Source organism: Muscardinus avellanarius, assembly GCF_963383645.1.
Source record: "Muscardinus avellanarius genome assembly, chromosome: 7".
NCBI classification, from domain to species: Eukaryota; Metazoa; Chordata; class Mammalia; order Rodentia; family Gliridae; genus Muscardinus; species Muscardinus avellanarius.
The window spans coordinates 71,292,388-71,364,476 of NC_137793.1; the positions used below are offsets into that span (position 1 = coordinate 71,292,388).

Here is a 72,089-nt window from a genome sequence, read left to right on the forward strand (position 1 = left end):
ACTTGGAAGACTTCTCTTGGCCTTGCCCTGCAAAATCCAAGAACTAAAAAATAAACTGAGAAATCCAAGGCTTATAAATTGGCCAGGAGCCACATGATACATTCTTTATTCCCTTGACCAGTATACGTCCATTTGAGGGGGTTTAGCAATTATAAATAGGTCTGAACTTCCGGACAAAATTATGGTGACTTACACTTTTAGGACTTTGCTGCTTAAAAAAATGTCACAAATAGTCCATATAGACTTCAGGTAATTGTGGAAATCTCTCCAAAACGAAGCTTCCTTTACGTATTCAGAGAAGATTTCTAGACAGATACAGCCTGAGGGTCTATGATCTCTATAATGGAAACCATCTACTTACAAAAGTCGGTATGAAGACTGTGCCTATCTTTAGTTGAAATAATCAATGATAGTTGAATGTTATGATAGTTCACTGCTGTAATCTCACTACTTGGAAAGCTGAGATTAGAATCATTACAGGTTCAAGGCGATCCTCAGCAATTTAGTGAAACTTTTTTCAAAATACAATAGGGCTGGGGTGTAGGTCAGAGGTAGACTGCACCTGGGTTAATACCTCCCTCCAAAAAGAAGAAAAAAAAGTCAGTGATACTATATTGGAATTATTCAGGTCCAGTTTAACACACTAGCCATGGGTTGAAACACTGTCTTAGATTTACTTTTTGTGGCTGAGGTAGAGTCTGTGTAATTGCTCATATAGCCTTCAATGCCTAGACTTACACTTTGGATCAAATGTTAATAAAAAATTTATAGAGAAGGACAGCTAGCTTCCTAAGGGATATCTTTAATGGTCTAGGAGATTCATTTAGCTGAATAGGATCAACATTTTGGGGGACACATTGAAGCCATGGCTATGGGTTGGCCTCAATCTGGTACTTAAGGTTCTTTTAATAGTTATCTTAATTGAATGCTGCATGAAACAAAAAGAATTGATCTGGCTGTAGCTAAATGGAAGAATTAAAAAATATATAAGCAATAGCTTATTACAAGGGCCATATAAATTAAAAGAATATGCTAAGGCCATATTTCCCTTTCAGAAGATTTTACATGTGTGCAAATACATTTCCAAAGGGTACATTTAAAAGTAGAATTAAATCATACATTACATACATTACAGCTTTATTTTTTCTTCTCTGTCCTAAATACAGCTCTATCTCTGTATGGGTTAAAATTATCTGAGGTCTGGTGAATCTGCTGTTTTAGTAATTATATAACACATTTTCTTAAAGCATTTGTTTGCTTAAAAAATGACATGTTTGCATGCCTAGGTATTTCTGTTCTCTTATCACATATTAAAAATTCCTCCTAAAGAATGAAGATTTATTTAAATATAATCTCTAGATATTTTCTTTTATATATCAAAATACTATAAGTTTTCAGATATAACCAACCAATTTCAAAGTTTGTTCTCAGAGCATTTTGTTATACTTCAATTTACCTGGATCTGTTTTGGTTCCTGGTATGTATTTATTTTGTTGATTAAGACACTGCTTTCTAAGTAGTTGAACTTTATTTGTTTCAGCTACTGAGAAGTGCTGTGTCCCTCAGTCGCCATTTTGAAAAACCTGTTATGCTTCAATTTAAGTACTCAATTTCCAATACAGAATACATTTATTTCCTTACCACTGATGAGCATCTTTTTCTATTCAGTCTTTAGTTGAGAAAAAATGTACACATATATTTTTTTCTCTTTAGGTATTACAAGAGTACTGAAAGAATTCCCATTAAAATCAGGAACAAGACAAGGATGTCCATTATCACCACTCCTACTTAACATGGTACTTCAAATTGTTCTAGCCAGAACAATAAAGCAAGATAGAAAATTAAAAAGAATACTAATGGCAGTAAAAAAATGAAATTATCTGTTACAGATGACATGATCCTATACATAGAAGAGCCAAATAACTCACCCAGAAGATTTCTAGAGATGATTAACAAATTTAGCCACATAGCTAAATCATGAATCCACTGAAAAAGCAAGCTGTAAAACAATTCATTCACAATAGTCTCAAACAAACACACACACACACACACACACACACACACACACACACACACACGGAAAAGAAACACAAAAACTTTTAGGAATACATCTAACCAAAAAGGTAAAAGACCTCTACAATAAAAATTACAGAACACTGAAAAAAGAAATTGAAACCTTGAAAGATGGAAAGACCACACATATTCTTGGATAGGCAGAATAAATATTATCAAAATAGCCATAATACCAAAAGTGATAAAAAAGATTCAATGAAATCCTACTAGAATATCAATGTCATTCTTCACAGAGCTAGAAAAAAAGTCTTAAAATTCATATGGAAAAATTAAAGACAAGCATGTCCAAAGCAATTGTGAGAAATAAAAACTACACTGGAGGCATCACAATACCTGATTTCAAAGTATGCTAAACAGCTATAATATTAAGAACAGCATTGTATTGGCACAAAACAGACACATAGATAAATAGAATAGACTAGAAGATATAGAAAAAAATCTTCACGCTAACAGTTGGTTTTTGACAAAAGTTCCATAAACATAGGCTGGAGGAAAGACAGCCTTTTCAGCAAATGATGCTGGTAAAACTTATTATCCTTATGTAGAATGGAATTAAACGCCAAACTCTCACTCTGACAAGTCAACTCAAGCTGAATAAGAGATGCAAGTACCATACAGGCACTGGTGGAAGCTTCCTAAACAGGACCACCAAAGCTTAGGAAATAAAAATGAGGGTTAACAAGTAGGATGACATTAAATTAAAAAGCTTCTGTGCCGCAAAGGAAACTATATGAAACTGGAGTACCTATCGAATGGGAGAAAAATCTTTGCCAGCTACTCCTGTGATAGAAGACTACTGTCTAGAATATGCAAAGAACTTAAAATACTAAACATATAAAAACTGTAACAAAATGGGCAATTTAACTAACTAGACACTTCTCATAAGAAGAAATAAAGTCAAATAAATATGTGAAAAAATATTTGACAACAGTAGAAATCAGGGAAATAAATACAAATCAAAATAGCACTGAAATTCCATCTAACTCCAGTTAGAATGGCAATCATCAAGAATATAAACAATAATAAATGCTAATGAGGATGTGGGAAAAAAGGGACACTTATACACTGTTGGTGAGACTGAAAATTAATACAGTTGCTATGAAGATCAGTATGAAGGTTCCTCAGAAGACTGAGAATAGAACCATCATATGACCCAGTTATGCCACTCCTGGGTATCTTTCCAAAAAAAATTGATGTCTGTATTACTATAGTGATACATCTCTATCCATGTTTATAGCAGCACAATTTGCAATAACCAAACTGTAGAACCAGTCTAGGTGAATGTCAACAGATGAATGCATTACAAACCTTTGGCATATAAACACAATGAAATTTTACTCAGCCATAAAGATTTAAATTATGTTATTTGTAGGAAAATGAATGTAACTAGAGAATATTATTCTGAGATTAGCCAGTCACAGAAAGTGAAAAGTGGTATATTTTTCCTTATATGTGGAAGCTAGAAAGAAATTGGAAAACTAAAGGGACTTCAGAGAAAGACCAGAAAAATAGTGGAAGGAGGCTTGGAAAGAGAGAACAGGAGAGGAAAAAGGAGACTTTATGAAGTTAAGAGTTCAAATGCTGCTATGTTCGTATACAAAGTTATCAATAACAACCTCAATAATATGTACAGGAGAGAGAGGGAATGAGGTGAGAGCAAGAAGAAAACACACTAAGTGCTATGTGCATGCAGGTTTTATTACTGTGAACCTCATTATGATACATATTACAATGTACCAATAAAAGTATATTAAATATAAAACTTGTTATAGAAATCACATTATAAAAATGAAACTCCTGTACCAAGTATATCCTAACCTTGTCTCTTCTCCTTTGAAAAATGCGTTTCCACAAAATATAAACATATACAACACTGTGATATTAACTTATGCTTTCTTCTTGCTGCAATATCTCCTTTCCCATGTAAGAAAACAACAAGGCTCTTTCAACTCCCTTACCTTACCAAGTGATTTTATGGGCAAAGTGACAGAAAGATTTGAGGCAGGACATGAGGAAAATGGGTAAATGCCTACAATCTTAGCAAAGATTTTTCAGGCTTACATACCTGGTTTCAAGAGACCACACACATATAAACAACAGGCATCTCAAGATGAATGGCTGAGAACTAGACACAGGAAAGGCTTTACTTGTATATATTGCTGTGTACAAAGGGCCCTGACCTTGCATGATGTGGAATAAGGTAAAAGAGCTCACATAACTGAGACTGGATATTCTATTACCAAAATAAAAAGAGAACGGAGATTGAGAATGACTATATAAAATATTTTGGTATATCTTAAGTCTGCGAACAAATATTTATAACCATTACATAGACACATACCATTCAATTTCTGGCAAACATCACTCGTCATATCTTGAATTTATTTAACTGTACATTTTATTAAAGGTTTTCATTTATACTATATGTATAAACTATTTAACTAGATCCTCACATAGCAATTTCATGAAGGAGTATATTTATGGCAGAGGTTGAGATTTATCACCAAATACATGTTATTGAGTGACAGAACAAGCATTCATAAAAAGCAAGATTTCTCTTAAATTATATATATTTGCCAGGTGTGCACTGCCAAAAGCTTACTACCCTTATCTATGACACATTACACTACTCTTATGGTAAGTTGTACCATAATAATAAATTTCTGCATAGGTGATATAGTGCATATCCCATCAAAACATTTAAAAGCTCAAGAAGCTGAAGGTCATTAAAAGCTGACGATAATTGAAACACTACATTAGCTATGTTTTCTCTGAAGAGATTTTAGATTTTTACTAAGTTTTCTACTCTCTTCAAATGTAGGGTTTATAGTGTAAACAGAAATGATGGCACTTCTGCATTTGACCAACATGAGCAAGATGCAATGTCAAGAGCTAGAGTCTTTTTTAACCTGAGACAACTAGAAAGGTGGACCAACATATGTTTTCAGATATTAGACACTGGCAACATGAAACAGCCATACATTAAAGGTGGGAAACACATGAGTAAAGCTCTAGAAATGGCACGACTTATTGTCTGAAGAATGTTTAGGCTCATTATGAAGAGGGAGACATCCAGGTGGAGACAAGTGAAAAGACTCAGCTAGGAATCCACAAGTCAAGGGTAAAAGTTCCTAGAGCAGGGTATGCTGCACAGAGTTCCAGTGATCCGTGCAGGGTCCCCCTCAACTCTTCAGCTTAGTACCAATATCAAAAGGTGACCTGGAAGAAACAGACGAAGCAATGATTAGGGCTCACACAGGGAAAAATTCTGTGTTCCCACTGGCTAAAGTATAAAACTTTATAATCCAGCAGCATCAGGCAAGAGATAGTACTGAAAACACACACACACACACACACACACACACACACACACACACACACCACTGCTTTAGAGTCCTAGAGAAAACACCTAAGAAAGTTTAAAAAGAAGCCTGAAAAGACTGGTACTTTTGAGTAATTTAGTTGCACCCCATGACAAAACTTGTATTTATATAAATGTAAAAATATCCAGTACCTAACAAGTTAAAACACACATGTAGGAAATCTTAAAGTCATCAGACATGCAAAGGGAGAAAATATTACCCTTAAAGAGAAAAAAACAATTAAAACTAATAATACATAAAAACTAAAACTTGATAGATAATAGACTAAGAAAATAAGAAAATAGCGATATAAGATATTATAATTATGTTCTATACATTTAAGAAGGCAGAGAAAAAAAGATTAAGGATACTTAATAGGAAAATGTTAAGAAATAAAAAATAGAACTACTAGAAAGGAATACTATCTAATGTGAAAAACAAAGTAGATGTGATTATTGCAAATTAAATGCTGCAGCAGAAAAGATTAGTGAACTTGAGAGGACAATAGCAGATACTATCTGAAATGAAATAAAGAGTAAAAAGAATGAAAAGAAAAATAACTAAGAATCTGTATGCTTTAAGACAACTTCACACAGACTAAATCCCACAGAAAAAGGGATGGGAAGAGGCAAGTATTTGAAAATATAATAGCCAAACCATCTCTAAAGTTCATGAAAAATTTAAACATACAGATCTGAGACTCTCAACAAATTCCAAGCAGAAGGAAAATGGAAGACAACAAAAAAACACCAAAGCAGCCAGTCGTGGTGGTACACACTTGTAATCCCAGTACTTGGGGTCAGGAGGATCACAGGTGTTTGGCCAGCCCCAACAATTTAGTGAGAGCCTGTTTAAAAAGAAAAACAAAACAAAACAAAACAAAACTTGAGCTGGGAGTGTCACTTAAAGGTAGAACACTAATGGGTTCAATCCTCAGTAAAGAAATAAAAAACCAAAAAACAACAAAGCACTTCTCATTAAATTTATTAAAACTAATGATAAAGAACACTGTAAAAAAAAGCCAGGCATGGTGGCGCACGCTTGTTAATCCTAGCATTTGGGAGGTTGGGACTGGAGGATCCTTGTTCGTGGACAGCCTCAGCTACTTAGTGAAACCCTTTGCAACTCAGTGAGACCCGGTTTCAAAATAAAAAATAAACAATGGGCTGCAGATGTAGCTCAGAGGTAGAGTGCTCCTAGGTTCCATCCCCAGTACCACCAAAAAAAAAAAAAAAAAAAGAACACTGTAAAAGTAGCCAGAGAAAAGCAATTAGGGGAGAAGAGACAAAGAACTAAAAGGAAAAATATAACCTGTGAACCTAGAATTCTCTATCTCTTCTAAGAATTAAGGCACAGTAAGGCTTTTTCCAGACATACAAAAGTTGAAAAATTTATTAGCCACAGAGCTGTACTGTCATAAATGTGGAAGTATTTCAGGCAGAAGAAAAAAGACATCATGTAGAAATCTGAAACTGTATTAAGTAAAGAAGAACACTGGAAAACATAAGGGTTAGTATGTGTCTTTTAGCCATATTTAACAGACATATTTTCTTTTATCTGAAACAACAATAAAGGGCAAAATATTTTCAAAGTACTAGACATTGAGCAATAAAGAACAGTGATTTTTGAGGCGTGGGAAACAGATAAGGTGAGTTTTATGACCGACCCTACCTTACTGTCATCCATGTGCAGGAAAGTGAAATCCACATAAAAAGATTTTCTAAGTTGCGAAGCAGGCTAAGAGTCTGGTCTGAGTAAATAAAGTTGGTTAGAGTTTGTAGGGTAGAATATAAAAGTGTGCTGCATGGGGAGAAAACTGCAGAGAGCTTCATGTTCTGTCTTGAGTATCCATAGTACTGATTGCTACATGTACTGATATAAAGTGTCCTGAGCTAGGGAAAGAACCACCCCTAAAATATTAGAATGAACCTGTTATAGTTTGTGTCTGGAATGTCCCCCAAAGACCCATGTGTTAAAGGCTTGGTCTGCAGTTTGGCTCTAGTGGGAGACAGAGGACCTTTAGAGGTGGAGCCTAGTGAGAGGTCTTTAGTTTGTGGGAGAGCATTTATGAGGACATAGTGGGATTTCATCCTTTTCTCTTTCTTCCTTTTTTCCCACTTCTCAGACATAAGGTCAGTTGTTTTCCATAGCCACATGTTTCCTCTAAGATATGCTGCCTTGCCACTGGCCTAAGAGCAACCAGCCCACACAGTCATGGGTTAGAACTTCCAAAATGGTGAGTCAACATAAACTTTTTTCTTTCTTTAAGTTGGTTATCCCAGGAATTTGTTAGTCATAGAAAGCAAGCACAGAGCCCAAGCTCAAGAAACAAAAAACTGGACCAAGCCAGGCATGGTGGCACACGCTTCTAATCCCAGTACTTAGGAGGCTGAGATAGAAGGATTGTAGATTCACAACCAACCTCAGGTATATAGTGAGGTCTTCTGCAACTCAGTGAGACCTTTCTATTAAATAAAGAATAAAAAATGGGGCAGGGGTGTAGCTCAGAGGTAGAATTCCTGAGTTCATCTCCCAGCTCCGCAAAAAGACAAAAATAACAAAAAAACAAAAAGCTGGAACCAAGATAGATCATAATCAAACTGCTCGAAATAAGTAATACAAAGAAATTATTACAAATGGAGTTACTAGAAAAAGTATGTAGGAGCTTAAGAAAGATAAAATGACAGAAGACTTACTGTCTGAAATAATTAAAGCAAGAAGATGGCAAAACATGTTGAAAACATTGAAAGAAAATGTTAAACTGGGACTCTGCACCTAGTGAAAGAAAGTATCTTTCAAAAACAAATGCAAGCTGGTCGTAGTGGTGCAGGTTTGTAATCCCAGCACTTGGGAGGCTGAGAGAGGACGATCATGTTTGTGACCAGCTTCAGCTCTGCAGTAAGTCCTCTGCAACTTAGTGAGACCCTGTTTCAAAATAAAGAATTAAAAATAGGGCCGGGCCTGGGTTAAATCCTGGGAACTGCCAAAAAAAAAACAAAAACAAAAACAAAAACCAAAAACAAAAACAGATTTGCACTACATGAATTGTTGAAGGATGTCCTTCAAGTAGAATGAAAATAATACTGGGAATACCAAATATTCTAAACAAAGCATTATACAAAAATAAAATTAAAGAGCCCCAGAAATCTAACTATGTGAGTAGACATGTAAAATTTCCTTTTTTCTCATTTAAATCTCTTTAAAGTTATATTGACTGCTTAAGTCAGATAATAACAATATATAATAATAAGGCTGATGGCACATACAACTCACAAGCAAAATGACAAAAACATTAAAAAGGTCTGTAACAGAAAAATGGGAGATTCTTATACTGAATGTGAAGAGGTATATAATGATAAGATAAAGTTATAGTATAAAGAAATCTTTAGACCCAGAGAGTTTCAATGAGACATCTTACCAAACATGTATAGTTTCTGCCACAAAGTAAGAAAATACTGCTCAATTCACTTGCTTTAGTCAATAGTGTTCTAAAACAAAATCTAGACATATTATAGAAAATATATAGATATCCTTCTTAGATATAGATAAAAATATCCTTAACAAAATGTCAGTGAATATAATTCTGCACCATATAAGAGTAATGTAAAAGTAGTTCAATATTCCAAAATTGATCAGCATAATAATTGATAAATGAAATTCACAAGATTATATTCTAGAAAAATAATTTGACATTTAACAATTCAACAATCAATCATGATTAATAATTCTCAGAAACTTCAGGAACAGAAACTTCAATAAAGGGCATCTTCAGGAAAACTACTAATGCCTACTTACTGGTGAAAAATTGAATGCTCCTTGAGACTGGAACTCAGACAAGGATGTTTGCTCTCATCATTCTTAATCAGCACAGTATTATCAGCTCTAGTCAGTTCAATGAGCAAAAAAAGAAAAGGCATATACCTGTGAGTGAAGAAATAAGTTTTCCAATTGGCAGAGGACTTGATAGTCTTCCTAGAAAGTTCTAAAGAATCTACCTAAAATCTCCTGAAGTTAAAAACTGAGCTCAACAAGATCAAAACTAATATATAATGTTGTTTCACTATGCTAGCTAGGAATATATGAAAACTTAATATAGTAGAATTTATAATCAATCAAAATAAAATTGAGTCTAATAAAACATACACAATTCATATGTAGAAAGCTATAAACACCGATGAAAGAACTCATAGATCTAAATAAGTTACTAAGTAACCTAGTAATTAATTGATAATAAGGTAGATGTCTCAAAAGAGTAAAACTGTCAATTTTCTCCAAATTGATAAGCAAATTTAATAAAATTACTATCAAAATCCCAGCAAAACCTTTTTTATTTTACGGGGAAGAGTAGCTGAAGACAAGCTTGTTCCATATTTTATATGGCAGAACAAAAGTAGCATACAATTTTGAAAAATAAGAATTGGGAGGAGTTTGCCTGTTTTCAAGACTTACACAACTATATGTAGCAGTAGAAATAGTGCTAAGTACATATATAACACTATCAATTCCAAACTCAAAGACATGTACAGGGAAGGGCAAAGAGGAGGTGTACCTGGAGGAAAGTGCTCCAAAAGTTATGTGCATGTATGTTTCTACCACTCTACCACAGTATGATACATGATTACAAAGTACCACATACAAATATAAAAAAAGATTATGTGGTAGTGACAGAAGAATAGACACACAGATGAATGAACAGAATAGAGAACCCAGAAACAGGTTCACACAAATAAAAAGATTATTTTTGATCAAGGTGAATAAATAATCCAATCCAGCAAGGATAGTTTCTTACCAAATATTGCTGGGGCAGTATCCATAATAGAGAAAAATCAAGAACATCATTGCCATTAAGAAAAGAGAAACTAGCTGGGCGTGGTGGCGCATGCTTGTAATCCCAGCACTCGGGAGGCTGAGACAGGAGGATCGCAGTTCCTGGACAGCCTCAGTTACTTAGTGAGGCCCTTTGCAACTCAGTGAGACCAGACCGTTTCAAAATAAAGAATAAAAAATGGGGCTGGGGTGTAACATCCAGGTGGAATGCCCCTGGGTTTCATCCCTAGTACTACACACAAAAATAGAGAAAATAAAAATTTAAGTGCAATTCAGTACTACTATATAGTTACTGGAATGAATAAAATTAAAGGCTAGTCACATTGAGTGTTGGTAAAGAATTGGAGCAACTTAACTGTCATGCACAGCAGACTGGAATGTAACATGGTAAAACTACTGTGTGAAAGAGAAAGTTTCTAATAAATACCTATGTTTTAACCCAGCCATCCACTCCTACTTACTTACCAAAGAAAACTAACAATATAGGTGAGTGAATGCAGACACTCACATGATTTTAACAGCCTTATTTAAAATAGGCTCATGCTGGAATCAACTAAATAACTACCAAAGAAGAATCGTTAAATAGATGTTGGTTCCTTTGCCCATTTTTTGACTGGGTTATTTCTTAGTGCTGAGTTTCTCGAGTTCTCTGTATATTCTAGATATTAGTCCTCTGTTGGAGGAGTATGTGGCAAAAATCTTCTCCCATTCTGCTGGTTCTAGGCTGAGGTTCTTGATAGTTTGGTGTATCAATATAATGGAATAATATTCAGCTATAAAATAAATGAAATACTGACATATATACTATTGAGAGCATTTCTAATAAAGTAGTTCTAATTTCATTTACCAGTCATTATCTGAAAAGCATTCTTAGAATCAGATCATAATCATCCTTATAACTAATATTTACTGAGTACTTATTACATATTGAGTATTTTTGCTATTTAATTTACATATCAATAACAATCCCATGAGGCAGGTATTACTGTTAGTACTATTTTACAAATGAAACAGACCCAGAACATATTAGCAAATTTCTTGACTCTGGAAGCTATGGAAGTCCTTAATATTTTCTTATAGTTTGGATGAGTTTCTCCCAAAGGTCCATACATCAGTTGGTTCCCAGAAAGATGATACTTGGAGGTGCTATAGATCTTTAACAGCTGAAGCCAAATAAGAAGTCCTTAGGTTACTGGAAGCAGTTGTGGGACTTTATCTCTCCTTCTTTCTCTGTGTTGTCGTGCTAATTATGTAAGTGCTTCTGCCATGATACACCACCCTTCACCAAGGGCACAAACCAATGGGGCCCTCCAATATTAAACCTGAACTTTCAGAATCATGAGCTAAAATAATCCTCCCTAAGTATTCTGAGTCAGGTATCTACTTATAGTTATATAAAGTTAATCAACAGACTGGTCTATCTCTATTATCAAACACCAATAATAAATACTTGGCTTCATATAGCTTTTGACCTGATCAAGTGAGATAATGTGAAATTGTATGTATGAATGTGGAGTTTTAATGCTCTTTTGTTGAATACTACATAAACACAAATAAATATCTTTGAAATGTTAATTTTAAAAATGTGGTGGCAAAGATAAAATAATACCATGCTAAGTCCTTTCATATCTTATTACCCTTATTTAGACTAATTTAGAATATTTTAATTTTTAAGTCTCCAAATATTTATAAAAATAAAGTTTTTATAAATTAAAAAATAACACATAGATGTTGATCAAATTAATATTCACTTTATTAATAAGATCACATTACTTCCAATGGTATTAAACATTTCAATAGTCAGTAAAATTTTTAATATTTTATCATTATAAGTTGGCAATAAAACTCACTTTTCCCAGAGTCATTACATGCATAGTAACAAATAAAATCTTCATTCATTCATTTTGCCTTTCCATTTCTCCTGGTAGCTTTGTAAGAATCCATGACTTCAGTTTTTCTAGCTCAGTTTTACTTAGCTCATGATAAACATTTGGAAAACTATGAAACTTTGTGCTTACTCCTAGAAATTTTAACATTGAGTTTGTCTCTTCACCCCAAGAATGAAGAACTAACTCGTCTGCAGTACCATGACACTGAAATAATTCAGGAAGCACACCATCACTTTTCTCAAGTGCCTAGAGAAAAACATGCAAAAACAGAAGAGTTTAAGAAATTCTAATTAAAAGCACTCTTTGCTTAACAGTATTCTTTATACAGAATATTTCTTGAACACTAATGATAGCATAGAACTAATCATTATGCGTAATTTAGCCATGAATTCCTAGGAATGTTCAATTTATACTAACTGCGCATCATTTTTATTGTTTAATTACCATCTTTAATTTAGTTTCTACACATGCATGTTTGTTTTGTTTTGTTTAGTCTTGGGTTTTGAAATCTGGAACTTACCTGGTAAACAGCAGATGCTTTATTGAGAAAACTAGAAAGAGCAAATACTCCTGCCACATCTTGATGGTTTCTATATGCTAAATGCATTGCCATGCATCCTCCCATAGAAAATCCTCCTGAAGAAGCAAATATAAAAAATACACTTACAGAAAAAAGCACACAGTAAATCTGAGCAAAAACCATCTAAGCCAACCTCCCATTAATACTTTTAAAATAGAGACTTTTGCCGGGCATGGTGGCGCACGCTTGCAATCCCCGCGCTTGGGAGGCAGAGACAGGAGGATCGCGCAGGTTCGAAGCCAGCCGCGCGCGCTGGCTTAGGAGACCCTGTTTCCAAATATAAAAAAAATGTAAAAAGAGGTCTGGGAGTGTAGCCCGAAGGTAGAAGGGCTTCCAGGAACCCCAGTACCACCAAAAAAATAAATAAATAAAAAAAATAAAAAAAAATAAAATAGAGACTTTTAAAAAGCTGTAGTGCTAAGAAGAAATTTAATCTACTTTCAGTCTCATAGAATAAGACCTCTATGAAAAAATAACAGTTTTTTTCTATGTGCTCTATTCCACTATTCTATGTGCTCACTGGTAAAGAGATTTGTATACTAATAGAGCTAAAACTGAACAAAGAACTCATGTTCACCAAGTAAAAATGTTTGTCATAATTCAAAAAGTGAGACATAGTACAAACATTATTTATTTAAACACCTAATGTCTCCTTATATTTTGCTTAAACTTCTAGGAATCCTCACATTACAAATACAATTAATACCATGTACCTTTTTGTCTTAGTTGCCAAACTGTGAGTTCCATGAGGAGTTAGTTTCTAGTGTCTGTCATGTAATAGATGATTAGTGATCTCTAAGTTAGGAAGGATAACCAAAAATGTGATGAGTTGGTTGAAAACAGTTTGTATTAGAGCATCATTTTAGAAATTGACTTATAAAGGAATAATAAAAATAAAATATTCATCTATGTAAAAATAACTTTACTTCACAAATGTTTGTTGTCTTTAATGTCCCAAACACTGCTAGTTACTGGAGATATGCAGATTAAAATAAGAAGATCCTACTGTTCAGGGGGACTTTAATGAAGAAATACATGGTATGATAAAGGCAGCAGAGAGACTGGTAGCTCCACACCTTACCACAAGCCAGAGACTTGGTATATTTCCAAACCTGAGTGAGAGCTAAAAGAAATCTCACTTATATTATATTTCAAGAGAAACTAAAAAATAAATCATGTAGCCACATACTCGTGGAAATACAAAAATGCAGTTTGTTGTAAAATTCAGATCTCTTAATTTCCAGTCTACTGTCTTATTTCATTTACCAAAGTGTGAAGCTGATCCCTTGTGACCACAAATTTGAACGTACTACAATATCCTTTTATACATGAAAGGCGTTGAGGCCCAAGAAAATTAGGTGACCTGTTTATAGTTTTACCACTGTTTTAGGTGTAAAGGTAGGACTCTTGGACTCTAGACTTCTTGTAATAGTTTAATGTACCTTCTATCATCCTCCAATATTATTAAGTAGGATTACTTAATCTGAGTTAGGCAGATATTTATTTTGGCCCCAGATCACAAACATATGAAAGAGGACTAACAGTTTAAAATCTTTAGATTTTTAGAAGGGCATAATATATAATCAATAATTATATATAATAAATATTATGTCTGTAGTCTCAACATTTCAGAAAAAAAATAAAAGGGTCTCATTATTAGAAGCAGCGCCCCCCCCCCATGGATAAGACCACTGAAAGTCTCTTTCAAAACACCCTATCCAATATCCAGATACATCTAAAAACAGGTTCTTGAATGAGTTTGGTTGAAAGAGGAAGGAGGATAAACATCTTTAAACTGTATGTAAAATTTGCATTTATGCAGGAGATTTTCTAAAAGGTTTGTAACCATTTAGAAAAAAAAGGCTATATTATTAATAAATCACATGACAAATCTTTGATATTTCCTATTGGGAGACACAGTGCTCATCAGAGTTAAAATTAGAATTTCTGGTAGTTAAACATTCATCATAAGTATACAGAAAGAATTCTAAGCTTTAGTATTTTTTTGCCATTACCTACAGACTTCTCTTTGCTTCTGAAGTTTTTCTAATAACATTTTAACATTACATTTTTTCTACATTAAAACATTCTAAGCCAGGCGTGGTGGTGCACACTTGTAAACCCAGCATTCGGGAGGCTGAGACTGGAGGATCATGGTTCATGGACAGCCTCAACTACTTAGTGTGGCCCTCTGCAACTCAGTGAGACCCTGTCTCAAAAATAAAGAATAAAAAATAGGGCAGGGGTGTAGCTCGGAGGTAGAATGCCCCTGGGTTCCATCCCCAGACCCACAACAACAACAACAACAACAACAACAACAACAACAACAACAACAACAACAACAACAGCAGCAATCATTCTACATAATGCTGGGCATGGTGGTACATACCTATAATCCCAGTACTTGGAAGGCTAAGATAGGAAGATCATAGGTTTGAGAACAGCTTCAGTAACCTAGCAAGACTGTACTTCAAAAAAATAAAAAATAAAAAGGGCTGAGGTGTAGCTAAATGCACACACGCACGCGCACACACACACACACCCTACACATAGCAACTTCTGCTACTAATAGGGGAACTTCAGATAATGAAGGAGAAACTCCAGTGGTCCAGGGGAAGGAGGAGGGAGAGGAAGGATCAATGAAGGAATCACTTCCACTGACATTACATACATATGAGAGAAGAGCAATGTCAACCTCGACACCCTGTACTGGGAAGGGAGGGAATGGGTAGGGAGCCGGGCAGAGCCCTCCATGTGCTTGGGCATGTGTGTCACTGTCAGACTGAAGTACATTACTATGTGAGACCACAGTGCACCCCCAAAAGAGTCTAGGATATCATCAAGATTTAACATGCACTAAAAAACAGATTCTATGGTTAGAACATATTCTGGCACAGGAAAGGAGCTTAATAAATATTCACTAAATAATGCATTTAATGTAAATTAAAATTCAATAAAGATATTTATATAATGAGATATGTCATAAGGAAGTACAATTTTTTGGTGATTTGATATAAAAGTAAAGCTTGGAAAATCTAAGAGTGAATGATTCATGTGTTCCAAACCAATCCTTCCTAATCCAGCTTCTTACAATAAGGATATAGCCTCAATCTTAGACCCACTTAAAAAATTTCACCACCTACGTCTAATTTTTAAAAGCTCTCGTGCCATAAATCAGATGTTTGAGAATCATTGCTATGTGGTAAATGGTTCAAAATTAAGTATAATGGGTAAGAACCAAAAGTAAATATATGATCATGATTTAAAAGAAATCCATATTCTATCATACCAATGCTGTATGAGCAAAGTGACTATTTTTTCTGAAAAATTTAAGAGCTTGAATTATGTTTTTGCCAAATGTAGTTCATGAATATTTAAAATACAGTGTGACTGAGAAAGTAAATTTTAAACTTTATTCAATTTTTAACTACTTTAAATTTGAATTCAAAGAGCCATTTCTAATTGGTAGTTACCATACTGAATAATTAATTTCTAGAGGGTATAAACTATACCAGTGATTTGAAAAAGCATCAAAATTCGTAAGTGGAGCAAAAAAAGTTAATAATTAATAAAAATAATTCTGGGGGCTAAAGTAAGATACATTAAAATGATTTTTAAAAGCATACCTATTATAAGAAATTTTACAAATTAAGTTCTTCCCAACACTTCATTTTTACTAACTAGGGAAGCTAATCACTTTATATGGTTTCAGAGAACTTTGATGGGACTAAAAAGCAGAGAGAGAAGAAAACATTTATCCACACAAAAAATGTCTCTCTGAATGCACATAAGTGCATCCTTCAGACATTTTACTTCATGTTCAATTTTCGGGGGGGGGGAGAGGGTAAGATAATTGAACTTATTGAAATTATTATTTTAAAATTTAATCTAATTCTCTTATCCACTTATAATCTTGTGAGGTAATCTGCAATTCCTCACTAGCTGTCTTTGACAATACAATCACCTTTAGCATGGGACACTACTGTGAAAAGGTACTTTGTATATTTTTTTCCTAAAAGAAGAAAATGTAGCACAAAGGACTAGTCATTTGAATTCAATTTTCCATCAAGAGTTTAAGAGTTAATATAAAATACACTGTTCATAAGTAAATAGCAAATAGTAAATTCACTGTAGGTAAGTTATAATGGATATTTATAGTTGCTGGTTAAGTATTTAAAATGTCAAGAGTTAACATTTCAACATACACTTAGGATTAACAAGCTGAATGAAACATGTTAAAAATAATAAACTTGGCTTTATGAACTCTTTATATAAAATAAAACAGAAACAAATCTATAAAAAAAACTATACTTGGAAAATTAAGATACTGTATCTGAAAAAAAAATTCTAAGAAAAAAAAAACACAATTAAACTTTGCTATCAGCTGACCAGAATTTTTAAAATGTCATAAAATCTACCACCATCCCAAATTTCAACAGTTCTTTCTTTTATATACCATTGTAATTATTCTGTAGACTAAAGTGTGATAAAGTCTCAAAAGATTTATATATTTCCTCTCATATAAAATTTGCAGTATAAACAAAATGCTTATTTTCCTCTGTGGAAAACTATTAGAACAACAATCCCAAGCCTTTAAAGTCCTAATAATTGTTGAAGAACCATAAGATGTTTAATAAGTTAAAGTACTTTAACAAGTTGAGGTATGCTTAGAGAAAGGGGCAAATGCTATCATTCCTGCTTCAGCTCCATGAGGATGCAGAGGAAACCCAGAGGTCAGAATGAAGAAGCCGAGACATTTTGGTGTTGGCTTCATCGTGGGAATTCCAATTATCTCTTTATTTTATTTTTATTATAAATATTATTATAAAATTGATATATTGGGAGATCTATAAAAGTAGTATATTGATATTCTTACATTTCTTAAGGTATTTTTACCATATAGATGCAATTAAAGAAGAAAATGAGACATACATAATCTTACCACCTAAAACATGATTTTGATGTTATTTTAAAATTCATTTTAAGTTAAACTCACTCCATATGTACAATTTTTATTTAGGTTTATCTTTCATGTAATACTGATTTGAAAGACATTCCAAGATAACGTTAAAATTTTTTAAAAATAATTTCTAAGTTGAACACGTTCACTGAGTATCTTCTACATGAGTATACATAGCATTTAAAGGTTATGACTATAATTAATTTAATGAATGGACCATAATTCCTTTCGTCATTCCCCTCATTCTGGGTACTTAGATCATCCATGTAACAGTGTCCAAGAAGCACTTGCTTCTCATTGCCTCAAAAATCTGGTAATATGCTCATATCATCAAAATTCATGTAATCTTTTCATATCATTTGTCAGGTCCCATATATCCTAGATCAAAATTAAACTTAAATTATATTAATATTTTCCTTTAACAAATTATCACCACCTAGTGGCCAAAAATGAAATTCAAAAGTAAAATTTGGGATTTAATTTTTTTTTCCTTTTTTTAAAATACACTTTTATTTGTGCATTGTAGTCTCATAATATAGTGCAAAGTGACAGAGACATGCATATACACAGCACTTGGTGTGACTGTAAAATTATTGACTAAATAACTGTATTAGCCAATAATCTTGAATTTTAGTTTTATAATTTCTTGAATGAAAATAATTATATCCTATTTTACTTGCTGAAGGGCTCGATATGAAAACAACTTTATAATTTAAACATGATCTAAATATAAAACAGCATGATATATAATGGCAATTTTAAAATGTTAAGTGTGATACAAATGTCAACTAACTTAAGAGTTATTGCTATCATATTACTGAGTACAACAGTTAACAAGAAAAATATAATACACGTTTCTCCATTTTCATTTATCATACTGAAAAATACCAGGATGAAATTTCAAGACAGACTTTAACAGAGAGAAAGAGAGAATGTACTGACTATAAAATAAGTTTATATTATATACAATGGGCAATTTCAATCTTAACAAAATCAGAAGACAGGCTAATCTAATATTATTCATAACTTTCTCATAATACAGGATTTAAATCCTGGTTCTTTCAAGTTGGCAATATATTGCCAACTTTCAAAAATGATTAAACAATTACTATTTCATGTATGATTCTCCTAAATTTTGCCATAACTTCTACAGAATCATTGGAAGTATATAAAAATAAATAAAACAAACGTCTTTCTTTCTTTTCTTTCTTTTTGTGGTACTAAAGGTTTAACAGGAGCATTCTACATCTGAGTTATATCCCCAGCCCTTTTTATATTGAAACAGGGTCTTACTAAGTTGCTGAGGGTCTCACAAAGTTGCTAAGGCTTGTCTGAAATCTGTAATCATCCTGTCTCAGCCTCCCAAGGACTGGGATTACAGTCATGTGTCACCACACCCAGCTGAGATAGTTTTTCTTGTGTTTTTAATGGTGAAGATTCATGAATGTCTCTAAGAAACACCTTTTTATTGAATATCTCCTAAATATCACATATGGAATGAGTAATAAACCTTTCGCCCAATTCTTCCTCTATCTTAACAAAAGTTTATTATTTTTTCCTATTAATAAAGCAATACATGTACTTTTCATGAAACTTTTTACAGTCAAACTCTGTAGTCTACTATAATTTTCTTAAGTATAATCTTACTCCTCCCTGTATCTTCAAAATCTTAAGATAGTGTGCTGGTTTAGTCTTCAATAATTCTACTAGATCTACAATATTTAACTGCTTGCTGCTCACCTGATCTACTGACTAGTCAGCAACCCCCCCCTTCCAGTATAGTCAGCAAAATTTTTCTGAAATGCTCATCCCACCACATTATAGAAATTGGGGTGCATATCAACCATCCTTTCTTTTTTTGTGTGTGTGGTACTCAAGGGCATTCTACTTCTGAGCTACACCCCATCCCTATTTTTCATTCTTTATTTTGCAACAGGATCTCACTAAGTTGCAGAGTCTCACTAAGTAGCTGAGGTTGGCCATGAAACCATAATCCTCTTGTCTCAGCCTCTGAAGTACTGGGATTATAACCATGTTCCACCCAGCCCTTGCTTTCTTTCATGACTCCATTTCTATTTACCAGTCAAGTTCTTTTTCCTTCTTTAAAACTCAGTTGCAGGGTCACTTCTTCTACAAAGCAGCTCCTAACTCCCCAAAATATTTACTTATTCTCTCTCTTCCCTGATTACACTATACCTTTTACAATTTCTACAGTAATATGTGCATTGCATTAGAACATTTAAAACTTCAATATCTATCTCATTAGACTATGAACTTTCTGAGATTTTTTAACTTTAGCACTTAAATGTTTGTTAACAATATAAAGATAAAACTTAATATGAGAATCATAATTTTCAACCTAACCAAGCAAGGTTAACTAAAAAAGGAAGAACACACACAATACAAAAAAATTGTTCTAAAACAGATAGCAAATTATGCTATTATTAAAAATGGTTTCATAAGCTACTGCTTATGATTCTAATATTTCTAAAAGCCTCAATGTGTAGTTTATCTTGAACTATGAATGATATGCAAGTAAATGATGTTCCAAGTACGTGTCCACTGCTCCAATGTTCATGTATAGAGTTGAAGACATTTGAAGGTCTTACCTATTAATATCCTGTTTTTCCTGATTCCACTTTTTACTTCATCATCAATCAAATCAGTAAGCACTTCACACATTAAATTGATTGATTCAAGGTGTTCTGGGCAGTCATTAGATATTTTAAATCTGTCAAACCATACATTGGAAATTCCTCCCTTCATAGGAGTATATGGCCTGTTTAAAATAAATAGGAAATAATGATATTAAGTGGTTGTTTTAATTTCCAAAAGATTATAGTGCTTTGAATGAATAAATTTCAAGTTTTCTGTTAAGGAATTCATATTAAGATACTCTTGTGCATATTGTATTATTTTTCCTATACTTACATTGATTCCACTAACATTTATTAGTTCATTATCTTTAATTAATAGTCTTTTTTTAAGAGATGGGACAATTATAATGCTATTGGGTTTTTAATTTATCCATTGCATATTAATGCTCTGGAATGGGTTGTTACTTTTAAAATAATATATGTAAAATTAGGTATTCCAAGTATTATTCTAATCAATTACAACCTGAGTTATGGGTTTTGTGCTCAAATTCTGTGTTACTAAAGGTAAAAGAATGGGGAACAAAACTATCTCAGAGATAACTTGCAGGCAAACACAAAGGTCTAGGAGCTCATTTAAAAACAGAACAAATGCTAATGTTAAGCGAGATTAGTCAGTCAAAAAAAATAAGAAATTGGATGCTTTCCCTAATATGTGAAAGCTAAGGATAAATGGGTCATTGGGAGGAACTCTAGATGAAAAAGGAAATCCTATAGAGGAGCAAAGAAGACAACCTAAGTGAGGGGATGGGACGGGGAAGAAGGAAACTCTCAAAGCACATAATGTACTTAAACATATTGAAGTCAACCACTAAGCCAAGCAAGGGAAAGAGGGATGGGGAGGGAATAGGGTGGGAATTGGGTAGGGGCTAAATGGGCGATGTGTACATGTATGTCCACACAAGTTTTTTTTACCCCAGTATGATGTATAAATATAATGCACCAATAAAAAAACAGAACACAGGATTTGCCAAAGATAAGGGAGGGGAAAGTTTGACAAAAGATGGAGTTTATAACTGGGCAAGGCCCAATTTACTCTTTACTTTATAGTGAAAATAGGATTCATTTTACATGTAAAAGTGTCACAGAAAACATAACCAGGGAAAAAGATCCATCATGACTGAAAAAAATCTAAACCAATGACAAGTAACTCTGTCTTTGATGACATAGATATAAGACTCCTCTTACACCACTTACACCAATGCTTCTACATTGTCATTTCAAGGTTAGCTGTATTCTCTCTCCAAAGTTAGTTCAATAAAAGCATGCAGTGTCCATTACAAAAACAAGTGCAGGGCTAAGAGACATGAATGAGCTTTCCTGTGTCTTCACTACTGAAAAACTCATGTGGATTCGTAGTTACCTCAAGGAGGTAGAAATGCCTAATTTCATCATCATCATCATTAGAGTCAATGGCTAGTGCTGAAAGGAGTAGAACTCCCCTATTTTCTGTATGGATCATACCACTTCAAAATAAGTGGGCACCAGCATTAGGGTCCTGCAAGTCAAGAGGATTATATTTGGAGAATTTCAGAGAAGCTGAAAGAAACAGGGAAATAAGAAAGGTGTTCTGACTCAAATTTAACAAAAATTTATATACAGAAATCTTATTTACTTAAACAGAATATCATCTTACTTTATAAAAATATCTCTAAAATTTGAATATATGTATGAATATCCCTATAAGACAATACATAGAAACCTAACATTTTCCCTGATAAACCTATATAAAATTTTACAAAAATGATATACACAATTTTTCCACACATATATTAAAACATGCAAGCCGGGTGTGGTGTTGCATGTTTATAATCCCAGTACTTGAGAGGCTGAGACAGGAGAATTATTGGTTTGCAGACAGTCTCAGCTACTTAGTGAGTCCATCTGCAACTGAGTGAGACCTTATTTCAAAATAAAGAATAAAAACAGTAGCTCAGAGGCAGAATACCCCTGGGTTCCATCCTTACTACCCCAAAAAAAACAAAAACAAAAGAAAAAACATGTATTTACAGAATTTGGGGGGCAGTACTTCCTTTCAAAACTGGAATACTTATGCCTGTCTCCTCTTATGTGCAACACATTCTTTTTTAACAATAGCTCACAGATATCCCTCCATCCAATACAGTTTTCACCCATTCTTTTAAATGGCTAAATTATGCTCTAACATAAAGATGTTCTACATTTTAACAATCCATTTCCTACTAAGAAGCATTCATATGGTACCCAGGTTCTAGCCATTAAGAAAAATGCTGTATTCAACATATCTGCATGTAAGTTTTTATGTAGTGGGATTTCATTCCTATGAAGCAGAGACCAAGGAACATGACTGCTGTGCTGAAAGGTATAACTTATCTTAAAAGATGCTGCAAAGTTGCTTTCACGAAGGGGTTGCAAAAATTCACCTTTTTCCAGCACAGGTACTAACATTCTTTAAAATGTTATCATTTAAGAGTATTAGCTAAAATTTCAAAATATGCTTTACTTTATTGAGATACAACATACATATATAAAAGAACTCATTTGTAAGTATCTAGTTCAAGTAAATGTGACAATGCAACCATCGGCTCTACAATAATGCCCAACATCATCCTAGAAAACTCCATCATGCCCCTTGCAGGCAATCCCCATATACTTCATAGGCCTGTATAGCATTTCTACCACTGATTAGTTCTGCCTATTCTAATACTTGACCTAAATGCAAGTGACAACTCATGTCATTTACTACTTTTTTCTATTAGGCTTTTTTTGTTGTTGTTGTTAGTTTAGAAGAACACTTTGTCTATTATTGACAAGTATGTGTCATTTAGGTTTTCTAGTTATTTTATTGATGCAATGTAATTATACATCATAGTGAAATTCATAATGGTATATTCATACTTGCAAATATCACTTGGTCAGCTTTCCTCCCCACAGTGACATGCATATTTCAAGTAGTATTTTTCATGTTTATTTTTGAATACTGACATGTAGTTAAGTCATTCTTTTCACCAGATAAAATATTTTACATTCAGCTAGGTATAGTGGTACATGATTGTAATACCAGTACTTGGAAGGCTGAGACAGGAGGATCACAAGTTCATGGCCAGCCTCAGCAACTTAGTGGGGCCATTTGCAACTTAGTGAGACCCCATTTCAAAAATAAAGAATAAAATGGGGCTAGAGGTATAGCTCAAAGGTAGAATGCCCCTGGGTTCCATTCCAAGTAACACACACACACACACACACACACACACACACACACACACACACACTACATTTGATATGTCCTTTTAAAAGTATTAAACTTATTTTTATGATTTAAGATGTTGTTACAATTCATAAATTTTATCATAGATACCCACATATTTTTTTAAAATTTTTGTTTGCATTTATACTTTTAAGTCTTACATTTTGAGGAAATTTATTTTTATACATGGGGTGACCTAAAGGCTTAAATTCATTTTATCTCAGATAGATAGGCAACTGTGCTTGAGAAGACAGGCAGGCAGCCAGGTAGCTAGCTAGCCACTCTTCTCCGAAGGAGGTGAAACAGTGAAACTCCACTTTTGCCATATATTTAACTTTATATTACCTAGTCTCACTCAATCTAAGTTCTAAGACATAATTATGCCATAATCCCTACAAATTAATATACATATTAAACGTATTAATATATAATATATTAATATATATTTCTCTCCAATATATCTAGAATGGTACTAGTTCTATACGATCCTTAGAAAAATTGAGAAAACAGTTGTTCCAATACTCTTCTGTGTTCTGTGACACAGTGAAGAACGTTTATAAGGCTTCGCTTGGTTCCACTAACCTACATCAGTTAGTAACATACGGACAGTTCTACAGTGGTTTGCGCATGCTCAGAAGTTGTTTGCAGTAAGCCTCTCTCTTTCTACTATTTTCACATTAGTCTGTTTTTTCCTATCTGTCCTGGCTATTGTTAGGTATTCACTGTGCTATGTTTATCTAAAAGGTTAACCAAAACATTTAGCAAACTTTAAAATACTTTCAAATAATTTGCTTGAAAAATCCTTTTGGAGTTTTCATTAATGCTGCATTGCTGTCTGAGAATTAACTTAGGACAAAGCCTGGGGAGGGGGTCAGGCTGCTGCAGCCTGAGCTTTCAGGTGTCCTGCACTGCTCTCCACCCACGCCTCCCTCACTGGGCGCTGGGAAGACAAAATCCTGCACAGGACAAGGACTCCTACAGTGCCTAATTGAAACAGGGTCTCGCTGAGTTGCAAAGGGCCTCATTAAGTAGCTGAGGCTGTCCACGAACCACAATCCTCCTGTCTCAGCCTCTTGAATGCTGGGATTACAAGTGTGTGCCGCCATGCCCAGCTTTCAGAGAGAAATTTTAAGTGATGAAGTAAAGACAAATCCATTGTTTATTCTGCCTAAGTAAAAAATGTCAATATCAATTTTATAATATTATATTTAATGAAAAGTATAAACAACTTATGTGGAAAACCAGTGAATAAAAATTAGAGGCACTACACAAATCTCATTACTTTCAAAATGTTTTCAAAACACCAAGAGAAACTACATCATCATAAAAATTAAAAATAGCTTACTAAATTGTTATTTTTCTAAAAATAGAAATTCTAATTGTAAACCTAAACTAAGAAAACCTTTAACTGTAAATATAGTTCAAATAGGTCACAAAAATAAAAATCTTTATTGGGTATTTCAATTAGAGTCCACATTAACATAATAAAGATACAGCTATGCTTTCCACTTTAACATAGTAAACTGCTGGCTCTCACTTACTATGTCCCTATTTAGCTGATTAAAAACATCTATTAAATATAGTTGAGGAAAAAGAATACTTATAACCCCAATGGCAATTATGCATTTAATAAAAACATTACAATATGCTAGAATAAACCACAACTGAATAAATATAACAGATAACTGTTCTCTTCTTTTGTTTAAACATGATTACTAAAACAAAAAATACAGCTTGTTTGGTGGAGTTTTGAATCTATGTAGATGAAATACATATAATAATTCTAAAGGAGGAGGATAAAGGGGCCTAGAGTTTAAGGTAATATAGTTCACTTAAAGTGGTGAAAAGTTAACTTCAAAAAGAGGAACAGCTTGGTATGTATCATACCCTAACACAATCGGAAAAAAGGGAAGAGGTAAATTAAAAGTGAGTATCAAAAAGTTCAAGTAATTATAAAAAGGGGAAAAATGGGTTCCAGAGAAATAGAAAGCAACAAACTTAAATTTAAACATAACAATTCAATGTTCTATCAAATGTAAATGGCTTAAACAAATCACTTAAAAGACAGGAATCATTCACTTGGTTAAAGAATAAAAGTTCAAAGAAATGTTATAATAGATATAATAAAAACAGCCGATGTAGGCAGGTTAAAAGTAAAAGGCTAAAAAAAGTATTATGCAACACTAATCAAAAGAAAATAAAAAGATGCAAGAAAAATTAAGCATAAGAAAACCATAATATTAAAGAAATTATATTCTAAGGTATTATAAGAAAATAAAAATGAACCTTTAATAAAATAATAGCTACCAATGAAGAAAACAATAATTCTACATGGGTATGTACCTAAAAGTATGGCTTAAAAATCCTTGAAGAGAAAACTGACTATAGATTTAAAAACCCATCCTTGGTAACTAACAGAACCACTTAAAAATAATTACTAAGAATATAAAAAATTTGAGTAATACTATCAATTCCTTAAACTTTTGAAATTTACAGAATGCAATATACAAAAATGCACAAGAATGGATAGCAAGACAGACCACATGCAAAACCCTAAATGAGTCCCAATGAGTATCAAAACACTGAAACTGCATAAAATATTTTATCTGACATAATGGAATAAGATTATAAATTACTGGGAATAAGGTATATAAAATGGCCCTAAACATGAGTAAATATAAATGAAACAGAAAAATGAAAGAAAATAACAAAGACCAAGTTAGTTCTATAAGAAAATTAATAAAACTGGTAACTCCATGGCAAAATGAACCAAGATAAAAATACCAACAATAGCAAAATACTAAATGCTTCTCCAGGATTGCACAGGAAAGAGTTCCTTGCTTCCAGGCAATATTGTACTCAAGTTCCAACAAGTACAAGAAGTCAGGGCAATGGAAGGGCGTAATGACTGAAAAGAAAATAGTACCACTGCCATTATCACAGATTATGTGACTATTTACACAAAAACATAAGGAACACTAAATTGCTACTAGAAACAACAGCTACTAGACACAGTATGTATTAGGATGATAGGATGTAAACAATATACAAAAATGAAATTCATTTTTGTATACAAACATATTAAGAAGAAAATAATAAGAAAAATATTTACAAATTCTACTTGAAATAGCATAAAAAGTATTTGTGAATAAACAAATTTAGCAAGAGACCACTACACTGAAAAATTCAAATCACTGCTGAGACATTAATAAAGACCTAGACATAGTAAGACATATCTATGTGCATCTACAGAAGACATCAATTTTCTCTAAATTAAACTGGAGATTCCACACAATTCTAGTCAAAATCCAAAGAGTTATTTTTTGAAATTGATAAGTAGATTCTAAAATTCACATGTAAATGCAAAGAACTTGGAATAATCAAAACTTATACCAGCTAACTTCAAAACTTCCTATAAAACTATGGTAATCAGCTGGGCGTGGTGGCCCACACTTGTAATCCTAGTACTTGGGAGGCTAAGACAGAAGGACTGCAGGTTCACAGCCAGCCTCAGCTACTTAGTGTAGGCTTCTGCAACTTAGTGGGACCCTGTTTCAAAATAAGATACTAAAAAATAGGGCTGGGGGAGTAGCTCAGAGGTAGAGTGCCCCTGGATTCAATCCCTAGTACCATAAAAAAAAAAAGGTAATCAAAAGTTTTGTTCTGAGTCGGGCATGGTGGCACACGCTTGTAATCCCAGCATTCCTGAGACCAGAGGATCGTGGTTCCCAGATAGCCTCAGCTACTTAGTGAGGCCCTTCGCAACTTAGTGAGACCCTGTTTCAAATTAAAGAATAAAAAATAGGGCAGGGGGTATAGCTTGGAGGTCAAAGCCTCTGGATTCCATCTCCAGACCCACAAAAAAAAAAAAAAAAAAAAAGTTTTGTTCTGGTCTAAGATAAAAAAGTACAATGGGATACAATAGGGTCTAGATGAGAATCCATTAAAATATGTTCACAAAAGACCTTATACAAAAATATTTATAGCATCACTATTCATTGAACTAGAAATAATCTAACTAGAAATAATCTAAATGTTCATCAACTAAAGTACAATAGAGAAAAACTGTAGCATAGTCATATAAAATACCATTTATTCCTAAGTTTAAAAAGGAACCATTGATGCACATATGTGGATGAACTTTAAAAACATTACATCTAAGCTGGGAATGGTGGCACATGCTTGTTATCCCAGCATTCGGGAGGCTGAGACAGGAGGATTGTGGTTTGCAGACAGCCTCAGCTACTTAGTGAGGCCCTGTATAACTCAGTGAGACCCTGTTTCAAAATAAAGGACAAAAAATGGGGCTGGAGGTATAGTTTGGAGGTAGAATGCCCCTGGGTTCCATCCACAGTACCACAAAAATAAATAAATAAATAAATAAATGAATAAATAAATAAATAAATTAAAGATACTATGTCTAAATCAGGCACGGTAGCACATGCCTGTAATCCTAGTACGTGGGAGGCTGAGACAGGAAGATCACATTCACATATTCAAGGACAGCATCAACTTTGTGAGACACTATTTCAAAATAAAAAACATAATAGGGCTAGGGGTATAGCTCAAGAGTAGAATGTCCCCAGTAGAATACACACACACACACACACACACTCTCTCTCTCTCTCTCTCTCTCTCTCTCTCTCTCTCTCTCTCTCTCTCTCTCTCTACTAAGTATAGAGAAAGAAGTCAGACAAAAATATTAAATGATTCAAAATAAAAAATGTAATAGGGCTAGGGGTATAGCTAGAGGTAGAATGTCCCCAGTATAACACACACACATATACACACACGTACAAGTGCATGCACACACACACACACACACACACACACACACACACACACACTAATACTAAGTCTAGAGAAAGAAACCAGACACAAAGATCAAATGATTCCATTTAAACGAACTTCAAGAACAAGCAAAACTGGGCTATAGTGATAGAAATCAGTACTGCAATGCCTATAAGAAGTTAGACTGGTCTCAAGAACATTCTCTGGGGTAAAGGGAACATTATCTAAATTTTTGCAAACAGGTGTGTGTATTTTTAAACACTCACTGAATTATATCCTTAATATTTTTGTATTACACTGCAAATTTTACTTTTAAAGAAACACTTTTCTGTGTGTGGTACTGAAGATGGAACTCAGGGACATATTACCTCTGATCTACATCCCCAGCCCGATTTTATTCTTTATTTTGAAACAGGGTCTCACTAAGTTGTAGAGGGCCTCACTAAGTAGCTGAGCCTGGTCGTGAACCCAATCCTCCTGTCTCAGCCTCCCAAATTCTGGAATTACAAGCATGTGCCAGACTATGTCCATAAAATATCATTAAGAAAGTAAGATGCAAATAATAAAAGTATATATTTGATTCATATTTCTAATAACCACCAAAAAATTTATCCAAAAAATACAGAGCTCTAAGAAAGGATTAAAAAAAGACAATCAGCCGGGTGTGGAGGTGCACACTTGTAATCCCCTGCTTGGGAGGCAGAGACAGGAGGATTGAGCTGGTTCGAAGTCAGCCGCACTGGCTTAAGAGACCCTGTTTCCAAAATAAAAAAAAGTATAAAATAGGTCTGGGAGTGTAGAAGGGCTTCCAGGAACCCCAATACCACCAAAAAAAAAAAAAAAAGACAATCACATAAAAGCATGTCTAAACAATTTGAATAGGCATTTCTTGTGAAAATATCCAATTTTTTAAAAAATATGAAAGAGTGCTCAACATCATTAGCGTTAGAGAAATACAAATTAAAGGTAAAGTGGGAAACTGCTACACATTCACCATGTTGACTATAAATTAAAAACTAACCATGGAAAATATTTATTCAGGTAGATACGAAACAAATGTAACTCTCAAACAAGGCTGGTGAGAGTATAAAGATAGTCTGTCTGGAAAAACATCTGGCATCATGTACCTAAGCTAATAAGAAGCTTAACCTGCTTTTTACTTTTCCTTTGCATTCATTTACATAAATATCTGGCTTGGTAAAAGCTACGAAACAGGAAACATCATTTCAATAATATGAGGCAAGATGCATTCTAGAACAAAACTGGTTAAGTATCAAGTCATTTAACCCTACATACCAATCAAATGGCATCAATAGAAAGATTAAAAAAGACAATAATTTCAGTAAGTCCTGGAAGGAATAGCCTAGTCAGTGAAATATCTACAGTGTAGAAAATCATAAGGGCTCACAGGTGGTGAAAGTAAAAACAGGAGAGATACACAGTACTCTAAATTTGGACAATGTCAGGAAATACCCAATGGATGAAACATTGATGCGTTTTTTTAAGGCTGTTAAAGTTTACTTTGATCCAACCAATTACATTAAAAAGAGTGAGGTCAGGAAGGCCTGGTTCTACAACTTGCCTTCTTTGAATTCTATTTGGAAGAGAGTCAACAAGGTAGAGGACTCAAGACTCTTTATATCAGCACAATAAACACTGTCACAATAGATGGAAGGTAGCGGTTAATTTTATTCTCCCAAAGAAGTCATATTATACTAAAAAAGCTAGGTCTATTGTCCAAACTCCCTACCTAAACAGAGTAAACAGTTGTTTAGAATATAATCAGGGGTCTCAAAACAGCACAGTGTGCTATGAATACCAGATTATTCTAACAACATGTGATCAAATAGCACCTGAAGTTTGGAAACCAAGTTAAATACTTGGGCTTAATGACATTATAGGCCTCCTCAATTTAGGGTTTATCAGTTAAAAGTGGTCCAACAGGCCTCACATATTTCAACTAAAGAGTCTTGTGTTCACTCTGGATTAATCCTCTTACTAATCTAGAAAATCCTCTTACTAACCTAGAAAGAATAACTACATCCCAATAGGAACTACAATTTCTATGTTACCACAAAGTGTACTTTTTTTTTTTTTTTTTTTTTTTTTGGTGGTACTGGGGTTCCTGGAAACCCTCTACCTCCGGGATATACTCCAAGACCTCTCTATAGATATATAGATATAAATATACTTGGAAACAGGGTCTTTTAAGCCAGCGAGGCTGGCTTTGAACCTGCGCGATCCTGTCTCCACCTCCCAAGTGTGGGGATTACAAGCTTGCGCCACCACGCCCGGCTGGCAAGGTGTACTTTTAAGAACTCTTTGCCATAACAAAGCATACCTTTTAAAAACTCGTATAAGTAGTTACAGTAAATTTTCAGTATTATATGCAAATCAAGTTACTCATTCCTACTACAGTATTTTAAACTGCAACAACAAATTCTGAAAGATATGTATTCATTCAGTAATCACTAAAAGTATTCTACCTGTCAGGTTCTGTGCTAAGTGTTTAAATATACTAAATCTCTAAGAGTCTATAAGGATACAAAACTGAATTATGATATAAAGTGCTACAGTAGAAATAAGTCCAGCACAAGATAGAAAATGTAGCTAACTATACTCTCTTTTAACTGGCTTGCTACCTTCTCTCTTTTAACTTGAGTACCTCAAAAGATCAACGAGAGCTGCCCTGATGCTCAGGATAGTCTAAGAGCTCTGATGAAGAGGTTTCATTCTAGCATACCTTCACATCTTTGCCTCCACAAACTGAGCAGTATGCTTTTTGGACTTTCCAAGAGTTAACTAAGTTCGTTCCCAAACTTGCTTATATTTTGCTTGTTTTATTTTTGTTACATTTAGGTATATTATTATTATTATTTAAAATAACATCTTGGAAACTTTTTGCAAAAATTTGCTAATTAAAAGTAAAAACTTCAGCCAGGCGTGGTGGCACACACTTGTAATCTCAGTACTTGGGAGACTGAGGCAGGAGGATCCAGGTTCACTGCCAGCCTCAGGTACTTAGGGAGGTCCTCTGCAACTTAGTGATACCCCGCTTAAAAAATAAAGTCTAGCTGGGGGTATAGCTTGGAGGTAGTATGTCCCTGGGTTCATTCCCCAGCACCACACACACACACACACAACCAAAAAAAAAAAAAAAAAAAACAGTGGAAACTTGAGTAAACTGTGAACACTGAATTTAATTAAAAATGATTTGATCTAGAATAGCAACTCTCAACATACTCTGTCCTAAGCCTTTTTTTTGGTATGAGAGATTTAACTCAAGAGCATTCTACCCCTGAGCTAAACCCCTACCCCTATTTTATTTATTTTTATTTTGAAGCAGGTTCTCACTCATTTGCAGAGGGCCTCACTAAGTTGTTGGGGGTGTTCCAGAACCTGTCAGCCTCCTGTAGTGCCGGGATTACAAACATGTGGCCTCTTGCCTGGCTTGGGAATCCTTTCTAAGACTTAAACTACATGTCCAAAATGGCAGTCCCTAAAAACACCTAAGAGTTATACACTTAAAATGCAGCGAGTGCAACTGAGGACTAAATTGTGTGTGTGGGGGGGGGGAGGGGGGTACTGGGGATGGAACCTAGGGGCCTTCTACCTTGGAGCTACACCCCCAGACCTATTTTTTATTCTTTATTTTGAAACAAGGTCTCACTGAGTTGCAAAGGTCCTCACTAAGAAGCGCAATCCTACTGTCTCAGCCTCCCAAATGCTGGGATTATAAAAATGCATCACCACGCCTGGCACTAAATTTCTAATACCAAATTAAATTAAATTAAATTAATTGGCATTCAAGTTGAGATGTGCTGTTTACATAAAACACATACTATATTTCAAAAATTAATATAAACAATGAATGTAAAATATTTATTTTGATTACATGCTGAAGTAATATTTTGATATACTGAGTTAAATAAAATAATTATTAATATAAATTTACCCATTTCCTTTTCTTTTTCTTAAGGTGGTGCCCAAGAAAACTTATATTTAAATATGTAGTTCATATTACATTTTTATAGTGTCAAGGAAACTTATAGTTAACATTACATTTTTATTTGTTACTACGGTTTAAAATGTTTAATGAGCCAGGCGTGGTGGCACAGACTTTTAATCCCAGTGCTTGGGAGGCTGAGACAGGAGAATCACACAGGTTCAAAGCCAGCCTCAGCTACTTAGTGAGGCTCTCCCCTGTTTCCAAACAAAATATAAAATAGGTCTGAGAGTATAGCCTGGAGGTAGAAAAAAGCCCCTGTGTTCCATGCTCAGTACCACAGAAAGAAAGAAAGAAAGAAAGAAAGAAAGAAAGAAAGAAAGAAAGAAAGAAAGAAAGAAAGAGCAGACAGTTTCATGAGTCAGTATGGTAGCACACACTTGTAATACTAGGACTCAGAAGGCTGAGACAGGAGGATGATGGGTTTGAAGATAGCCTTAGCAACTTAGCAAGACCCTATTTCAAAACTAAAACTACAACAACAACAATAAAAGCTGTGGGTTTAGTATGGAGGGAATAACCTCTGGGTTCAATTCTTAGTACCCAAAATAAACAAATATGTAAAATAAATAAATAACAATGGTATATCCAAATATTTATTTTGAAAACATAACAAAAAGTTATTAGGAATTCAGAGCATCACTGAAATGACTCTCTGAAATGCTTTCAGCCTAAAGTATGAGAAACAGTGATCTAGAAATCATATTATAATTGGTGATTATACATGAAACTTAGGAGATGAAAATTATTAATTCCTAGAGTCATGTTTCCAACGGTCTTCCTTGTAATTTATCAATTACATTTGTACTTTGACTGAAATGCACTTATCTTTTCCATTCTCATAGGAACACTAGTAACTGTTCACCTTCCAACTTTACCTTTTCTAAAAACTAGCAAAAATAACAAGCATTTTTGGTACTTTTGAAGGCATTCAGTTTCTAGGACAAAAATAACCCATTGGTCATCAGATCTCTTATCTATGCCACCAAACTTCTAAATTATTAACTATACTAAAGCAATAACTCTTTTGAATCTTCAATCTTCCATTATTATTTTTGTTCCATTTCTTTCAATTCTATCAACTAGGTAAGTAAATTCTTATTAGTGACTATAAAAAGATCTTTTAAGTCCCAGATCTTTTTTTCCTTAATACTGAGTGGAAAAATAAAGTGAAACATTTGCTTAAGCATATAATGTGCTTAATAAAAATAAATCAGGAACAGATAATGAGAAATCAGATTTGGTTGCATAGCTCAGCACATTATTTCATTTACCAAAAAAAATTTTTAAGCTTCAGTATAAAGCATATGTTCAGAATAAAAGGCTATAAATAGTTTTATAATATTTATAAAAAGCAGTTCAACATCAAAACTCTACCAGTCTTATTACTGTGAATTAAACACACCTACAATTCATATAATCTAAATATTTATTAGGTAGTCAACTCTATATTTCTACTCTGGTTTACTAGTTCAAAAAACATACCATTTCTAAATAATCCTATTAAAAACAGAAAGCATATCATGAAACTGTTTTCCACAGATTATAAAATCTGGTTAAATAAATTGTTAGAAAAATTATAATTGGTGAAAAAAGTTAAGTTGCCTTTTGAAATGAATGAGGAGAAGAGTTTGAGGAAGCAGTGTGTGGCAGGCCAGGCACTGACAGTCTGAAATGAGAGCTACGGGGAACCAGTTATAGAGAAGGAAATTACTCACCTAGCAAAACTTGCCAAGTGTCTAAACACAAAATAAAGAATATACTCAGGAAGAAAAGAATCTAAATTTAAACTTAAAGTATCTTAAATACAGAATCAAGCTTAAAAGACACCTAGCTGGCACATCTCTTCATGTATTTTATGCCACAGAATTATAATAAAAGAGAGATAAATCACTGCATACCTGGGAGGAGCTGTTGGGTAAATAATTTTTATGTGCTGGAATGTTAAATCTTGATTTAAAACCTGCTTGATCCACTTTCTGAGTCCTTGTCCAGAATCACCTGATGAATCACAAAATCTAGAATAAGATAAACATTTTAATAATATAGTTTATTTAAAACAATCTATAGGCCAGGGAGAAGTGACTTAGGGACACCCTGTTTCAGAAAAAAGGGGTGGGGGTGGGGGTAGCTCAGACGTAGATGCCCCTGGTTTTAATTCCCAATAACACACACAAACACACACCAAAAACAAATGACAACAAAAAATAACCAAAATAAAGTCTTACAGTCTATAACTTTTATGTCATATGAAGGCTATAATAAGAAATTTAAAAAAATTTCCATACTGAAGACATCCTTCATAGGAACTTACTTTTCAATATGACTTAACTGCCCAGGCATTAGTAGTAGTAATATTTTGATTATTATACTTCTAGTTTTAATACTGATCACTTTAGGTTTCCTCATTTACTTAACAGATATAATAAAATAGATTTTCTAAAAAGAAATTTTTATTTCTGATTCTTAACATTATCATTTCTTTATCCAACATTTTTTTTTTTTCGGGTCTGGGGATGGAACACAGAGGCATTTAACCTCCGAGCTATACCCCCTGCCCAGTTTTGAAACAGGGTCTCACTGAGTTGCAGAGGGCCTCACTAAGTAACTGAGGCTGTCCACGAACTGCGATCCTCCGGTCTCAGCCTCCCAAATGCTAGGATTACAAGCGTGCGCCACCATGCCCAGCTTATCCAACTTTTAAAAGGAATAAATTCCCAAAGTGACTGTTAAAGCTATGTTATTAGTTTGCTCCAAACTTTTGAAGCATCCTACCTCTGAGCTACACTCCCAGCCCTAATTTTCATTCTTTATTTTGAAATGGTCTAAGTTGCAGAGGGACCCAATAAGTAGCTGAGGCTAGCCATGAACTTATGATCTTCCTTTCTCTGCCTCCCAGCTACTAGGATGACAAGTGTGCACCACCATACCATACTATAATTTAAAAATTTTAATCAATTCGCTAAAACATCAATTCAAAAATTATCTACTAAATAACTGTTAATGTGCCAAGCACTGTGTTTACTACTAGTGTGGCGGTGATTAGTTTATCCTGATAAATAGGCATTAATCAACGAATCATAAAATACATGTGAAAGACAAGTGTAATGCTACAAAGATGAGGCACTTGGTGCTGTAAGGGTTTATTACATCCCAAACTGAGCTAGTTGATGATTTTGAGGACAATTTCACTAAAATATAAGCTCCACAAGGACAAGTTTTATTTTGTTTTATCCACCAAGTTGTTTATTATGTAGAACAGCACTGACACAAACTAGACATCTAAGAGAGTTGCTGAGCGGTCTGAATTCAAATCTACAGTGGTAGATTTTAGTAAAAATCTGGTAAAATGAAGTGAAAGAAAAAACATTTGAGGCAGAGGAAAGGGCAAGTGCTAAGATCCCAGACAGGAGAGAACGGTATGAACACCTAAGAGCTGAGAACTACACGATAACATACATACATACATCTACAATGTTCACTTTTTAAAAAGCCAGCACCTTACTCCAACAGTATAAGACAACTGCTATATAATTAGTTTGTTCATACTGGGATTAAATGGAATCCAAACAACTTCTGTAATATAACCACTTATTTTAAAGTCTAATGTAAAATTAGCCTTTAACCTGAATGATAAAGGGCAATTTTCAGTAAGTTTTATATACCTCAATGGAGATTTAAATATATAAGAAACACATTATACTTGCATAATCAGCAGAACTAGATAAATTATTTGCCTAAAGAGGAACATATATATACACATATACACACAAAATAGATGATTCTGGGTTTCAGAAACATGCTACAGGTGATAAAAATATCAGTAATATGTAATTGAAGAGTAAGTATAGTTACTTTAAGCAAAGTGGTCCAGGGAAGAAACTAAAACGTAAGAGTTCTTTCTAAAGATACTGTGAGCCGGGTGTGGTGGTGGACACTTATAATCCCAGCATTTGGGAAGCTGAGACCAGAGGATCACGGTTCACTGACAACCTCAGCTACTTAGTGAGGCCCTTCGCAACTTAGTGAAACCCTGTTTCAAAATAAAGAATAAAAAATAGGGCAGGGGGTATAGCTGGAGGTCAATGCCTCTGGATTCCATCTCCAGAACCGGAAAAAAAAAATAATGTGAATAAATTAGCTTATTTATAAGGATTACAGTATTGGGAAATTTTGGGGCACTTATGAACACCCCTGGGGCCCTATTATTACTCACAGTCTCCTAATTGTAAAGCTTTGCTGCTCTCTGGATACCTCATCTCATAGAAATATTTAATTGGTCAAGTCCTTTTTAATCATCATTGGTCCTCTTCTCTATTTTCAAAATGATACATTCTAGAGCAGGGGTTTTCACCTTAGCCCACCTGAATACTAAATTTGGAATCCGAGAGATTTGGGCTGAAAGTCCCAATTTCACCACCACTCACAGTCACAGCTAAGTAACCTTGTACAAGCTGTTGAAGCTATCTGGTCTCATTTTCAAAATGAAGAAAAGAATACTTTCCGATTCTGTTCACATCTAGTTCTCCACCCCCTCTTTCCAATCCCTTCCATTATGCAATCACTATTCTTCCCTTTAGGTCTACACATGTCTCAGCTCAAAGACAACTTTCTTGGAAAAATCTGAGAAGCTAGGAAAGGGTGAATTAGGTGATGTGTGCATGTATGTCTCCACATCTTGTATCCCATTAAGATGTATGACGATACACCAATACAAAATTAAAAAAAAAAGAAAATGCCATAATAATGCCTGACCGCAGTTTTTTATTTCCTTACTATTCACTTGGCAGCAAATTATGCACCATCTTGTGATTTCCTATGCACTGCTGACTCATTAAATTGTTTCTGTATTTAAATTTAGGTAGGCTCCCTGAGGACATCAGTTGCATCTCATTTCTTTACAAATAAATAAATATTGACATTTTCTGAGAACTTACCCTGGGCCAAGCACTGTGGATGGGAGGATTAAAACTAGGGCCCTTACTCTCGAGGTACTCATAATCCAGGGCAGAAGAAAGATAAATAATTACAGACGAGAGTGGGAATGCTATATGGAATGATGAACAGACAGTATACCTGCCCCTGGAACTGGGAATTGACTTAGTGCTCTGCCTTGGAGACTTAATGACAGAGGATGAAAGGGGAAGGTAGGAAGGGGAAGCGGGAAAAAGAAAAGGGGGAAAAGCATTCCAGCCTGGCAGTGGCACACAGCAAGGAGATTCTCAGTAAATTTACCTGGAGTCTCAATTGTCTACATTAGTTTGGGAGACTGGAAAAAGAATGCAATGGTAAATTATCCACTGCGGAGGAAAACTCAAATCCCTAGTAGCTGGCCCTAAAAAGTGCTAAAAAAATCTACGTGCCTTTAACATAAGACTTACCTTACTAACCTGCTCTGCTTAAACTAGGAAAAGGATGGGGACGGGGGTGGTAAGGGTTGTACTAGGGAGAATGTGGTGGACTGAGGGCTGGGCTGTGGGACAGCAGGGACAAGGGCTGGAAGCGAAGACGATGGGCTGGTGACTACAAGACAGGAGAAGGAAGGCCAAGGAGGGCGGTGTAGCAGGTGACAGTGTCCGCGCACCCACAACCAAGGGCTAGGGAGGGCAGATAACCTTCTCGGAACCCCAGACCCCTTCTGGGCCCGGCGCGTCCTCCACTGGGAAACAATGGGGTAAACGAGGGAAGGATGTCACCAAGCTGCTGAAAAACAGCCCGTAAAACTGCAATCCACCTGAGCCATGCAGGAAGATCAGCGAGGCGCTGTGCCTGCCAGCCGGCGACACGATGCAGCGCTGCAGACGAACTGACCCCGACGCGGCCGCCATGGTGGAGGCCAGGACCGCGAGCGGCGCAGTCTCGTTCTTCCGGTGTCTCGGGGCTGCGCACGCTACCACGCAGACCGCGCGGGCGCGCGCCTGGCGCCGCGCAGGCGCAGTGGGAGCCGCCCAGCTTTTCTAAACCTTTGGGGATCCCGGGCCAAGTCTAAGGCTGCCCAAGCTGTACTGGCAGTTTGGTTTTGCTAAGAAAGGTTATTTCCCGGGTTTTAGTCTCCTATGGACTATTGAAATGACTAATGGATACACTTACACCCCAGCATTTGCAGCTGAAATTCTAAAATGATTGTCTTTGTATTTGGAGACACTGTGTTATTGTCTTTGAAATTTAACAGGTATTTTTCAACTTTGGGATTTGCACCAGATCTTTGCAGCTTTTTGCATAAATGGTAAGCTGGCCATATAATAATTTGTGCTTTTTTTTTTTTTACATAGTTGACAAGGCAGATCTATTTTAATGAAATAAAGCTTCACACTTACTAGCATGGATATTATGGAAAAAAGTGGAAAATAAATATTGGTGAAGATGTTTAGAAATTGGAGTCTGTTCACAGACGATGAGAATATAAGATAAAGTAGAAGCTATGGAAACAGTTTGCTGGTTCTTCAAAAAGTTAAAACATGGAATTACCATATGATATAGCAATTCTATTTTTCTATTATCATAAAAGAAATAAAAGCAAGAACTCAAACAAATACCCATACACCAATGATAGCAGCATTATACACAATACCCATAAAATGAAAAAAAAACCCCAAATGCCCATCTATGGATGAATGGATAAACAACACACACACACACACACACACACACACACACACACACACACACATATATATATATATATATATATATATATATATATATATATACAATGAATATTATTTGGCATTAGAAAAGAATGAAATTCTGATTGATACAATAACATAGATCAACCTTGAAACATTATGCTGCTGTGGTGTAAACCACACACAACAGGACAAATATTGTCTGATTCTACCATGTGAGGTATCTACAATAGGTCAATTCAAAGAAGACAGCCTAGTATTTACCGGGGCCAAGAGGAAATAGAAAGGTAATGTTAAATCAGTGCAAAGTTTCTGTTTGGGATAATAAAAATCTTTCTAGAAATGCACAGTGGTGATGGTTACGCATTGCTCATTACTTAATGCCCCAAACTGTATACTTAAAAATGGATAGCAAGTTTTATGTTATACATATTTGCCATCAATCTAAAAAATACAAAAATTGAAATTATTTTTTACATAAAAGTCTAAACATAGGTGACTTTTGATACCGAGACTGTAGCCCCAGCAAGTGGCTCTTTCCTCACATAAAATTCAACAAAGAACCCAGTGCCATTTAATACCAGCCTTCCTTTCATTGTAGTATGTGCCATATTTAAGCAATCACGTTATCTTTTATTTGTTCAAGGTGTTTGCTCTGCTTCACAGTGGCTCAGCTGCTTACTCTAAAGGGTTTGCCCAGATGAGCTCTGTGCAATCACAGTGTTGCACTTATGTTTCTCTGGAAATGGTCCTATATGTCATTAGTTAACCAGATTAAAAAGAAACGAGTTATTTCTCTAAAGTCCATAGATCTGCAGCTGAGACTACTGAAACTGAAATAATTGAGGACAGACTGGAGTGCACTAAACTCTGATAGCTCTGTCTTAAACAAAACAAAACAAAACAAAACAAAACAAAACATATCTGTCTCTACACCTGCCTTCTCCACATGAGTTCCAGAAAACTTTCAGGAGTCAGGAAAGAAGAGGGCAGTGCTAGCAGAAAAGGCCTCTAGGAAATATGCCATGAAGGCTTGAGTTTTACTCTTAGAACTCCACTCACTGCCAGTAAGCCTTGCAGAACACTACTTTGTGCTTTTATGACAGTAAAGACAGTAAAAAAATAAAAAATAAAATATATGATGGTTTAATAGTTATGATTATTATTGTTGCTAACAATAAGCAGATATAGGACTTACTAGGTGGCAGATCCTATACTATTAATACTATATAATAGCATAAAATTCTATACTTTTCTATATATTTTACCATATATTTTACTATCAAAATTATATAATTTTATACCATTACTATCTATTTTTACAAAAGAAAATCAGGAACTTGACTTAAAGTTATCCTGCTGGTCATATGTGCAGCCTAGATTTACACCTTGGGCCTAACTCCACCGTGCAAATATTAACTGTTACCCACAGTTACATTCTGGACCACAAAAACAAAGCAAGGGCATATTGCAACTATTTTATTTTTTAAATTGTCTTCTTAAATTTGGAGCAGAACCCTTTAAAGTCTCTATTAGAATTCCTTTGTTTCTTCATCTTTCCCCAGGTCTCTTGGTGATAGTACCTGGTTTCTTCTTGCAATTGAATGAGGAGTAGATACCTAATGGTTGATATTTAGAATTACACCTAGAACTTGATCCTTCTCTGATTCAGTATCATTATTAGAATGAGCCAGAGCCTTTCAAACCTAATCAAAGAGCTCTTTCATTTTTAGTGATTTAAATGTGTATTCCTTTCATCTGTATTTATAGCATGAACAGAAGTTTCAGATTACTCTATCTAGAGATGTCATCTGGTTGGTAAGCTAATGAACAAAAAATTTTTTTCATGTCTTCTATTTTTTTTCCTGCCACTTTTTTGCTTTCATCCAATCTAGATACCCATTATTAATGCATCCACTTTTGGTAAATTCAGTTCCAAACTGAATAAAAAAAGGCAAAAATAAACCCTCTTATTTTCCAGGCTTTCAATATGTATTGAAATCTAAAGATACAAATGGCAAAAGTAAGAGTTTGGCTTGTTGTTATGTGTTTAGAAAATCTTTGGTTTACACTTGCTGGCTTAAAAAGTACTTGAAAAGTTAGCTGTTTAGAGTAGGATATTTGGTATTTCCAAATGATAACACTTAAATGAAATTGCATTACTCATGCAGACATTACAGTAAGCAGTTGGTCTTTTCTCATTCTTCCGCATCAAATTGATCCTCTCTATTGGTTGGCTTTTATCTACTGCATTATTCATAGAGACACACATGTACTAAATACTCATTGCCCAACATGCTTAAGCTTTAGCTAATTTTAAAAAATATATAAATAATTTTATGCACTCCAATGACCAATTTATGGAAGAAACTGGAAAACAAAATAGTAAAATAGTAAATATAGAAAACATATGATCCTATATTTTATGTGATGTCATATTACCTAACATGATGTCAAAATCAATTGGCTATAAGAGTTTTTTAATTTATTTCTGTATCTTCTGTTTCATTAGTCTCTGTTTTTGTGCCAATACTGTGTTATTTATTTTTATTACTTTAGCTCTGTAGTAAAATTTAAAGTCAGGAATTGGGATGCCTCCTCCATGGTTCTTATTGCTGAGAATTTCTTTGGTTATTCTGGGTCTGTTGTTTCTCTATATGAAATTAATTAATTAATTAATTAATTTGGTGGTACTGGAGTTCCTGGAAGCCCTTCTACCTCTGGGCTACACTCCCAGATGTATTTTATACTTTTTTTTTATTTTTGGAAACAGGGTCTCTTAAGCCAGCGTGGCTTGCTTTGAACCTGAGGGATCCTCCTGTCTCTGTCTCCCAAGTGCAGGGATTATAAGCGTGTGCCACCACGCCCAGCTCTATATGAAATTTAGAACTGATTTTTATAGATCTGTGAAGAATGACACTGGTATTTTGATGGGGATTATATTGACTCTGTAGATTACTTTTAGTAGAATGGCTATTTTGATAATATTTAATCTGCCTATCCAAGAGCATGGGTGATCTTTCCATTTTTTAAGAACTTAACTTTTTCTAGTGTTTCACAATTTTCATTGTAGATATCTTTTACCTCTTTGGTTAGATTTATTCCTAGGTATTTTATTATTTTTGAGATTATTGTGAGTAGAATGTTTTCTGGATTTCTTTTTCTATGAATTCTGGTTGGCATATAGAAAAGCTACTGATTGATTTTGTTTCTCAATACTTTCTTGAATTTGTTGATCAGTTCTAGAAGTCTTTTGGTTAAGTTTTTGGGTATTTTAAATGTAGGATTATGCCATCTGCAAAAAGAGATCATTTTAGCTCTTCTTCTATTTGAATTCCTTTGATATCCTTCTCTTGTCTCATTGCTCTGTCAAGAGTCTTGAGTATTGTATTAAAAATGAATGATGTTAGTGGGCGTCCTTGTTCCCAATTTTAAAGGGAATATCTGTAGGTTTTCTCAATTAAATATGATATTGGCTATGGGTTTATTGTATATTGCCTTAATGATGTTGAGGTAAGTTCTTTCTATTCCAATTTCCTGCAGTGTTTTTAACATGGTATGTGGAAGTTAGGGAATGATTGATGTGCCAGAGGAACTTCAGATAATGATGGAGAAAGTCCAGGGGAGCCAGCAAGGTGATCTAGAGGAACAGGGTGGGGGGAATCAATGAAGGAATCACTTTCATTGACATTATGTACATATGTGAGAATATCAATGCCACTCTCGATATCCTGTATTGGCAAGGAGGCTGGGGTCGGGAGGGATCCAAGGGAAAGCCCACCAAGTGCTGTGTGTATGACTGTCGATATCTCTATGAACTACATTATGATGTCAGACTATAATGTTCCAAAGAAAAGTATAAAAAATAAAATAGTAAAGATAATCACTTGAGCAATAACATTATAAACTTTAGTGTTAACATTGCCTTAGTTCCAGGGATCTTCTAGTCTGGGATAGAGATGTGGGATGTCCCTGTACTCTACCCTACTGCTCCTACTATATGGTCCTATTCCATTTTTATAGAAGATAGGCCATCTGAGACATTGTGATGAGGCTGAGGCAGCAGTTCCAGTGGGGTTAGGGAACACAAGAATTGCTCAAACACATAACAAACACAGGCTTGGAACATTGATAACTACTACTCTGCTACATTTACATTACTAACAGGCAAAAATGATCCACAACAAACAAAACAATTTCTTCTCTTTAGAGCGGTGTATATGCCTAGGCACCTGAGCAGAGATGTTCACATTGCCACATGTGTCTTCTCCCATCTGAGCACCGCCTATGGCCAGTTCTCAAGTTCTCATATCACCCTCTAGAAATACTTTTTATCTTCCTCTTAGTTCTCATATTTAGTCTCTAGGATACCTCCATTGATTTATTAACCTATTATTCTAGAAATTATTACTTTGTTATTCAGTAATAAGTGGCTTCTCAAATCCAGAGCAAAAATTAATAGTAATATCTGAATCATTGTTTCCCTGAGGACAGGGAAGGCTTCATCTTTAAATCTTCCTATGTGATGAGAGGAAGGCATCATGTTCTATATATGTAATGCAAAGGAAAGAAAGAAAAGTAAGAGTACTTTCCCTATCAATACAGTCTGAATGTCTATATTCTACCATTTTCATTTAAGAAAAGTCTGTGTGTGTGTGTGTGTGTGTGTGTGTGTGTGTGTTTGTTGGCATAAATATTGTAATAATGCTAAGGACTTTCTATTTTTAATGATGATAATTGCATGCCATTAAACAATCCATTGGACAAGTTTATTCAACTGTGAAATAAAGGAGTAGGGCTTTCGTGTATGTTCTATTATTCTAGAATTATGAAAGACTATAACTATGCAACTCTACTTTTTTCCGTGATGACTTCACATAGAGTTTTTAAAAGACCTTTAAAAGATAATTAGAAAATATAAAATCAATTTTTGCAGTTTTTAAAAAAGGAAGTGCAATTTTTTTGAACAGACTATTTTCAGGATGGATGTGTATACAAATGTGTGTATGAATTTTCAGGATACACTAATATCTAGAATATATAGAGAACTCAAGAAATTCAGCACTAAGAAAAAAATAACCTAATTAAAAATGGGTATGTGAACTAAATAGAAACCTCATAAAAGAAGAAATTCAAATGGCCAATAAATGTATGAAAAAATGTTCAACATTATTAGCAATCAGAGAGATGCATCAAAACTACCCTGATATTTTATCTAACTCCAATTAGAATAGCAATCTTAAAAACACAAACAACAACAAATGCTGGTGAGGACATGGATAAGTGGGAACTCTAATACATTGTTGGTGGGATTGCAAATTAGTGCAACCACTTTGGAAAACAATATGGAGGATTCTCAGAAGAATGAGAATGAACCTACCATATTATCCAGCAATACCACTTCTGGGTATCTACTCAAAGAATGGAAACCAAACTATCAAACTAGTGCATGTTTATCTATGTTTATAGTTAATTCACATTTGCCAAACTATGGAACCAGCCAAAATGTCCATCAACAGATGAATAGATTACAAAACTATGGGATATGTACACAATGGAATTTTATCCAGTCATTAAAACAAAATCATGTCATTTGCAGGAAAATGAATGAAACTGGAGAATATTATGCTGAGATTAGTCAGTCACAAAAAGTAAGAAATCAGATGCTCTCTCTAATAAATTAAAGCTAGGGAGAAAATGGGTAATAGGAGGAACTCTAGACAAAGAAGGAAAAACCTTAGCTGACCAAATAAGGCAACCTAACTGAAGATGATGGGAGGGGGAAGAGGGACACTTCCTAATGTACATGATGTACATTACCAAACATATCAAAGTCAATCATTAAGCAGAACATGAGAAGGAGAGAAAGGAGAAGGGAATGGAGTGGGAATTGGGGGAGGGCTAAATGAGTGATATGTGCAGATACGTTTTCACCATCTTGTACCCCATTAAGATGTATGATTATAATTCAGCAATAGAAATTGGAGGACATTATGCTAAACGAGATTAGTCATTCACAAAAAAAAAAGAAATCAAATGCTTTTCCTAATATGCGAAAGCTAGGAGAAATGGGCAACGGGAGGAATGCTAGATGAAGAAGAAGATTCTACAGAGGAGCAAATAAGGCTACCTAAATGAGGGGATGGGGGGGAGGGAAACTCTCTAAAGCACAGGATATACTTAAACAAATGTATCAAAGTCAATCACTAAGCCATGCATGGGAAGGAGAGAGGGGGAGGGAATGGGGTGGAGATCGGGTAAGGGCTAATTGGATGGTGTGTGCATGTATGTCTCCACCATCTTTTATCCCAGTAAGATGTATGACTATAATGCACCAATAAAAATTATTAAAAATAAAATTTAAAGATTAAAAAAGATGATAATGCATCCAAATATTGAGCCATTGTTAGCACTTTATGTAAAGACATGCAATGAATTTCTTATTGTTATAATTACATATTAAGACAACAAAGCTTTGAAAAATTTATTTAATTCATATACTAAAGGTAAATTAATACCACTCATTTTTGTTCAGACTTTAAAAAAATTTCTTTTTGTAAAATGATAGCAAAATGTCAGTCTTTAGAAACAGATATTGTGTAAGTTAAAAATGAATGCATGTATACATACCAAAAATAATTGAAAGCAGGGTTTGAAATGATATCTGTGCACTCGTATTTATCACAACGCTATTCACAATAACCAAGAGATGGATGCAACCCAAAGGTCCATGGATGATGGATATACAAAAATAATAATGGATTTGTGAGACAATAATGCACCAACAAAAGTGTATTTAAAATAATGGAATATTATTTTGCCTTTAAAAAGGGGTCATGTTACATGTTACAATGTAGATAAACCTTAAAGACATACTAAATAAAATCCAATCACACAGAAAAGGCAAATACTTTATACTTCTGTGCAGTATTTGAAGTAGTATGCCATAGAAACAAAGTAGAATTATGGCTGCCAGAATGATTATTACAAGCCCAAACATAGAACAAGCATGTGAAGTAATTTTTATAGGAATACCTATGAAATACCATTTTAAGAAATCATTATTTATATCATAAAGTCTAAATTTATAATATAAATTAGATCTAGTTCAATTTATATTTCAATTAATAGCCATTTCTGTGGCCTACTTGCAGGTAAATTGTATTATTTTTGCTTTCATATTGCCAGTGCCTAGATTATGAAAAAATCCTCAAAGTGGTACTTTTAAAAATATGACTTACAATCAATATTTATAGTATAAGTGTTGATACTGAAACAGAACAGGTGAAATACAAAAATAGGTAGTAAATATAACTCTATTATAAAAGCCAAGTGCTAAAGTTCTTCATATTTTTACTCTGCAGACCAATTTTCTCTCCCAGGCTTGTCTTTCCCAAATCCTGGGAAATCTGTAAAACTTGAAGTTAACCCCCAAATAGCTATAATTTTCTGTGCACTATTTACAAGTAGCAGGAGAAACTTATAATTTAGGTGCCTTTCCAGTTTATCTATTAATCAGATGATGAAGACCATGATTGGTCTAAGGATCAGGTAGATGACCACTTCACCATAAACTGGTTTGTGGTCATCAGACTGATGTCATCCTCACATACCAACCCAAGCCCACCCTTCATCAAGTTTCCTTTAAAAGAAGAGCCATAGACTCCCAAATGCATGTCTCACTCTGGAGATGGCCTCCGTTCTCTCTTGAATATGCATTTCTTGCTTTCCTAAATCTCAGTCTACATCTCTATCTGAAGTTTGCTGAAATTCTTTTCCATCACATAATTCAAGGACTCCACCTATCCTTTCCCTTCTCTCCACAACTGAGAACTTCTCCTAACCCTTCACAAAATCAATCATTCTCCCATGACATGTTAGTTCTCCAAAAATTCTTCAGTAATACAACTCTTTATATTCCCTGCCTCCTGCCCTTCTTCTTTGCATTCTTCTTTGAGAGCCAGGTGCAGCTCTCACTACTTCCTTCATTTCCTGATTATTTATTCATCAGAGTTCAGGTCTGTCTTCTTGTGATCAATCCTCCTCGACCTGCCTCTCCAGCAAGTGGAGCTATCTTTAACAGCATTTGCACATTTGACTGCCTTTCTGTCATTCACTCCATGAGCCCACCCTGTGAGTCTGAGAGACAATCCTATCAACAAGAATAACAAGGTTCTGCTGGGTGTGGTGGTGCATGCTAGTAATCCCAGTACCTGGGAGGCTGAGGCAGGGGGATCGCAGGTTCACAGCCAGCCTCAGCTACTTAGTGAGGCCCTCCACAATTTAGTGAGACCCTGTTTAAAAATAAAGAATAAAAAATAGGGCTGAGGGTATAGCTCAGAGATAGAATTCCCCTGGCTTCAATCCCCAGTAATGCAAAAAAAAAAAAAAAAAAAAGAAAGAAAGAAAGAAAGAGAGAAAGAAAGAAAGAGAGAAAGAAAAGAATAACAAGTTTCCATGTTGTATTGGTGTCGTGTCCTTTGTAACCATTTTCTCATTTCAAGGTATATAGAGTGTTTTTTCTTACTTTTCATTTTTATATCCCATACTAGCATATAGTTAATGGTCACTCATCTGCTTGCAACATGGTTATTCTGAGAAACGAGCATTTAGGCAATTTTGTCCTACAAACATCACAGAGTATATTTACAAAACCTAAGAAAGCTACAACCTTCCTAACCAGATGAGCTAATCTTATGGGGCTGCAGTAGTGAGTACACCAAGATGTAATTATACATGACTACACATGGTTATTATAGAATGTATAATACACAAAGATATTAGAAACTACCGTTCACTATAGCTGTTTCATTAAAAAAGGAACAGGAGATAGGCAATTTACTTAATAATTTTTATATTTTTATATTTATTTATTTATTTATTTTTGGTCGTGGTACTAGGGTTCCTGGAAGCCCTTCTACCTCTGGGCTATACCTCCAGACCTATTTTATATTTTCATTTGGAAACAGGGTCTCTTAAGCCAGCGAGGCTGGCTTTGAACTTGTGTGATCCTCCTGTCTCCGCCTCCCTAGTGCGGGGATTACAAACATGCGCCACCACGCCTGGGTACTTAATAATTTTAAAATAAAACTTAGAACACACTAAATATTGGCTTTTGAACCTTGACTGACAACCTCAAAGTTGCTTGTTTGAATTTGTACTGAAAGTCTTTGAAAACTGTCAATGTATTTTGTTTCTTCTAAATATTTTATATTCTTTTTACTAGTATTAAAGTCTAGATTTAAAACAGTAATAACATTTTGTTTATGGAGACAAAGTGAGTTGATTCTAATAAAAATACTGACTCATGTCTTGATTCTTAATGAGAACTACCACCCATAAAATATGAAATATGTAGGTACTTAATAATAATATAATTTAGAAAAAGTCAGGAAGCTGGGCATGGTGGTGCACACTTGTAGTCCCAGCATTTGGGAGGTTAAGACAGGAGGATCTGGGTTTGTAGCCAGCCTCAGCTACTTAGTGAGGCACTTTGCAACTTAGTGAGACCCTGTTTCAAAATAAAGAATAAAAAATAGGGCTGGGAGTGTAGCTCAGAGGTAGAATGCCCCTGGGTTCCATCCCCAGTACAGCCAAAAAGAAAAAAAAAAGGTCTGGAAAACTATATACCTTCACTTTCAAATTGTTATTTATTTTTCTTAATAAATAATGTTAAAAGTGCATCAATGTTCAACTTTGGATGAAAACAACTGAAATATATTTTATATATAAACATTAAATGGGCTTGTAATAAATGAACACACTATAAGAATATTTCTTATATATGACCATATATTTCTTATATATAGTCATATAATTTAAAATCTAAAATATAAATCTAAGGGACAAATTATAGACAGTTTTTATTAATTTGCTTTTTCTTCTTTCTACAAAAAGCTGATTGCACATATGCTAAATAGTGTTAAATCTTCCTCTTTCAAGTGAAAACTGTTCTATGTTTATGGACTTTTTAGGTAATGCAGATTCAGTTAAAAGACAAAGTATTTTCATGGTTAATAAAATCATCCTATATACTAAGAATGCTCCTCTCTTGCTACTCTCATCAGAGAACAGTTCTATTCATCATACGGTTAACATCTGGAAGTCACTCAAGGTAATAACTACTGCCAAACTGGTGCTTATTCAGAGGAGACATAATAGAATGGAAGTGAAGAAGGCAAATTCCAAGTCTCTTTTGACACCCAGAGACTTAAATCTCTCTACTGACGTTAAGCCATTCATTAAACCAGCAAAAAGATTGAACCGTCAATAAATATGTTCACGTCTTAAAACAAACTTCCAGAAAACATAAAAATGCAAGGCAAATGAAATTTCTTGATTACTTCAGTTCACACAGGACATGATTTTTATTTTGACCCATGGCCCTGGTCATAAACACAAGATGCATGTATTTTTTTCCCTCTACAATTTGTGCTTTGTGTAAAGCACAAAGTTTCTCTTATAACATCATTAGGCAGGCTTGTTCATTTCTGAGTACAGAAAAAAAAAATAGAGTGTGATATACAATGTTCAGCCATACTCTGTACACAATACTGACCATTTCTTAACCATGTTCCACAAATCTCTAAAGCAATTGACCTGATGCCATTTCAAGACACTTCTCCAGCAATGTTTTAAAAATAGAGTTTGGTAATGATAAACTTTTTTTTATATTATTCCTATGATTATTTCCATAGATTGTATTGCATTTAAATGATTCCTATGAGCTGGCTGTGGTGTTGCTTATAATCCCAGTACTCAAGAGACAGGAGGATGACAGGTTCGTGCCCAGCCTAAGCAATTTAAGGAGACCTTCAGCAAGTTAGGATGTCCTGTTTCAAAATAAATAAAAAGGGCTGGTGGTATAGCTCAGTGGCAAAATACTTCTGGGTTCAATACCCAGAACAACAACAAGAAATTTTATATAAACAAGGAAAGAAAGGGGGATATAAATATTATAAAGAACCATGTTTTCTCTTTTAAATATTGGTCTACATTAGAAAACAAATATTTACTCTTTACTATCAAAGATTGTTCTCATTGTGTCAATTATTTGGGGATTTGCAGTTTAACAGGAAACCCTCTGAAGACAGAACTTTAATGCAGAGCCCTGGCCATTGTTCCCAAAAGATGTCATTGGTTTTAATTGTTGTCTTTTTTGACCGGTAGTTGACTAAATCCTTTTCTCAAAATAAGTCACTGCTTTCCACATGACTACATTCCTAGCTGCTGTGACTGATGTTTCTTTCTTTCCTCCCTAGGTACTTGAGGAAGTTGACGAAGTGCTTGTGGCAGCTCTAAGTGCTTTTGTCAGGTCTTCCTGTTTGCAGTTGACCCATTTGAGCTCACTAACGCCTTTGGGTATCTTTTGCCTAGCTCAGTGAAGTCGTATTGTGACGAACATAATTTGATTTCAAGTTGATGAAAATCTGATTTCCAGTGCTAATAAATCAGTTATCATGTACACACCCAGATATCTCATATTAATTAATGCAGAATTGTCTATTATTGACCATTTGCCAAACATAAAATATCCAAGTCTTTAAAAAATGTATTAATCCTCACTTTTAGATTGAAAGCAATGTTAGCTTCTTGATCTGTTGTGGAAATGGAACAAAATGACCTTCACATTGTTTCCTAGTCATTTTCCAATGTTAAAGTGGATATCAGATATTTAGTGCTTATTACTTGAGAACTGGTAACTACCTGAGGATCAGGAGTAGAAACTTTTACTTAAACTTGAGCCAAGTCAGTGAAAATGCAAATAAAATTGTTAGATGCTCAGTTAATGTCTGAGCATAATAACAAAACAATTGATGGTTTTCTACTCTTAAGGATTTTTTTTTTTTACTTAAGAGTATAGCAACACAGTGGCCAGTACAACTAACCAAGACTCTTGGTTTTAATGTTTCCATGATTCTTAACATTAGTAGCATTTAATGATAACAGTGATAGGGAAATAGATTTGTTCCTGGAAATCTGCCATTTACATAACTTGCATTTGTTTATGAGGAAATAGTTTAGTGATGCATTTTATTATATTGTGAAACATAAAAATGTCGATATTGTATAACTCATATAATTGGAGTCTTCATTTCTCAGATACAGAATATACTCAGATACCTTTGGGAATATGAAAAAGTCACTTTTTCATGGACGTCTTTATGTTATTCCACACTTTAAAAGTTGTAACTAGATTTTTCTTATTTCATCTCATTATTTACTAATCATCATGATTTAAACTACACAAAAATACTTTTCCCAGGCTAGTTTTTCTCAATTAATGCTTCTATTATTTATCATTATGAGCCACTATAAATATATGTATATATACACGCATATATATGTGGTGTGTGTGTGTGTGTGTGTGTGTGTGTGTGTGTGTGTGTGTGGTCAGGGGCATTCTATCTCCAAGATACACCACCAGTCCTATTTTTTATTTTGAAACAGGGTCTCACTGAGTTGCAAAGGGCTTCACTAAGTAGCTGAGACTATCTACAAACCATGATCCTTCTGCCTCAGCTCTCAAGTGCTGGGATTATGAGCATACGCTACCAAGCCCGGTTTATTATGAGCCACCATATTAAGTGTTATGCTAATGCTAGAGTACTGAATATATATTGATGAAATTCACTGAAAACATTTCTTTCAACTAAGTAATGTAAAATGTCCATCATTGTTATGCATTGTGCCAATTCTTTTGGTGAATGGAAGCTAGAGAAGACTTTAGTCTATCCTTAAGGAATTTACATTCAGCAGGGAAAAAAAGGTGTATGTGTGTATATATGTATATATGTCCACATATATACATGTATGTATATATAATATAATAATAACTGCTAAAATAAAATTCTAAGTAAAATTTTTATAAGTTCAGAGAGGGAAAATATACTTCTGGATATGGAAAATAAGGGAAGGCTTATGTAGAAGAGACAATCACAGTTTTCTAAATATTATAATAGAAAATCTCAGACACTGGAGTCTAACACTTATAAGTTTTGTGATGGAATTTTGGACTATATCCACATTCTCTTTTTCTGTATACTTTTATTGGTAGTTATATATCATATTGAGATGCTAAGTGATGTAAGCATGATGCACACATTACTTGGTGTATTTCCCTACATATCCCATCCTGCTCCCCCTTCTGCACTCTCCATACATGTTTAGCGATATTGGTAGAAATACCTCCATGTACTTACATAGCCTTATTTGAACTATTCCCTTCCACAAGCCTTTTTTTTTTATCTCCCAACCTCCCTCCCCTACTCGCTTTCCTCTACTCTCCTGGTTAAGTTCCTAATTTGACTGAAGTCTCATTTTTGTTTCCTAATTTTATTCTAGCCTTCAACATAAGAGAGAAAACAAATGACACTTGAATTTCTGAGACTTAGCATAATATTCTCTAGTTCCATCCATTTTTTGTAAATGACATAATTATGTTCTTCATTACAGTAAAATTCCATTATTGATATGTACCTCATTTTCATTATGTATTTACCTGTTGATGGACTGCTAAGTTGGTTCCATAATGTGGCTGTTGTGAATTGTGCTGCTATAATCATGGATATGCATATATTACTATAGTATTTAATTCTTCTGGAAAATTATGGAGGGCTGGTGTAACTGGGTCATATGTTGTTTCCACTCCTGGTTTTTTGAAGAACTTCCATACTCATCTCCATAGTGATTATACTAATTTTCATTCTCCCGACAGTGGATAAGAGATCTAATTTCCTCATATCATTGCCAGCATTTATTATTTTTTTCATTATTGATGACTAGCATTCTAATTGGAGTTAGGTGGAATGCCAATGTAGCTTTGATATGTATTTCCCTGGTTGCTAATGATCTTGAACATTTTTTAAATTTATATCCTCTCTTTTCACTGAAGTTCAGTGTGTCTCTATGAACAAGGAATGTACTTTGATAATGTACTTTCCTTCCTCTCCTTGTTTTGATTACCTTGTTCTGGCTCCATCTCATTTATTCCAAACCCATGAACAAAGAAATGTATTCTCTGATAAATCTGGGATATTTTGCTGTAATGATACAATTCTCTGGGATTTATTAAGCATATGTGACTTGGATATAGTAAACTTGCAATTTTCAGTTGCTGAATAAATGTTGAATGAGTGGCTGGTGAGTGAGTGATTGAGAAAGTGAGTGATCAAGAGGCCATCAGCTAGGAAACAAACCAGCCCAAGAAAAACAGCTGGGTCTTGATTATAGCATTTCATATAAATTACATGAGAGCTCTTAGCATCACTCTTTGAACCCAATTATAGTTAGTCGATAAATATTTGTTGAACATGATGTTCCTCAAAAGACTCCAGTTGTATACTCATGCTACAGTATTTATATTGTAAGGGAAAGCTCAGTCTCCTTGTAAAAAGGATAATCCTGTTTCACTACTGGATAAATAGATCATTATGCCGTGTTTCCAACAGCCTTTCTAGAAATGACCCCTTTGAGGTTAAAAAAAAAAACACACAAAGTGATTAGATTTAACAAATATCATGCCACTTCTTATTACATTTAGTATTCAATAAAAAGGAAATCCCATAAGACAGTCTGTTTACCCCATGAGTCTAATACTATAAAGTCTCATTCTTATGGCATGTGCATTTTGGCATTTGTTTGTCAAAAATGGGGTGGAGTTAAAAGTATTCTTTTTGCCAGTTTATGTGATGCCATAAAGCAGCATTTTTCATTTTTCAACACTTATTAGCTCAGCTCCCCAGCTGTGTAGCACCACGCCCTGGTGTGAAATTGAGAAGGAGAACTCTGACAAGTTTATATTGACTTAAATTTATAGCTTTTTCTTTGGCTTGGGGGGGTTAGAGGGCATTTTAATTTTGTGTTACAAAACATTTTATAACATAAACCAAAGCCTTATAAGAATGATTATCATTATATCATGTTTGGGTCCTTTATATATTAGCAGCTATACAATTTCAGGAAAACTGAAGCAGTAAGTTAATTAACAAATTAGTCAATGATTTGACTGACCCAGTTAACCCAATTGTTTTACATTCTACAACAAGTATCGCTAAGGACTTTGTGTAAAAAAACATAATCGAAATGTAAGCCAATAAAGAACATATAAGCTCCAAGTCCATTAAGATAGATTCTGACATAATTATTCATTTAATTGCTTCAAATACTATTCTTAGATTTTTCTAAAGAGCAATTTCAAAAAGATAAAATCAAATTGATTTTACAGAAGGTTTGATATGCCCAGTAAGAAATGAGTTAGTTACTGTAGCACGATGTAGCACATTGAAGTAAAATGACTGACAATGAGCTAAAAAATTTAAGATAAACAAATCTAATCCTTGGCTTCTTTTCTGTTTCCACACACAGACTAACATGTGACAGACAAGAGAGACATTCTTAAAGTAAAAAAAAGAAAACCTATCTTGAGTGAGACAGTACAAGTTGTACACAGACAAAGCTCCTTGTATTTTTATCACATGAAAGGCTTATACAAAATCTGATTTTTAGAATTCAAAAAGTGTTTTACAATGGAAGGCTTGAAAAATAGAGAGTTCAATACTACCAGTCACAATGGGAAAGGAGATCCTTGTGTCAACTTGCAGAATGTCCAGGCTGGCACCGACAGTGGCTACTACATGTACTGTCAGAGTAAAGTAGAAGCAACCTTAAATGGTTTGGTGCAAAGTAACAATTGTAAATCTTTTAAAATAATCTTGAAAGGCAAGAGTCGCCTTCACTTAGTTGAATTCTTTGAATTTCTATAATAATCTTTGTCCAGATAGAAAGCCAAGACAATGGAAATTTCAGTAGGCAAGTTAAAAAGCAACATCAATATTAATGCTAAGTAAAAAGAATTTTCTTTAGAAACAAACGGGAGATCTTTATAGAACTCACTGAAGCCCAAATTCTGTCTGAACCAAGAGTATAAAGTAGAAGGAAGAGTAATCGTAGATGATTGAGTGCTTCTGACAGAGACAGACTTATTTTTGAGCAGAGGGAGCCACATCTGGAAAGATCAAGAAAATGGTTTCATAGACAGCACCTGTTACCATGTACAATAAAAAAGCAGGGACCATCTCTCAAATGAAAACCACAAAGGCCAAAGTTACTTGATGGTCTTCTTCTCTAGCCTTAAAGTCTAAACCATACTCAGATTTAGAAGGTACAAAAGGCAGCCTAGAATTCAGAAATTTCTATCAGATTAAAGTGCTTTTTTTTTCATTTAAATCATAGAAGTGACATGTTCATGTATATAATAAGCTAGCACTGGCAACACAGAAATAACTTTAAGGAAAATACACAGGTGTATTCAAAGAGGGTATAAGGACAAATCTTTTTCAATAGACTAGAAAAGGTGGGAGAGAAGGCAGGTTGGAAAACTCGAATAGGTAGGGACTCAGCCAGTGGACTTGGAGGTGAGGTTTAGAAAGCAGTCTAAAATGACTATTTCGCCGGGCGTGGTGGCGCACGCTTGTAATCCCCGCGCTTGGGAGACGGAGACAGGAGGATCGCACTGGTTCAGAGCCAGCCTCGCTGGCTTGAGACCCTGTTTCCAAATTAAAGAATATAAAATAGGTCTGGGAGTATATCCCGGCAGTAGAAGGGCTTCCAGGAGCCCCAGTACCACCAAAAAATAAAATAAAATAAATAAATAAAATGACTATTTCAAGGTGTTCTGGTGAAGCTGTTAACAAACAGAAAGCATGCAGAGGGAGGAGCAAGCATAAAGTTAATGAGTTCAGCTGTTGGTGGGTTGCTTGAGGTTTTGGTGGGAACGGGGTGACGACTGTAATTTGGATCTAAAGCTTCGATTAAAGATGTTGGTAAATTTGGAGAGTAATTTACATGTGTACATTGGTTAAATTATAGAAACTGAATGAATAATCTTGGGAGAAAATTAATAAAAGAATAAAGAACTCAGAGATATTTAAAAAAAAAACCCCTACGTTTAAAGGTAAGGAAATCAGGGAAAATATCTCAGAAAGAGGCATGGTAGCAATAAATAAGAGGGGAAGCAGGAATGGAAAGGAGATGGCTCTTTAGAGATGTGGGTAAGCTACTGGTAGATACTACAAGAAGCTGAAATGAGGTCATTGGATTCAGCAGACAGGAGGAAGGTGAACAGCAAAACTTTTTGAGCAGTTTCAATAGAACAGGTAACGTAGGAGTCGGATTGCAGGGACTCAAGTCAGGAATCTAGACTGAGAAAATGCACACAGGTATAAACATTTCTTTTGAAAGTTTACTGATAAAGCCAAAGAAGAGACAAGATTGGATATAAGGCATTTTAAAGCATGAGGGTTATTTAAGCAAAAACAGACTAGAGAATCCAAGGATGAGGGAAAAACAGGAAAATGACAAGCATCAACTCAGAGAAGAAGGAACTGGAAATGATTGAGAACCATGGAAGCAGGAGGACTCTACATCTAAAACTAGAAAGAGACAAGTGGGGCAAAGATATGGGCAAATGTGTGAGGACAGGCCAGGTCTTGCAAGGGCCTCTTGCTAGGGAGGAGAAACAAGTTAGGAATGTAAGAAAGTCTATAAAGTTTAAAGGAAAAGAAAGCTGAGTATGAATGGGGAGGAGGTGCTATTAATGCAAATAAGAAGATTTAAAAGAGCTAACCTATATTGTTATCAAATTTGTGCTGCAAAAAGAAAAAGAAATAAAAATTTATCAATATTGCATAGGACCCAGTGAGACTGAAGTTCAACATGGAATGGGGTATTTGATTAGATTGGTGAGATTATAGTACTCTGCAAGGAACTTAGAGAAAGATTGTAGCCAAGAAAATACTGGAAAAATAATGAGGGGATAAAGCCTGTAGGTCTCCAGTGGGACAAGGTAAAGCAGGGGATGGGAGGATAGGCAGTTACTTATTAGAAGAGGACATTGAGAGTCAGTTATTTCAGAGGTGGGATATTACCATGTGGAGCATAGCAGAGTGGTAAGGCTCCTGGGACAGATGGGATCAAGCTGCTAGACCTTTAAGTGGCAGGGCTTTTAGTTGTGGGGAAGAGGGGATATATTTGATGGCCAACATCAAAGAAGAACTGGGAAAGAGTGTTCATGAGACCCAGAGAAGGGGGAAGTCCATCTAAAAAAGAACTAGATACTTATCTATCTGGAACAGTAGCTGTGTGATGCCATGTAAAGGAGTTAGATAGAGAGATTGAGCTAAGTACAGAAGGGTTTGAAATCCTGTTGTAATGTTGTGGTGAGCTCTCAGCAAAGGAACTCAGGATTTGCAGGGTCCTTGGCTAATGTGATGGAAAAGAATTTCAGCACACACCAGTTAGAGACATAAACAGAGGTTTATTTGGGGAAAAGGAAGGAAATACACATTCAAGAGAGAATTCAGGCCACCTCAAGATGAGGAAGGCATATTGGGGAATTCAGGGTTCTCATCTTATAGTGTACTTTCATGAGGGGTGGGCTAGAGAAGGTATGTGAGGATGAGCTTAGTCCAGTAATCTCAAGGCAGTTCATGGTAGGCAGGTGATCTGGTCAGCCTGAGGTAGATGATCTCGGGTTGATTGGGATCCTCATTAGCTTATTGATGGATAAGCTGGAATATCCTAAATAAGAGGTTTTCTCAGAAATATTGTTAACTCTAGGATCTACAGGTTTTCCAGAAATTTTTTGGGGAGAGTCAGGCCTAGGAAAGAGAGCTGGTTTGTGGACTAGAGGCTGAAGCACTTTAGCTCCAGGTTCTTATACTAAAGTTATATTTTACTTTTCCTTCCTGTCTGTCTCCTTTCTACCTACGTATTTCTTCTATCCTACATCAGTAGGATAAGAGGTTTTATCTACTAGGCAGCTGGAAACTGTAACAAAATATTAAGCAGAGGACCAATATATAGTAAGTGGTGTTCTAGACACACTTACCTGGATAGGGGTGGTGTAAAGGATTGCACAGAGGAGGAGTGTATGCCCATAGGACAGAAGACTCAACACCTGAGCTTTGGAGTAGTGACATGAATAGAGACAGCATCAGTTGAGAGAGGGTGGGATTTAGGGACAAATTATATATGGAGATAATACATAAGAAAAGTCAAAGGGATTCTAAAGAAACAATAGAAATAACCCTTTTACTGTAGAATGTGAATCAACTGAAGAGGAGGCTAGGTGAAGCCAAGGAAAGGGAGCTGAGGATACAGAGGATCCACCCCAATAATTCTTGTTTGTGCTGTGACAAAATTAAATTTCTTATGAAGCCACAGGATGTCAAAAGCACATAAACAGAGTTATTATCATGTTTTCTTTTATTAAAAGTGACCTGCAACAGAGCCATACACTGCTGAGAGATTGTCAGGAGCAGACATGAACCTGGCATGAAGAGGTCAGAAGTCCAGTGGCTCTTTTGGTCATTTGGAGCAAAGACTTCTGGAGAACAGGCTCTGCTAATGATGGCTATGTTCCAATTAAAAAACCTTTAAGGGAGGATAATATAAAAAGACCATTTAATCACACCTTGATTTTTTTTTCAGTCACAGCTGCACAAGGGTAGCAGGCACCATGCTGGGAACACTACCTTTGATTGCAAAGCATAAAATTTTTACAGGCTCTTTTTTCCCCCTAATAAGTTAAAATTTGGGGTCTTTTCTATGTTGCATTTGGGTAATAATTCAGTAGAAATTATTCAAAAGTGCATAAATGGGCCCAGTTAAAATATTTTAAAAAATCATTTTTGATTGTTCCTAGTAGTTACTTAGGTTGTGGAAAAATGTAGATTAATGAATATTTTAAATGAAATTTACTGTGTATTAGATTCAAAACAGGGCTTCATAGATCAGTAGTAACTAAGAGTAATGAAAATAATTCTTGAAATGGTGTGGAATAGCAGAACACATAACAGTCTTTAATTATATTTTTGGAATTATTTTTTCTAAAATTATTTCCTTTGACTTTATTTTTATAGAACTAGATCATGTCCTTTCACAGCATGCTGTTTTATAATTATATGGAAGTATGCTACACAGGGGAAAAAGCTTCTTGCTCTAATAGATTTTGTTCTAATTATTGGACCATCAAACTGAGGATGAATGTTGCCAATCATGGCTCAAGTTTTCCCTGAGCAGAGTGCGATTCACAGAATTTTTCCTTATGTAGAGCGTGACTTACTAAATTTTGACTTTAGTCCTATATTTAGCATCATTGATTCTTTAGTGTAGTATAAAGTCACAGAAATACTTTTTCTCATTCTTTATGGAATCAGCAGTAACAATCTGGGGTTGCCGTAACAAATTACCAAAGAACCAGATGGCTTAAAAGGATAATTATTTTTTCACATTTCTGTAGGCTGAAAATCTGAAAGCAAAGTATTGACAGGGTCATCTTGTCCCCTAAGGCTCTAGGGAAGAATTCATTCTTGCTTTTTAAAGCTCCGAGGAATCTGTAATGTATCCCTTGTAGCTGCACTGCTCTGGTCTCTGTCTTCACGAGGTAGTTGCTTTATCTCTATTTTCTCTGTGTCTCCACTCCCAAATCTCCCCGTCTTTTCTCTTTTAAGGACCCTACTCATTGGATTTATTATCCATCCTAAATCCAGGACACTTTCAACTTGAAATCCTAAACTGTTAATATCTTCAAAGCCACCATTTCCAGACAAAGTGATATTTTAAAGTTCTGGTTAGATATAATTTGGGGGGGGATAATATTCAACCTAAAACCAGTAGTAATAATAATGTCTCAAGCTTGTATTGTTTTTAATTTTGAAAATTGTCATCCAGACCAGCTGTAGAGGGGAGGGCCTGCTGGAGTTAGTGGCCAAAAATGTTCAGGCCTCAGGGTATAACACAGGAAGTGGTCTGGCAGTGGAGCTGGCCCCCAGGCTCTGCATGTTCCACAGAGGATTTACTGGATAGACTCGCAGCCAGTTCCTCGGCCTTGCATAAGTTCCGAGGTCCCCTGATCTCTCCATAAAAGAGAACATAATAAGCAAATTCCACTCTAAGATGCTAAACCTAGTCCACTACATACTAGACTGGAGCAAAGAAAAGATAAAATGAGAGTGAACCTTGGAATCCGGTTTAGTTTCCCATTCAGATGCTTTTACTCATTTATTAACAACTGGTGTGAATAGCACTTTGCACTGGTATAATAGGTGTGTTCTCACAGAGTCTCACACATACCAGTAAAGTAGGCAGATGAACCGGGGTTCAGACATTTATGAAAAGACATGTGCCTCATCAGTGAGTTCAGTAAGTATTTTATGAGCATCTCTTTTGCTTCAGGCTTTGCTGTGGAGGTCCCTGAATCAGAAACAGAGTGAAAGTTTTGCTAACCACTGGTTAGCTGGCCGTTCATCATATCATTCACCTTACACAGTCTGACCATAAAATGGGGCTCTGGGATTGGAATCTCATTTTTTACGTTTATCCCTCTGAGCCTCAAATATTTCATATATAGGTTGGGGATAATAATAGTAAGTACTTCATAGGCCTGTGGGAAAGATTAAATTGGCTTACAGAAGTAAGGCATTTTAGAACAGGGCCTGGAACGTAGCGTGTATTTAATAATGTTCAACTATTATTGCTACTATACCCAAGATACTTTGGTTAAATAGAGCATGGATGATCCTTAGCCTCAAAAAGGGGATTCTATTTTTTATTAATACTAACATCTTTTTATAGTACCTGTAATTTACAACCATAATTCATCCAATCTTTTTTCAAACTCTTTCAATTTAGTCAATACTGTTAGAGGCTAGAAAACTAAAGTTGAGTTAAGCAAATTGTTTAGGTCTATGGAGTAGCAGAGTTGTGAACTAAAGTCTAGGTTTTATGTCCTATATTAGGAGGGAGGAAAAAAATGGTGGCTATACAGTTACTCTATCCAAGGATTCAGTGGTATGGAAAATTGAACCGAGAAGCATCCTATTTTAGCTTCGTCTCTGCCATTTGATCTAGAAAATGATGTTCACATTTTTGCAAAGTCGACTATTAACAAGGTGAATTATCATTCCTCGGTCCATGTGATGCGCGTCAAGTGGTGGAGGTCTGAGCTGTAACATGCAGATCCCTCTGTCACTTGCCGAGTTTGTATTTTCTGGAAATCTGCAGAGTCTGGCTTGTGGAGCAAATCTGTTTGTATAATGTGCTGGTTGCCATGTGTTCAGGAGATGGTCCCATATGCTGTTGTTGATGCAATAGGGATGGGGCTTTTAAATGTTGACACTATGAAAATGTGATGTGATTGGACTTGGACAGGTTCCTGAAACAGACCACCCATCATATTTATTTTGCTGCCAAACAGGTCAAACAATTTTCCTTGAAGGGCTTTGAACTTTCTTGCTAGTGAATAATTCACACTCATTTTAAATACATTCTGAGTTGTACTTAAAGCTTCATCCTGAAAACCACATTTAGGTATACGCTTCTTGAGATGGGGGTCTTGCTATGTTGCCCGGGCGGGCTTCAGATTTGCATTCCTCTTTCCTCAGCTTCCTGAATAGCTGGAATTACAGGTATGCACCACTGTGACCAGCTTGGTCCAGCGTATTGTTTCCAAAGGCCTTTGGACTTTCAATTTTATTTTGAGATTTACTTTGAAAAAGAAAATCATCCTAAGCCCAGTGTGGTGGTGCATGCTTGTAATTGCAGAATTCAGGAGGCCGAGACTTTAGGATCACAGTTCCCTGACAGCTTCAGCTACTAAGTAAGGCCTTCTGCAACTTAGTGAGACCCTGTTTGAAAATAAAGAATAAAAAATAGAGCAGAGGGTGTAGCTCGGAGGTTGAATACCCCTGGGTTCAAAAAAAAAAAAAATCTACCTTGTGAAAGGAAAAAGGATTTTTTTTTTCAGCTTACCACAGTATTTTAGTGTTTAATAGTCATCCTCCAGAAGAATGACCTGCTTTGAATTCTATACTGTCTGGAAATGGTGGTTTCGCAGATATTAACATATTAGGATTTCAAGTTGAAAGTGTTCTGGATTTAGGATGGACAATAAATCCAATGAGTTTGTTCACCAGATCCAGTGATGGAATCTGCCTTAGTCCCTGTCTTCTTGTCCTGCTATATGTTCTCCCATATGTCTTGCAGGAAATTTCCTCCCTGGGGACTAGTGACGTGCATGACATGAAGCAGGCACTCCAGAAATGCTTGATGACTTAAAGTATGAGTCTCATCTAAATAACACGAGTAAATATGGGTCTTTCCTCCTCCCCTCCCTCCCTCCCTTCTTTCCTTCTCTTTCTCTACCTCCTCTCTTTTTATCCTCCTCCTCCTCCTCTTCCTCCTCCTCCTCCTCTTCCTCCTTCTCCTCCTTCTTTTCCTCCTCTTCCTGCTCCTCCTTTTTTTTGTTGGGGAATAATTCAGGGGTATTCTATTACTGAGATATACCCACAGTCCTATTTTATTTTTTATTTTGAAACAGGTTCTTCCTAAATTCCTTAGGATTTCACTAATTTTCCCAGGCCAGCCTCAAACTTGGGATCCTCCTGTTTCCACCTCCCAATATTAAAATGACAGGTGTGTGCCACTACACCCAGCTTTTAGCTCCTGTCTTATCTGATTCATTCCCATGACTACTGAAGTCAGAGTTTCTGCTCTGAGAGCTCGGGTCTTACTCAGACCAAGCAGAGCAACAAGAAGCTGCCTTAGAAATATGTACTTGGTATTATTTCCCTCTTGAAGATGATAGGTGTCACAATAAGAGTCATTGTGTTATTTAAAATAAATATTTACAAGCCTAATTTTATTAATATACACTAATTATACAGAATAATGAGCTTTGTTGTAGCATATCCATATATTCATATATTTTGATAATTTCTACTTTTATCCTAATTTTTTCCTCTCTCTGTCCTCCTTCTTCTCTACTAGTGTGCCTTCCAATTTCATTCCCTCCCTCCCTTCCTTCCTTCCTTCCTTTTTTTCTTTTTCTTTCTTTCTTTCTTTCTTTCTTTCTTTCTTTCTTTCTTTCTTTTTTTCTTTCTCTTTCTTTCCTTTCTTTCATTTTTATTTAGAAACAGGGTCTCTTAAGCCAGAGAAGCTGGCTTCAAACCTGTGTGATCCTCCTGTCTCTGCCTCCCAAGCACGGGGATTAAAAGCGTGTGCCACCATGCCCAGCCAATTTCATATTGTTTTGTTTTGTTTTGGGGTTCCACATATATAAGAAAACATATAATACATGTCTTTTTAAATCTGGCTTATTTCATTTAACATGATTATCTCGTTTTGTCTATTTTCCTGAAAATAACCCAATTTTATTCTTTATGGCTAATAAAATATTTTTTTCATTTATTGATGAACACATAGGCTGATTTCATACCTCAGTTATTTTAAATTGTCCAGTAATAAGCATGGCTATTCAGATATCTTTATAATATGTTGTGTTCAACTTAATAACTACTTGTGAATAGGGATTATTATGAAGATTAAATATGCAAACTGTTATTTATAAATCTATAAAATAAAATATAGCATGCTGTAAGTACTTGGTTATGGCCATTATTTGTCATTATTTCCAAATAGTCCTTTATCCTCCACTATTACAGTAAGAGCTCTTCTGTAAAATTCCCACAGATATGTGGACTTTGTGATAAAGATGGGAATCTAAACAAAATTCTGAAGAAAAATGAACATTTAATTCTCCAAAATCTTTTGGTGATCTTATTAATATGTGAAATATTTTGTAAGAATGAAGCAAGGACCCTTAAAGTACCATTAAATAATTTCTTTGCTTTTTGGTACTGGGGATGGGCATTCTACCACTGAGGAGCTATACCCACAGATCTATTTTTTATTCTTTACTTTGAAACAGGGTCTCAGTGAATTGCAAAGGACCTCACTAAGTAGCTGAGATTGTCCGTGAACTGAGATACTCCTGTCTCAGGCTCCTGAATTCTGGGATGACAAGTGAGTGCCACCACACCCGGCTTAAAGTACATTTTAAACATGATCTCAAATGAGGGAGTTATGCAAATGGTCTGCAGATTACATTTTGAAAAACATCTTCTGGATTTTCATAAGATATTGTTTTCCTCTTGCTCATTCATTTGTTCATTCATTCAATCAATATATGTTGAGCATTAGCTACAAGCAAGAAATCTTGATTTAAATTGTTGGAGGATCCACTACTAATTAAGAATTGTCTTTGTTAAGCGCTGATCCAAAACGAATTAAAGAATAAAAAACATAATAAGGGAGATAAGTCACATACATCTTTTAAGATTTTAAGGAAACCAATGAGAAGGCATTCTATGTTCTTTGAGCTGAGCCCATGAAATTAGAAGCAAAATCATTGCTTAGGTAATCATAAAAATTGACTCCCTGAAGCCACAAGGGACATGCCCAAGAATCTTAGGTAAATGACCCACTATATTTTAAGACAATTGAACTTGAATTAACCATAATGCCTAAAAAGTTTTTTCACGTGTGGTGCTGGGGATTGAACCCAGGTGCAGTCTACTCCTGAGCTACACCCCTAGCCCTATTTTTTACTCTTTATTTTGAAACAGGATCTCACTGTGTTGTAGAGAGCCTCACTAAGTAGCTGAAGCTGGCTTTGAACCTGTGATTCTCCTGTCTCAGCATCACAAGTACTGGGATTACAAGCATGTACCACCATGTATGGCTGTCTAAAAAGTTTTCTAGAGAAGATATGTAGGGATATAACTAAGTAAGGTGTGGAAAATACCAAGCGTGTGTGAAAACTATGACAGATATTTGTTCTGACAGGGACCTCAGGCAATATCTAATTTAACCTTGAATCCAGAAATGGAAATACATTTGGCTATTGCCAAACAAGCCAATTGGTAAAGGTCTTGGTGTCTTGGATCCAGAATTATCAACCCAGAACTCTTTTAGACAGGTCATAATCTCCCAATGTATTTTTAGTCGTTAATCCCTATTAGTAAGACAAAACAAAAGATGTTTTGACCCTGCCTTTTCAATATCTGGACATTTCCATGTAAAATGTTTACATGTTTGACTGAATTAGTATATTATATTATACAATAATATTTAAAACTATGAAGGATTAGTCTAAAAATAAGTATAATATACAGAAGTCCTAGGAATTACTTCTTCACATTTGAAGTGAGGCCACTTAAAATTTTATTTTAGTAGAGCAGAATGATTGATGTAAACAGGGAAATAAAAAGTGCTTAATAATTATAAGTGAGGAGTAACACAATTCCATCCCTGGTGCTTTATTTTCTACAACACCTTGGTCCAGGAATGTTGATTAAATAAGGAGCTCAGACTTCATTTCTGCAGTTTTCTTTAATTGTAGGTCTTCCCACCACGTTATGCCATCCTACTTTAGGAAAAGAAAATATCAGGACCTTCATTTATGAAACTAAGAAGGAGGTTTTATACTCTCAATTGCAAAGTGAATATTTTTTTCTCTACATGCCACACATATCTGTTTCATCTCTTTTTAATTCCTGAGAGAGTTGGTGAAAGAGAGCTGTTTTTCTCCTGAGGAATTTCCTTTGGATTATTCTGATTTCAGTATGCTAATCCTCTGTTTTTAAGTTTCTTCTACAGAAATTACATATATCTTAAAGCCAGAAGATTTTTATTTCTAATTTTCAATGGTTAGCAGAAGGAATGGAATACTTTTAGACCTTATTTCCAAAGGAATCTTAGAAGTAACGGGGAAGGGTTGGAGTCTGGTAATGAAGAAGGTAATAGGGAAGGGTGGAGGCAAAAGTAGAAATCAATTTGAACAGATTATCTTGACTGTTTTACAAGAATGTTAAGGGTCTTTGTAAACACAAACTGCAGGGAAACAGGACTCTGACAGCTGTTGGAGGAACGCTCATTAGGAAGCAGGAAAGGTATGGCTGCTAATGTCCAAAAAAATCCCTGAGATGTCAGTGGCATTAATGAGAAGAATAAAGCCCTTTAGAATGATGATGGAGAGCAACTTTCCGGTGTCCATAAGGTTAGGACCAACATCTTTTATTAAAGACTCACAGATCTTTAGCATCTCTGATTCCAAGTTGGCAGAAAAAAGAAAATCTATGGGTCGGTCCATTGCTTTATCAAAGATGCTGGGGTTGCACTAGAAAGTTAAGGAATAATTAGTTTGTGAGAATAGTCATTAAAGAATTTTCTACTTGTTCATTCAGACCTCAAAGAGTTCCACGTAATAATTTTTACTTCTTTTCCTTATTTCTACATAAACAAATAAATTGTAGTGGGTAGGGCATGAGAGAGGCTACCAAATCACACTGTTATTAATTCTTTTAACTTATAACAGGGAGAGCAAGAGCCTTTCTTTCAGAATCTCTGGATGAATAGGCTTATGGCAGGTACAACACTTACCTTGACTTGCAAAAACAAATAGAACTGAAGAGTGTCATCTGGCCCTTTCTCAAAAAGTTCTGCATCATCAAAGGCTTATAGTCTCTAAAATAGAAGTGACAAGAAATAGAGAAAACTATCAAAATAATTCCTCCCAGCTGTGAGATTTGGAGAGGCGCCGTCAAAGGCAAAGTGTGCCTGATCCAGTTAAGAACTCTCTCATTCTTTATGGAATTTGAGTATTAAATGAATCCCCAAGATCTCTGGGTTCAGGTTCCAGTTGTTTACCAACTCAAATAAAAGAGCCCACAAAAACTGTTCATGAGGCTTTGTGCTTCAAATCATTCTTACCAAACATGTTGATGAGTTAAGTATAAATGAATCAGAAACATACGGTTCAAATTTCTGTGGAAATCCACAGGGTATATTAACGGAATTAAAGGGGAATGTGTTAGGCCAAACATATTTAAGAATTTTACAAAACCAAAATCCACCAAAATAGTTTAACATTTTCTGGTTAGCCTGTTCTAGTGTATTCTTTACAAATAGTGTTTCCTCAATTGGCTTAAGCTTACATTTTATATGATGTGTTAGATCCATAAATAATTTTAATGTATTATGATGAAGTTACCAATGTAGTTCTTTAATCCCAAGTAAACAAATTTGTCACAGCTAATGATGCTATAGTTAGACATAATTCATATATAATAAAAACTGTAAGGAAATTGGACCAATCACAAAGAAGCTAAATTTTGAAATGGTGAGTTTCACGTTCCATAATATATTGTATCTAAATCAATTGTATACATTATTTTAATCCATTCATCAGTGTTTAGTATTGCTTAAGGCACTATCCTTGGGTGGTTTGGGGCTAGGCAGAATTTAAAAATAAATAAATCAGCTGGTCGTGGTGGCGCACGCTTGTAATCCCCGAGCTTGGGAGGCTGAGACAGGAGGATCGCACAGGTTCGAAGCCAGCCTCAGCTACTTAGCGAGACCCTGTTTCCAAATAAGATATAAAATAGGTCTGGAAGTATAGCCCAAAGGTAGAAAGCCTCTGGGTTCCACCCCTAGTACCACTAAAAAATAAATAAATAAATAAATAAATCAGATGTAGATCATACCTTCAATAAATAACACTGTCTCAATGAACACTATCTTAGCCTATATTAAATTATCATAAAGTCAGTGATATGCTAATTTTTACTAGACAGTTCAATTATAAGCAATATTATAGGATTTTAAAATGGCTTTTTTGAAGTGGAAAAGAGTAGATTCCCCCCAAAATTCATGTTTAGACGTGACATAAATGCATACCATCAATGCCATGTATGAAATTTTTAAAGAAAGTCTGACTATTTTACTTAAAAGTCCTGTAAGTGAAAGATTGGGTTAATCAGATTTTGCTTTTTTGCAGTTGATATTTTAGTGACTATGTCTAACTCCAGTGACTATTTCTAATTTCCCTAAAGGATGTTATGCAAAAGAGAATGCATAGTGAAGAGAAGGGAACTTAACTATCTCCTCATCTGTTTTCTATGGTCAATGGAACCGTAGTTCATGCATAAGATTAAAAAAAAACAACAACAAAAAAAAACAGGACTATAATGGTTTGGATCTACAATGTCCAGAGGTGGAGCTTTTAGGCAGTGACTGAATCATGAAGGCTTTGACCTTATCAGCAGATTTACCCATTTAACAAATTAACTCAGTGGTAACTAAATAGACTCCTGGGTGGTTAGGACCTGGTTGGAGGAAATAGGTCATTGGGACTGTGCCCTGGAAGAGTTTGTATTCTCCCTGCCCCCCCTCCCTTTTCACTCTCTGTTTCCCTGCTGCCCTCAGCTGAGCAACTTTCCTCTATCATATCTTCCAGCCATGATATTCTGCCTCAGCTGAGGCCCAGAGGAATGAAGCTGGCCTACTGGAGACAGAATCTTCTAAAACCATGAGGTGAAATAAATCTCTCTTGTAAGTTGTTCTTGTCAGGTATTTTAGTCACTAGAATGAAAGGCTGACTAACACATGGAGGAAAGCCAGCACCTTAGGTGTCAGGAGCAATACATGATAACTGTAAGAGACTCTTACTAAGCTATGTTTCTGATTTAAATGTATAAAGGTTTATGTAAGGTTTATGCATGCACTGAGCACTTACCTTTATACAAAACTACAGTGGTTCCTGTGTCCTAGAGAGATTGATTTTTCTTCTTATTTCTTCTCCTTCTCCTTCTCCTCCTCCTCCTCCTCCTCCTCCTCCTCCTCCTCCTCCTCCTCCTCCTCCTCCTCCTCCTCCTTCTTCTTCTTCTTCTTCTTCTTCTTCTTCTTCTTCTTCTTCTGAGAGATCATCATCATCATCTTCTTCTTCTTCATCATCATTTTTCTTCTTCTTCTTCTTCTTCTTCTTCTTCTTCTTCTTCTTCTTCTTCTTCTTCTTCTTCTTCTTCTTCTTCTTCTGAGAGATCATCATCATCATCTTCTTCTTCTTCATCATCATCATTTTTCTTCTTCTTCTTCTTCTTCTTCTTCTTCTTCTTCTTCTTCTTCTTCTTCTTCTTCTTCTTCTTCTTCTTCTTCTTCATTTTCTCCTCCTCCTCCTCCTCCTCCTCCTCCTTCTTCTCCTTCTTCTTCATTTCCTCCTCCTCCTTCTCCTCCTCCTCCTCCTCCTCCTCCTCCTCCTCCTCCTCCTCCTCCTCCTCCTCCTCCTCCTCCTCCTTCTTCTTCTTCTTCTTCTTCTTCTTCTTCTTCTTCTTCTTCTTCTTCTGTTTTTTTTTTTTGTAAAGGCAACACCCTAGGCTGACAATATTCATTAATCAATGCTCTTAAAAGAGGCAACCCTGGACTCTGAGCCCCATCTGGGACTGTGATAATAAACATCTCTCCCTACAATGGACTCTGAGAGTAAACTCTTCCTGATAGAGAACCAGGGAATAGGGGAAGTACTGCAGAGAGCCATGGTATGAGCAAGGGTCCAGACAAAGAACAGAGGATACTCTTCTAAGAAGTTCAGAAGGTTGGACATTGCATCAGAGAATATTGATGTCCAGCTTGAAGCTCTCCTAGAGCTTGCCTTGTGAGTTTTTGGCTAGTTTGAGAACTCCCTCCCCTCTCTCCTATTTCTCCTTGTGAAATGAGAATATTTATTTTATGGCTATTGCATCATTGTATTAGGGGAGCATATAAGTTGTTTGTTTTCACAGGCTCAGAGCTGAAGATAAATTTTGCTTCAAAATGAATCAAACCTCTAGCTTTACCCAGACTTGATTTAGATAACATACAGATGATAATTTTATTTTAGATTTTAGAGTTGATACTACAATGAGTTGGGGATATTGGGATGGACAAAATAAATTTTATATCTAAAAAGGACACAAATTTTTGGAGGCCAGGCATGGACTTAATGTTTTCCCCAGATTCACACACTGAAATCCTAAACCCCTAATGTGATGAGATTAGGAAGTGGAGCCTTTGAGATGTAGTGGGTTAGTACTTTTATAAAAAGGACCTTAGAAGATTTTTTCTTTCTCTTCCTGTCAAGCTAGGATACAACTAGAAGATGCCATGAACCAGGAAGCAGGCCTTCACCAGATGACAATTTTTTAGCACCTTGATTTTGGACTTGACAGCCTTCAAAAATATTCTTATGGGAATTAGTTCAACATTCCAACATATAGGAACAGGTAGAAATGTCCTCAACAAGACCCCCAAAACTCAAGAAATTAAAACATGAAATAATAACTGTGATGGCACCAAACTAAAAAATTTGTGATCATCAAAGGAAACCATAAAGAGTTTAAAAAGAAAGCCTACAGAATGGGAGAAGATCTTTACCAGCTATTCCTCTGACAAAGGTCTAATATCCAGAATATATAAAGAACTTAAAAAACTTTACACTAGGGAAAAAAAAATAACCCAATGGAAAAACTGGCAACTGAATTGAATAAATATTTCTCAAAAGAGGATACATAAATGGTCAATAGATATATGAAAAAATGTAGAACATCATTAATGTTATGGATTGGGAGAATATGGCTTGGGGGAAACTGTTCCCGGCAACTCCTGCTAGAGTCCCGGTCACACTTTCCCTCAAACCACAACAAAACCCCAAACTACCAAAACCAGAAAAAAAACCTGTGGATTCTTGTCCTAAGCTAAGAATAAATATGCATAGCTTGGACAGTTGCTGAGGATTTAAAGAAGTTTATTAAAAAAGATAGAAATACAAGAAATAGTTACAGCCCTGTGCCCGAGAGTGGCACAAGGGGGCAATTCGAATGAATATACCAAAGAACTCGAGTTTACTGGATGCTTTTATCCAGACCAATTCTGTGGCAGGTCCTTTGATCTGTAGATATGCTGCCCTATCTCTGGCCCAGTTTTCTGCTATCTCCAGCCAGACTTGGGGAGGCCCTGTCTCCAAACACAGCCCTCTCCACCTTTGTTCTACCCCCAAGATGTGCTAAATTGCTTCTCAGGACCTGGGATTTCCTCCCATCCCTTAGGCCATTTGTCTCTCTTTAGAAATGTAAATTACAAGTCTCTTCTCCCTGCCAGTCCTGGCTCTCTCTCTCATATAAATGATATATTTTCAAAATTGAAAATCTTTCCCAATACTGGTACATTAATACATTTTAAAACCTCTCCCCAATACTAGTACAATCAGGGAGATGCAAATCAAAACTACATAGAGATTCCAGTTAACCTCAATCAGAATGACAATCATAAAGAAGTCAAATAACAATAAATGTTGATAAATAAATGTGGGGAAATAGACACTCTTCTACATTGTTGGTGGAATTGCAAACTAGTCCAGCCACTATGGAGATCAGTGTGGAGAGTCCTTAGAAAACTGGGATGGGTCCACCATATGATCTGGCCATACCACTACTGAGTATCTTTCCAAAGGGGTTGAAACCAGAGAATTACAGTAATATAAGCATACCCATGTTCATAGCAGCACAATTCACAATAGCCAGACTATGGAAACCAACCTAGGTGTCCACCAACAGATGAATGGATTACAAAATTTTGGGAAATACACAGAAAGAAATTCTACTCAGCAAAAAAATAAAATAAAATAAAATTACATTATTTGCAAGAAAATGGAAGGACTTGGAAAATATTATGTTAAGTGAAATTAGCCAATCATAGAGAGTGAAGGGTCATATATTTTCTTTAATATGTGTAGGAGAGAGAGAGTAATTGGGATACAAAAGAGACTCCAGATGATGAGGAGAAACCTCAGGGGAGCCAGGGAGGCATAAGGGTGGAGGTGGAGGAAGACTTAGATTCATTAATAGAAATACTACCATAGACTATGTTTATACATGTGAATATATACCAGTGCCAATCTGGGTATTCTGTATTGAAAGGGAGGGAAATTGGGAGGGGGAGCACCAAGAGCATGTGCATGTATGTCATTTCAACATGATTTACATGATTATGTGAGACTATAATGCAGCAATAAAAGCACAAAAATAAAATTAAAAATAAGATAGATAAAAAAGGCTTGTGGTGTAAAAATTTTTTTTTTCATGGTTTACAAGCCACCTGGTTCATGGTATTTTATTATAGAAACCTGGGATACTATCAGTTTTTGACATCTATGTCAACTCATAGCCCTTAAAATATATATTATAATTGAGTCCATTTGGTTTCAAGAGAGATGACCATGTCATGAGAACCACATCATCATGGCTGGCAGCTTAAAGAGTGTGTCCTGAAGATGGGGAGCAACTCTGGTCCTGAGGCAGCTCTGAAGAGTAGACAAGCAAGCCTAACAGCTTCCAGTTAGTGGAAAGAACCAGACAAGATGTTGTTTTGTATGCATGTGTATG

General features: G+C 35.2%; 1 protein-coding gene across 5 annotated transcripts; it reads right to left on the reverse strand.

Moving 5' to 3' along the window:
- Nucleotides 1-12,007: 12,007 nt before the first annotated feature.
- On the reverse strand, nt 12,008-38,196 carry LYPLAL1 (lysophospholipase like 1; the record flags this gene model as incomplete). 5 transcript variants are annotated; one of them, XM_080699151.1, is made up of 5 exons in its annotated part: nt 12,008-12,397; nt 12,672-12,787; nt 20,301-20,422; nt 34,270-34,369; nt 38,103-38,196. In XM_080699151.1, the coding sequence occupies 5 exons, from the start codon at nt 38,194-38,196 to the stop codon at nt 12,158-12,160; spliced, it is 672 nt and encodes a 223-aa protein (XP_080555277.1). In that variant the 3' UTR covers nt 12,008-12,157. The 5 variants fall into 5 exon arrangements, with proteins under 5 accessions (XP_080555277.1, XP_080555275.1, XP_080555276.1 ...); XM_080699149.1 differs by having other exon boundaries at nt 20,301-20,470; XM_080699150.1 differs by having other exon boundaries at nt 20,301-20,451; nt 34,263-34,369.
- Between the last annotated feature and the right edge of the window lie 33,893 nt (nt 38,197-72,089).